We start from the raw sequence: 72,089 nt of genomic DNA on the forward strand, positions 1-72,089 counted from the left end.
CATTTTATAAAATAGGAGACTACAAGCACATCCTTGCCTGTGGAGGAGGTTAGCTGATATGTTTAGTACAAAAGATCACCCAGGTAACCATTACAGACAACGAAATAGCAGATTCTGACCCAACCAACCCTGAAGTAAAAAATACCGTTAACTGCTAAGAAGAGACTTGTCTCATTTCTCAGATTACCTCTCAATCAGTTGCTTCAGAGCTGACTGCAGATTTCCTGTCCTGTTTACAGTGAGACATGTCATGTCGTATCTAAAAGTAAACTGTATCGTAGCCTTCAATTTTGCAACTGTCCCACAGGGAAACAGAGCCCGGGTTACAAACTTTTGCCTCAAGCAAAGAAGATAATTATGAGAAAGGCTGTAAGAACTGCCTTTCTAATAATTGGGCAAAGTGGGAAAAAGCTGCAGGCAAATTGCCCTGCTATTTCCATTAGATGAAATAATAGAAAATGTCAGCCACTTTTGTGGTAAAGGGTTTATGCTTAGTTTCATTAGATCTCTTCTGAAGCTAGTAGGGCAGAAAATAGTTGTTCTCCAACACAGTGGTATCTGATGGGATGTATCTTACTGGTGGATCTGCCAAGTGAAAAGGAAAAATAAATTACCTTCCTACATTCAGTTTTCATAATTTAGAGTATTTCAGGCCCCAAAAATCCATTATGGTTATCCAGCTTGATTTGTGCAACACAGTATAAGGATACTTTTTTGTAATTCCTCTGTCAGGTCCGTATCTTGTGGCTGAAATATGATGTAATTTTTTGATTACACATTGTGCTTTTGAATTAACACATTTGAAGTAACTGTGAACGTTCCTGACCAAAGCATCCCTGCAGTCAGCCATCATATCTCTGAATATCTCTATGGACACATCCATCATCATCTACTCACCATCAAATCTTGCTGTGTCTTTGTCTGCTAGTTTAAAAACATTTATCCTATCATAAAATTGTTTTCCTTTTTAGGTATGTATCAAACGCAGTAAATCACCTCTTAATCTTCACCCTCTGAGAAGCTAAGTAGGTATGTCTTCATTTCCCACTGTAGGGTAGACCTGCCAGATCTTACAGTATCTTTTTGATCTTCTCTGTTCCCCTTCTAACTTCCTCGTGCTGTCCTGAATTGCAGCTATCAGACTGGGCACAGCCTTCTATGAATTACATTTTTTAGTAGAAAAATAAGGGAATTTCCACTCTTGTTCTCAATATTCGCATCCATACATGCACCCTGCTCTCCTCACAAATAGGGAAGGATCTGATGCCTGCTTGAGCATATTCTCAGGTAGAAAACTGGTGTATTCTGGAGCATAGACCTTTGCCCACACATGGGTTCAGGGCTGTAGTTGCTCCATCTGTAGCATCACCTCTCTAGATGAACGGTAGCACTGAATGTGCAGTTTATCCCTAGTGCTCATATGCAAATTACTGAATTTACATCCAATCTACATTTCGTACATTTCTACTTTGCTTGTCAGTGTACTAATGCTCACTTGAAAATTTGATATTGAAGCACAAGCTCAGGACTCAAGAGCAAGAAAAAGACCCAGTTCAGCATACTTCTCTGCAGGAAGACTCTCATTCTTTCCCATTGCATGTATAGGATCGTTTTACCTAGTTTCACCATTAAAATCAATGAAATGTTTGACATAGGTGGAATTACCTTCACACATAATTGTTTATACTATTAAAGTCCACAGTGCTTATCCTAACAAAGAATAGATAAAGTCTAGAAAAAAATTCTGGTAGATTTCCTAGAGGGGAAGTCCCTTTTTTCAATCAGAAGAATCGCTGTTTGCAAAAGTCTGCCTATGCAAAGCCAATCATGTGACTGAAACCCAAGTCAACAAACTATATGAGAATATAAAGAGTGGTAATCCTCCCCTTCCAGAATAGGGTCATGTTTGAGAGAGAAGTTGGACTGCAGGAGGCAGACAAAAGGCTGAAAAGTGGAATCACTACTTAGACATTTGCACAATCACTACATGGAGAAAATGCCACCTGTGAGAGAGTGCAAAGTCTACTGAAACAACATAGAAAAAACACTGAGTAATTCCATTCACCTCTGTAGGCTTCAGATCAGACCCTAATTGCGCCTTTGATTTAATTCAACTTGAAAAAGTCAGAGTGATACTATTCTTTCCCTGACTCACCAATGCATTCTGATAGAAATTTCAAGATAGTGCTTTGACTGTTTTGCAGATCCCAAGTGTTTTTCAGCAGTTGAAAAATGATTACTTGTGCAGCATAGCCCTTGAAACCCTATGTCCAATTCTGCCATGAGAGAGTGATTACAGTATATTTCACTCAGTGGCCTGGTGGGACATCAAAGGCCATCAATGCAGCAGAATGCAGCACGGCTGGGTATGCACTGGGAAGGACACAATAAGGTGATACTGTATGAAAATAGCTGCCATTTCACAAGCATATGCCTTCAATGTAGGAAAAGGTGCTTTTATGCAGCGTGTCATAAAAGTCATGCAGATCATTACTCACAAGATCAAGACACCATCCTATCTCCGTCATCTTTTGAATAACAGATGACTCTTCTCAAAAAAAGAAGCATATCTAACTGAAGTGCACAGGGTCTTTGGTCTGTTTATATCCAGTACACCATGGGAGACTGTTCAGCACAGCTCTGAGAAGCTCTCCCTGACACCGAGGCTATTTGGATCAGGGTCTCAATACAGGGTCTCCTAATTTCAGCTGTTCTCAAATAGACCTGTCTGTACCCCGCCACTACATATTTCACTGTAGGAAATTCCTGTGATAATGGTATAACATACCACAGCTGCTGCTCAATGTCTCTTTCAAGCTTTTACCAGTTGCTGAAAAAAAAATTATTCTTTGCTGAAACAAATAGTGTCATCCAGCCCTAGAATGAAAATTGCTGCCTATACCACTCAAACTTCACAGGCTGGGAATTTCCTTCTAGCATCAAATTTTTGAAAGACCTCCTGTTCTGAAATCACATTTCGTTTGAACATTCATACATGTCAATGCTTTGAGATAATGACTTGTGAAATCATTATTGTAGCACCCTGGGTAAGTAAAAATGTTGGCACCTACCTAGAAGGCAGAGTGTATTACACACAAATGTCATCTCCTTCAGACTTCCCAAACTTGTATTTCTGTGTTTGTAGGAGAAGAACTTACAAAGGTCTTAGATATAAACAGTACCCTTATGGTCTGAGTACCCCATAGAGAGTGTACAAGAACCCTTTTCCTCAAAGTGTATGCACAAAGGACAGAGCAAACAGGGAGTCAGGTCTGTAAAATGTCAAGCACAAAGTCAGCAGTAGAGCCAGGATTACATTCCTGCAGTACAACTCTCAGAGGTCTACTGCACTTCCCTTGCCTTTTAACAGTAAATATTTGTGATGCCTCCATTGAGACCTTGAGATCAATGACCTCTAGCTTCCTTTCTACCTCAGCTGTTCAGGACGAAAGCACTTTCCAAAGTGAGAAAGTTAGGCTGGCATAGCATCTTCCAATCTACTAGCTACTAGCTCGGAGACATACCTGATTCCATGTGTTAGGGTGGCAAGGCACATGGCAGGAAAAGAAGAAGTGATTTATTACCTCCAAAGCTTCTCAAACTCCACAGGGTACTGATCAAAATTTCAAGGACAACAACAAAAAATACTGTATTAGCTTTGCTGCTGCAGAAATAGACCAGCAGAGAGTAACTTCTTTTTTCTTTCTTCCTGCAGCCATCCCTGTCAGTGTTCAAACAGACCTTGCCTCTGACAAGACACCTGGAGCATCTCTTTGAGCCAATACTGCAGGTACACAGCCAGGGGGTCTGGCAGCTCCACACTTCTTCCTACGTTGTGTACCTCACACTGTGCTCACCTGCCCCACCAGCACCTGTACTGCTGCCAAACAGTGTGCAGGACACTTCCCATGGTTCCTGCAGATGCTATGCAGCACACAGCAGATAATTTTCATATAAGGCAAGAACAAATCACTTCTCACAGGTCTTCTGCTATGTGAGTTTTCAGTCTTTCAAAGTCTCTCATAGACATTTTTAAGTCACTTAAGGCACTAACCAGTCTTTTTTTCACATGTCCTGGGATATGCCTTCCTGTCCTTTGCACTAGGAGATAAGTCAAGTGATGAAAAGATGAAATATAACATAATCATCATCTGTAACATATGTAATATATATTGCATAACAAAATCATCATCTGTACCACAAAAACTGTTACAGGAACCCAGGTAAAAATTGTAGCACAGTGTGTTTTCCAGAGCACTCTTCCTGAACATTAAGAAAACTACCATCAGATGGGACAAATGATGGAGGTTACGTTTACCAGACCTTGGAGACCAGCAGATAAGTAAGCTTCCCACGGATGAACTCCGAGGCCAGGTGCAGGGAGTTAGTGATAAGGCTGTCTTTTATGCCTGTACAAATGCAGAGAGCCATGCACTGAAAGCCACCATTAACCTTTGGAGGCTTAATGAGTTACGTACCTAACAACAGAACTTTTGAAGTAGTTACATACCATGAGGAGTATAGCAGAAAGGTGGGTCCTGCTTGTGTGATTTACTGCCACTGCAATGTGGAGGAAAAATGTGTCAGTTCTGTGGCTGCAGTCATCATCAGGAGCCCCATTAAAATTAGTTGCTACTTTTCTGAGGCAATAAAGATGTGTTGTTTTGGAGGAAAAGGTCCTAGTATTGATCAGGTTTGGGCATCCAGCAAGCCTTGCTGACCTGGGGCAGACTAGCCTAGGACCCAAACGGTGTTTCCAGCCCCTCAGCATGCAGAGAAGCACTTCCCTAGGAGCTTCAGTTAGGAGTATTTTTTTTCTTTCTTTCATTTTATAAAACTTGATCATCTCTAAAAGGTCAGGAAGTTAAAAAGCTTACTGTTAACACTGAAATTTATACTAAAATTATTTTAGAAATTAAGTAGAACGCATTGAGCAGATCTCCTGTAATATCTTTTTCCCTCTATCCTTTACATGAGTGGCACTTTTCAAAGCCCTCAGCTGCTTGCACCCACTCAGCTAAATCTAGGGTTGAACCTTATTAACACAACAGGCTAAAGGACAACTGATTGAGAACTGGAACAAGGAGATCTCGTATCAACTTGCAACTTTCTGCATTAAGTCAATATACTGAAGTCTAATAGCAGCCTCTTTCAGAATTTAACCTCACCTTGCTGATACGTCTGTGTTGGCGATCACATAGGATTTGGAAGTCCACTGGAATTGGTATTTTTTTTCCTTTTAAGATCCTTTACTCTGTCAACCTACAGCAAACTAAACATTTTATTGTGTATTCTTGAACTACCATTTTGAAGGTTTTCTATTTTTGTGACAATACATCTTGACCTTTAACGTCTTCATATGGGAGAGAATGGTGAGTGAAGAACCAGTAGTTTCTTAATTGCTTTAAAGAGGGGTCAGGCAGGGCAATAAGCTGAGAGTCAAGGTAACAATGCAGTGGAAGGTCCTGTTGTGTGAGCTTTGTGTGTCAGTGAACTTGATTCATACTCAGTGTGAATAGAGGAACTCTCAGCTATTTCAGGAATGTCAGCAATTTTGTCATAAAGCAACTTTGATCTTGCTCCAGTTTCCCAGGCTCATTCATTAGCTGAGAATGTGGAGGGTAAGATAGGCTCTCTCTTCCCTGAGAACGACTGCCTGCTACTTAAATAAATCACCTACTTTTTCTCCCCATCCTTCTCATAATAAAACAATCCTTCACAGGTCTTCTTGCCACACGACGAAACTTTTGACTCCAAGGAAATCTCTCCCTGATGCATGGGCTAAGAGGAATGCCTTTGAATTCTGAAACTGATGGTCACATTCTATAAACATACCACCCCAAAGCCCATCAGCCCCCATCTTCCCCCAAAGTAACATGAGACAAGCTGGTGACCTTTTGATACTTCTGACAATGTGGAAATTGAAGAAGTTTCTAGCCTTCAGAAAAAAATGGGCCCTTCTTGCCTTTGTCCTGTCAGCTCTGGGTTTTTTAAAGTGTGGCACACTCTGTTCCTTCTCCTCAGACAGTCTATCATATAAAAGAAGTGTCAGGGCAGTGTTTGAGTCTCCCACAGAGACACAAGCACCAGCTGGACTAAACTTTGATATGCTGCTTGCTCTCTCCCTTCCCTGCAGGAGCAGGCAAATGTGCACAGAGGAACAGATCTTTGGGTACAGCGTGGAATGAGGAGATTTTTTTCTCTATTCTGATTTGAGATAAAAATGAATATTCTATGTTGTCTTTGATTTTCACCAACATTATAGGAATGCTTCATGGCCAGATTGGATAGGGCCCTAGACAGCCTGGTCTAGTATTAAATGGGGAGGTTGGTGACCCTGCATGTGGCAGGGAGGTTGGAGATTCATGATCCTTGAGGTCCCTTCCATCCCTGGCCATTCTGTGATTCACTATGGATTTTTATTTATTTATTTATTTATTTAATAATTAAAGCCCATTTTCACCCTCCCTTTCTCTTCTGCCCCTGCTGTGAAGCAGGAAGTCACCTTTTAAAAAAATGTTAACTGAAGTACAGAGAAGCTAATTGATTCATCCAAAGGTCAGAGGGTGTCAGCAGCGGAAGGAGAAACTGAAACAGAATGTCCCAAGACTCCTTCAAAGGAGAATCGCCTTTAGAAATCACAATTTGCAACAGGTTTCCTCTGTGTCACCACCTATGCTTTTCAATTCCTCTCAGTTCATTTCATCTCAGACCTCCATATTTCAATCTCCCAAAATTCTTGGCTTTGCAAGCAATGTGTTCGTGTTCTCAAACAAACAACACTCAGAACTCACCAGCACAGTTGTTAAGTCTTCTAATCTTACACGTACTTACCTTAGAAAAAGAAATAACAAGCACACTTGTTCAAACAATCTTTGTGCCAGCTTTCCCCATATTTTAATCTTACAAAAATGTTTCATTTACACAAAGGGATTCAGAAACATGTTTATGAACATTCTTCATAACATTTTTTAAGATTACAGTTAAAGCATTATAATTGCCAAGTGATGAGATTTTTGGATGTTGCAGAAGGAAGTGTATCCCTATGGCTCCACTTCCCATAGGCCCCTCTCTGCATCTCCTTCCCTTTCAGCAAAGGCTCGGAGTTGAAAACTTGTGAGCTTTGAGCCAGAGCTGAAAGCCTCTGGATCTGCTGGGAGGTTTTGTGACTGGATGTAGAATACACATCAGGGTCATCACAATCTCTATCGACGGGGATGGCTGTGCAATTATCCAGCTATATGCAGGATGGGTCAGTACTAATGGGAGAGAAAAGCTACCTTTTCCACTTATCTCTTTGGGTAAAATCATCCCTGTAAATGCCTGAGGCATTACTTTTTGTTCTCATTTTCACAGCCCTGCAGTGAAACCCATGATATCTTTTACTCGCTTTAAAATTCAAAAAAATGTAGTATCAGAGAGCAGAAATGATATTTGGTATTCCTAAAAGCAGCCTCCCTCAGTGCTGCTTTGTGTGTTTAAGCAGGGGGGCTGCAGGGAGGAACACCGCTCACTTCTTATCTTCAGACTGCTTTCAAAACTACTTAGCATGTGGATTCCTTGGACAATGAACGTATTTTCCCCTCTGAGGCAAGAATATCTGCTACACTCTTGCTTTGCTGCACAATAAATCAAACCATTCAAGTACGCTATAATAAAAATACTTGCTTTGAAGTACAACCTTACATGTCTAATTTCCTAATAGTAACTATGATGCCTTATCACGTGTTTTTTTGGAGGGTTTTTTTTGTGTTTTTTTTTTCTTTCCCCTTCAGCCTCTTTTCTCTGTCCGGTTGTTTTGTTAACATGTGCGGCTGTCTAACGATTGGATTTTGGATTCCAGATGTTCTGGCAAGAGAAAGCACTAAAGGGCCATATACATCCCAGAAACCTCATACCACCCAAGTAGCTGTTATGTCAACTGGCTAGTGTAAGCCTACCCAGACAATTTTCCCCTCTTCCTCCCCCTAGATGGCTGCTAACCCTTTAGTCATCAATACAAAATGACAAAAATTTTTTCTGCGGCTAATATTACAGAGACACACAAAGTGGGGGATATAAAGCCCCATACAAATGAGATCCGTGTGGTTTTGATGGAATGAAAGAGCATTTTAATTAAATAATGAGCTCAAGCTCTTTCCTGGTCAACAGAGTGATCAGCCTAATGATTTAAAGTATATTTACACAGGTAGACATACATGAATGCATGTGCACATACAATGCATGCATATATACAAAAGACACCTCTTTTGCAGGCAGCTTGTGATGCTATCAATTTTGACCTAAGCTTTTGCCTGCAGGAAAACAAAAGCAGTAAGAAGAAGCAGTCAGTAATGTTATATATGTGTTGGCATGTGTTGGCGGGAGAGGTGTCTTCTTTGAAGAGGACAGGGGTATGATTTACCACTTACTATGCAATACCATTACTGCTTGGTATGGATTTTGCTAAGGCATTCCTTCACTGCCATGAGTTGGAAGAGCATAAATTGAGAGATCCTAAATTGCACCCCAATAGAGATTAAGCCCTGGAGCCAGCCATTAAAACTGGAAGAAAGAAAAGTACATGAGAAGTCAAAGAAGAAAAGCATTGCAAATTATTTTAAATAATTTTCTCTGTTTCTTCTCTTATGGGAAATCCTGATGTGCAAATTGCTGCCATATTTTCCTGCTTTTTCTTCTGCTCTGAATACCTTATAATATGCTGCAAGAATTTTCCTTCCCTTTAAGTATCAAAGACTTTGGGTCCAATCTCAGATCCAATGCTTTTGAAAAGCTTTGTCTCTCCACAGCCAGACTTTCTGTTTTGTCTTTACAATATAATCCATCAGTTTTACTCCAGATGGTAGCCACAAGGGAGAAATCAAATAAGTTCATTCCTAGAAAGAGTTGACCATAATGTATTATCATCTCTGCCATTTCCTGCAGGGATCAGCAAAGGCAGATTTCTTTCTCTCACCTGGCTAGGTTCCACCAGACTCTTTAAGACTCTTGGGGCACATCAAAAGCCAGGTCTTGGGGTCTGGGTGGAAGAGAAAGAATGAGTTCACTGATATTAATTACTGGTTGTGTAGAGCTTTATGGTGGAAGGCATGATCAAAATAAGGGTTTAAACAGAAGAACAGTGAAGTAATGGATAATGGAAGTACAGACTGGATAGATATCTTAATGTGAAGGCTAATCTGCAGTCTGACTCAGAAGAGGCAGATTCACACAAATGGATAAGTGCATGTCAAGGGTAAAGGAAATCATTTTATCCATTATATTTTTAATGGAGTGGAAGAGAGCAAGACTGAGATAATCTGCAGCAGTACATTATGGAAATACATTACACGAGGTGAGAGTCAGAAGAAACAATGGGCAAACACCTAACCAAAGGAAAAAAAATATTGTAAGAAGGGGTTGGTTTCAATGTCAAGCAAGCTAGACCAGACTCCACCTGTGCAGTACTCAAATACAGGCAACACAAACACTGCTTTCAGCTTTATATGCCTTAAAAAAAGAACTCTCAGGAGCAGGATGGTAGGGAGAAAGGAAAGAAAAAGGCAAAATAACACCAAAACTGCAAAAAATAGTGAAATGGGTGAGGCACAGAGAGTCTTATTCCATGCATAGGCATGCTTCCTACCTTCTGTTTATCTGAATCTGAGAAATTCCTTAGCCCAAATGCCATGCTCCCATACACTTCATATCTCTCAACTATAGCATGGAGGGATTCAATCTTTCCAAGTGTGATTCCCCAAAATCATTTACTAGAGCAAATAATTAGGCAATGGTGATTAAAAGAGATAGTACACTGGAAGCTGAGTTACTGTATTTAAATGGCCAAGCAAAAGGATTAGACAGTGAGTTTTCACAGGTCCACTCTGTAACAAAATGACTACCACAGATTGCCTGCATAATAAAAGATTCCAAAGAAATAATCTGTGAGCAGCAGGATCAGTGAAATTCATCCAAATGCAAATAGTGGCCACCTCTTAAAGAGTCAAACTATTCATTTTGCTAGATGATTCTTCTGGCTTAGCATGACTAACACTCGTCAAACTCACCATTCACATTTAGAATCCAACTGCTCTTGGTAAATTACTTAGTATCTGAAATTCAGTTGCACCTATATAGTTTAAAGTTTAATCCTCTTGAATATCAGTGTAAATCTTTTTGATTAATTAAATGATATGACCATTAACATGAATTGTGAGCATAGTGGCAATGTCAGTGCCACAACTGTGAGTAGTCCTCCTGATGATAACCACACCCAAGGATGGATAGATAACCATAACCATCTCCATCTGAAGAGTTCTGCATACAAAGGTCTCTTTTTAAGACCATTAATTTGAATCTTTTTGACCATTTACTGAATACTTACCACAGTGAGGAGTATTGAAATAAATGTCTTCAGGCTCATGCAGTGCAAGCCCCAGGATTAGCCCTCTACAGCTGTTTAACTGTAATGTTTTAGGGTTCTGCTTTAGCTCCCCAGTGGCAAATTCGTCAATCTATTTATTCAGGACAGTTTAAAACCATCTTCAATTTCATTCCCTCTTTCTGGGAGATTTTAGGCCTTCTGTAGTGGAAACTGCAGCATTTCTTTAGCCAGGAAGACTGGCATGAGCAGAATGAGTATCTGATGTTCATTAAAAGCCAGTCATGTGAATACAGACCTACAAAGAAGGCTATTAATAATGCCTAAGAAATCAACAGGGCTTCAGGGCCAACTTGTACGACTTTCTCATTAAATCATAAAACACTGAACCTTCTGTATGAAAGCCAGTTCCAGAGAGATAAGTGACTGTAGAAGATAAGTTTTAATCCCATTACTAATGTTCCAGTATGTATGAATGTAGTACAATTTGTTTCATACTTATAGGGACTGATAAACTGTAATCAAAAACCAAAAAGGAAGATAGAAAGTTTATTTTAAGGAAAAGAAAATAGTATTTTTTCCCAAGGAAACTGAGGCGCTAATGACAAGGTAAATCTCACTTTTTCATGTCAATAATTACAGAAGTGACACAGCTAGCAATCTCTAGCTATACACACTTAGCTGCTAAGGTGCTGAATATTAGATATTCACTGAGATATTCTCTTTATTTTATTTCTTATATAGAAATCTCAAAATCTTATGTAGATTTTGTTTATAATTACCCTACTCCCAAAGATTAAAATATTAAACATTCCAAGGCAAAAGACTACTTCTCTCTCTCTCCGAGTGCTGCTCTGAAAGTAATGTCTCCTATTTTATTATGTTGGCTCAAAAGGTCAAAAGTGGATGTTGGTGGTATGGCAGTAAAGGTTGAACCTTCCCACCATCATACCATTACATGTTGTTGTCATGTCACGGATGGCAGTAGAAGGGCAGTGTGAAAAATGGTGTCTGATGTGGAAGTGTGTATGAAGCAAACCTGTGTCACTGGATTTCTCCACGTAGAAAAAATGGTAACCCTTGATATCCATCAACACTGAACATTTCTGGAGACCAAACAGTGGATGTCAGCACAGTGAGGCAGTGCAAGGTATATCTCTGCAGTGGTGACAGCGAGGTGAAAGATAAGCCATGTTCAGGACAGCCATGCAAAGCTGTCATACCGAAAAATTTAGACTTTCTCAATCAACTCATTCACATAAATCAGCTAATGATGGTGACTATGCTGAAAAACAGTGTTTCATAGCTGAGAATTTGCTCTACCAAATAGTGTTGTTGTGCTGTTTGCATCTGTTGTAGTTTTCATGGGAATAAACCAGAGGCACTATTTTTAGAGTGACCAAAATAGAAGTAAGCATATATGTTTCAATATATTTATACAATCATATCTACTTAGATACACGCAAACTTGAATTTACTTAATTCATTCAAGAAGTCTGCTTATACTATTTGGTTTTAAAATGTTATTAAAATGATCTTTCCAAAATTAGGAAGTAGGAAGTGTTAATAGATAATTTTGCAGTTTTTAGTTAGTTATGTTTTCAACTTGGTAATAGGAATCATAAATGACTTAGTATTTAAATCTGAAAAGCATTCCATTTTTGTAACTAAACTAAAAAAAACAGTCTAAGCTTCACCAACAAATTATTTATGCAGCTAAAAAGGAAACAAGAACAAAGGCAACCAGAGAGGGTCCTGTTGGCAAGACATGAGTGCAGAGGATCATACCCAAGCTTGTTTTCTCTCTTATCTTGAAGAAAAAGGCATCCAAGAGGGAAAGATACCCCCAAAATTTCCTCACAGAGGAAGCATTGTGGATCTAAACATTGCAAATCATCAGTCAAATGGCTGTGACAAGAATGACAGGAAGTCTCTAAGTGACTGGCTGCTGGAAGCTGGCAGAATGCATTAGGGAAGATTTGTTATTTAGGTACATTTTGTATACACTGAATATCTGTAACTGATCACTGTCAATAGAGATAGGATGCTGACCAAGACACATTTGTATTCAAGCCCAGTTTGCCTGCTTTCACATCCTTGCTCTAAGAGATAAAGGAACCATTGTTAGACAAAAAATAGAATGTTATAAAAATACTCATACTTTATTTCTATGTGTGAATTTCACCTGGCATTCCTCTTGTGAATTATTTGTCTACATATCTACATAAAACTCCTCTGCAGTGAAGAAATGTTTGTGATAACTGATAATCTCTCTTCACTGTAACAGTCAGTTTAGGACAAGATAGCTGACTTCGGCTTTGTACTGGTTTTAGTTGGGATAGGTTTCGTTTTCTTCGTAATAGTTTGTATAATGCTGTGTTTTGCATTTGTGGTAAACACAGCTCTGACAGCACACAGATGCCTTAGCTGCTGCCAAGCAGAGTTCACAGAGCTGAGGACTTTCCTGTTTCTCACAACTGCCTTACCATCTAAGAGGACTGGGGACACTCAAGTAGCTGTCAAGAGACACAACCAGAACAACCTGTTGCTGTCACAGAGAGCTCCCTGTGAGGAGCTGCAGCCACCATGAGGCCTCCTCTCAGCTCCTCTGCTCTGAGCTGAGCACACCCAGCGCCCTCAGCTGCTCCTCACACAACACCTTGCCCTCCAGACCTTTGCCCATCTTTTTTCACTGCTGGTGTGCAGCGAGTGACTGGCCGTGCAGGGATTAGGGCTTACCTAGGTTAAACCACAAAGAGCATTTGTTCACTTCCACCTGCCACTTTCACAACAATAATAGACAGACCTTAATCTCTTTCTTTGACTAGTCCCTCTGCCCTCCCTCACTTTATTACTGCCCTCACTAGCCAGGTGAGGCTAGTAATGGAATGAAGCTCTGGTCCCTCCTTGCTCAGGAGACCGGCTTTCCCTGGCAGTCTCTGAGACCACAGGCTGAAACATGGTCTCTACTAGACAGCGGGCTCGTTCTAAGAAGACCGTGGCAACCCAGATGGAAAGCTTACTGAGAAATATTGCCGTTCAGGCCTCTGGCTGTAGGGAGTGCCTGAGCCTACTTCTACCCGAGGAGAGTGGCAGGGACTTCACCTGTGCGAGGTGTGAGCAGGTGGACGAGCTGCTCAGCCTGGTGGTGGAGCTCAAGGATGAGGTGCAGAGACTTAGGACCATCAAGGAGTGTGAGCAGGAGATCGACAGGTGGAGGACTCACTGGCTTACCAGAGGGGAAGGGCTTTGGGAAAAAAACCCCAGACAGGTAATGGACAGGTAGTGGAGTGCACCCTCAGTAAGTTTGCAGATGACACCAAGCTGAGAGGTGGTGTCGATCTGCCTGAGGGTAGGGCAGCCCTTCAGAGGGATTTAGATAAGCTGGATCACTGGGCTGAGGTGAATGGGAGGAGGTTCAACAAGGCTAAGTGCCGGGTCCTGCACTTTGGGGACAACAACCCTATGCAGTGCTACAGGCTTGGGGATGAGTGGCTGGATGACTGTGAAGAGGAAAGGGACCTGGGGGTGTTGGTTGATGCTCGGCTGAACATGAGCCCACAGTGTGCCCAGGTGGCCAAGAGGACCAATGGCATCCTGGCCTGCATTAGAAATGGTGTGGCCAGCAGGAGCAGGGAGGTGATCCCTCTCTACTTAGCACTGGTGAGACCACAGCTAGAGTACTGTGTTCAGTTTTGGGACCCTCACTACAAGAAAGACATCGAGGCCCTGGAACGTGTCCAGAGAAGGGCAACGAAACTGGTGAGGGGTCTGGAGCACAAGTCTTAGGAGGAACGGCTGAGGGAGCTGGGATTGTTCAGTCTGGAGAAGAGGAGGCTCAGGGGAGACCTCACTGCACTGTACAACTTCCTGAAGGGAGGTTGTGGTGAAGACGGGTTTCGCCTCTTCTCCCAGGCAACGAGCAGGACCCGGGGAAATGGCCACAAGTTGTACCAGAGGAGGTTTAGATTAGACATAAGGAAGAATTTTTTCTCTCCGAGAGTGGTCAGGCACTGGAATGGCTGCCCAGGGAGGTGGTGGAGTTGCCGTCCCTGGCAGTGTTCAGGAGGCATCTGGATGAGGAGCTGCGTGATATGGGTTAGTGCTTGTGATGGCAGTGGTGATGAGGAGACGGTTGGACTTGATGAACTTATAGGTCATTTCCAACCTTGTGATTGTATGATTCTATGATTCTAAAGTTGTGCACTGATGCTGTGAAAATTGGTCCTACTAATAAAAACTTAGGTGCAGAAACATAAAAGATAGAAATTATCACAATCAAGGTCTAAATTACTTGATGACCAAACACACACGTATACATACATATGTGTAATATATCTACCTTCTCCTTCCCACATCCTGAAATCTACAGCAGGTAGACCACAGTGGGCCCAGATCTGAAACATGCAAAACCAAGAATCATTAGGGAGCCAGATATTTAAATGCTTGTTTAGGTGTAGTAATGAAGGAAACAAGACAATCTACCTATGTGCAAATAAATTGGTTTTTGTTGGGACATATTGAAGATATTTCTGTTTTATGATAGTACGCTTCTACTTACAGTTTCCTTTAATTCTGTCTGTATTTCAAGTTGAAATTTCCTAATGCTTTCATTGCTGCAGGTGCAAAATTTACTGTGCTTTATCTGAAGTGATATGGATATCTGCTTTGACCTGATTTTTAGTCTATTTTGCTTCAGAGGAATATTAAAAAACTATGACTGCAATTAGGTGGTTTTAAACAAAGAGGTTATAACTCAATTTCCAACTTGTTGCCTTTGAATAAAAATATTTTAAGTGTCACTCTCCACTTTCTACTCTGAGCCTTCTAAAAACAACACCATTAACTTGCTTCTCTAATTAGCTGGCTATATCCATTGCCAAAACAGATTGCTAAGGGCTACGTCCTCTTACATAGCTTCCTTATTAGCAGAATTTATTGCGGCAAAATATAAATGGCCAAGAGATTACAAGTTATACCAGAGCTGTCAGAATATTTCTACACTGGCTGCTGTAGTGTCCACATTTCTAGTAAGTGCTAATCCAGTCATGAGACCACTGTGTTTACACCTATCAGATAAAGGATGGTTTTATCTATTAGGGCAACTAAAAGTTATACTGATTAATTTCTTTGAAAAGCTCATGGGACGTAATTGCATATAGCTTTTGGACAAAAGCCCAAATAACTAGAAAGCATCAGCAAAACGCTCTTCATTTCTATATGGATCAGTAATACAAATATGAAATTCAAGCAGTAATTGCATCTTCTTGTTGGTAAAATAGTTAGCAAAACAAGAAGTTAAAAAAAAAGAGGGGGAATGTTTTTCCTCCTTCTCCTCTCCTGCCCATGTTCTAGTCTATTAGTACAGCTGTCAAAGAGATTGTAGAATTCCTCATGTCTCTGATAGGAACTAACATTTGAAATAAATGTATGTATTTCCTACATGTTTGCTTGCATTTCTCTTGCTTCTGGCATCATCTGATGTGTTTTGCATTCTCAGTGCGCATGAAACTACCTTATTTCTTTCCCAAGTCCTTATTTTTACAATGATTTCTGGCTTGCACAATTAATGTATGATAATTATCTGCTTTTTATAATAAGAAAAAGTGAAGCTGGAAATCTCTCTTAGATTTGGGAAGATGTGTTCTGAACACAGAGAACCAGCTTAAAGAGCCAATAGTTTTAGAAAAAAAGTCAGTCAGGTATTAATCACCCCAACAATGAGCAAAGTGCATTTCTGAAAAAGAAGCATACAGAAGGTGATGGAAATATCTCAGCTGAAGAAACTTGCTGTAGAAATAAAGTTTATGACAAGAGCTAACAAATGTCAGAAAGGCCACTGAAGATTAAACTTAAATCCAGTAGCGTGAATTTAGAAAGCATAATGTAAGGATTTAGCTGTGTGACTCCTGCTACAACCAGAGGAAATTTTTAAGCTAAAAAGCTTGCAAAGCATCTTGAAGATTTTTTTTGCAGAAAGGGTCTTAGTTAACATCTCTGAAGTTTCTTTTTTCCCCATCAAGCCTTACTAAAAATTCTGTTTTGTGTGGTTTTCTTTTACAGTTCAAATAACAACTAGTCTCCTATTGAGCTGCTAGCATGTAAATTGTACTTTGCTTTTTCTTCTATAGCTATCAAACCATAGTGGAGAGACAAGCACAACAAATCATGCAATGAGTTCATCTCTTCTGCCATTCAATGATGTTAAATGTTGTAGAACCAGTGCAGCCAGGATTCAAGAACAAATAATCGTAATTGAGCAATGAGTTATATCATATACATGGCCAATCCCTTCCTCTTCCATTTGCTATGCTAAAGCATAGCATGAAGTTTTCACACTGCTTGTTTAATGCACACAGAGCTGTTTTCCTGGGAACTGTGAATTGGTGAATAATTCAGGCCAGCAGCAGCAAAAGCTTAAAGGTGAGGTCAGCATCCTGTTGGGTATCAATGACAGCTGACGTAATCTTTCACTCTTTGTCCCAGTGCAAACCTTCCCAGTTCAGCTCAAATTGATGCATCTTTACTGAAGTGCCTGAAACTCCATCTCTATGCAACTTGCTGTTTTCTCACAGTTCTTACTTAACCTGTAATAAGAATCAAATACAATCCTTAAAGGCGAAAATGTTGTTATATATTCTGAACGCATGTCATTTGGAAAACTCTGCATAACAACACATTGTAACTCGATGAATGGCTTCCTTTCCATCCAGTGACAAATGGAACATGAGGAAAATGCAATGCCTTCTCCATCAGAACGTTGCTTGTACAGAAGCCTTATTGTATTCAAGTGCCTTTACAACTGTGGGCCCTGACACAAAGTCACAAAGGATATACAAGCTGTTCCTTACAGCTTCATGCATCAGCTGTACATACAAAGAATGTTTTTGGCTGGGCAGCACTCACAGTGATCTATAATAGTGCTGTTCTCAGCTTTGGTGTGAGTGACATGCCTGTTAATGATCCTACAGGCTGAACCAGGGGTGGTCTGTCTATCAGAAAACTCAGAGTACTTCAAATGGCTCTGAACTTCAGGGACAAGCTATCCTCCTTAAAATTGTGGGGAAGTTCTTCTGGAACGATTAGCAGACAATAGATAACAGCTCACATCACTGTAGGAGGGTGGACAAGCAGCTAAGACCTAACAATCATTTTCCACAATCTGTGGTGAAGTTCAACTCTACTGCAACTCTGTCCTAACAAAAGGCAGCACAGCAGCTCACAAGCAGCCCATGGCCACCCCAGCACAACTCTCCTTTCACCAGGCTAAATCCTGCTCCCTTACCTAGTTCCAAAGTGGATGTTTCTGCTTCCATTTGATGAAGTACTTGACTGAAAGAAATGATATACACAACCCAGTGCTCTTCTATAAAACATAAGCAACTTCTCCCCAATATCATTTGAGACATATGCATCCAGGCAATACCATAATTAAAAGGAAATTAAAAAATGCTACTGTGGGATGCATCAAGAAACTTTAACTTCCCAGAAAGTAGATTAGCAAAGCTGGCATTATTTCAATTGGCACTGAGCTGGTTCTGTCTAAAATTGATGTGGGCGTTGGATAGGAAAAAAAATTTGGTTGTTTTGTTCCAAATCCTGCAGAGGTCTCAACTCTCCTGCTTCTCATTTTCACCAATTTTGCCACATTATGTTAGTTTCATTAACTGCAAATATATTCGATTGGCTTCACCTTTGGTACGAGCTGTAGCAATACTGTATGAAGCATTGTTGCAGCATGGCAGCTACGTTGATCCTAAGCCTGAACAGATAGCTGTGTGGGAGAAAAGCGATCTCAGGAGGAGGGATGTCTCTGGAAAGAGTCATCATGAGTGATGCCTGAGACTGCCTTGCACTGAGATGCTGGAGCTTCCACCACAAAACGAGGCACCCTTGACTATATATGCTTTGCAGAAACTAGTAGGAGCAATGAACTACCCAACTTTGGTCAAGGTGGAGACCAAGGCACCAACAAAAATCCAGGAGCAAAGTGGGAGCTCTCACCTGATAGTGATGGTGTTTCTCTGAACAGAAAGAACCAAAAGTGTAAGAGAAGATATGGCTACAGGAAAGAGGAACTTACTGGGTATGGCATCACTCATTCTGAGGAAAAGTATTCTGGAAAACGAATCACCTTACGCCCAGCCAGAAAGCTTTAATTTCATTTGAAATGTTACATGGATGGATTTCCATACCCAGGTATCCCCTATCTTCATCCTTACATGAGAATGGCTAGAAAAAAAGCTCTTTCTGATGGTGGTGTTGGAGACCATTAACCCTGAAGCTGACTTTGAATCATTTAAATCATTTAAATCATCATATGGCTCTTTGTGATAAGAGATTTGTCAGTCTTATTGAAACCACGTGCTTTTGTTCTGGAAATTGAATGAATTTTAGATGTTGTAATCTTACTGAAATAGAAACTGATAAAATGCTCAGTGCCTGCATACTGCAGATAGACATCTGCTTGTAGACAAAACAGGAGTGATGATATGCAAATCGACAGCATCAAAATATGACAACTTATAATCTAAATGGAACCAAAGTTTAAGTCCTTAATAATTTAGGTGGAAATGTTGGTTTCGGAGAAAAGTACATATGTTCCTTTATGACACCTTTCCTACCAGCAAATGAAACTTAAATAAAACTTCGAATGACTAAAAGTGTCATGTTTGCAGAGTTGTTTTTCACTTTAACACCTATATGCAAGTACCTAAAGGTCAGTATAGCACTTTATATGCAAAACAGAAAGACTGTTGTTTTGTTTTTTTTTTTAATGTACAGTATAAATATGCTCCAGGGTTTAAATAATGAGGCAAACTTTGAACTGTCTTTGTTCTCCTGGAGGAATCCAAAAGGGGAAAAAATTGGCCTTTGAGGTTGTAGGAAGTGTTGCTTTACATTCTCCTGCAAAAAACATAATTCAATTATAAAAATGCTCAGGGCTTCAGAACAATTCAAGGACTAGAAATGAGACAGAAGCTGTATTCCACTGAAATCCTAAGACATGGCAAACTTTCCTAGTAAATCTAACTTACACAGCTGTGGCTTTATAACAATTAGACACACCTAGAAGATCAAACCCAGATGCCAAGAAAATGTTCCCAGGACTGAAATGATAAACAGGCTGACATCATAGTCATTGATTTGTTTTTAAAATGCAAAAGCCTGTGCAAAAAGATCATGCTCTGATAAAAATCCCATCATTCGAGACACATAACTGTTTTCTATCAATTGCTTCTTGGAGTGGCTGGAAAAACATGATCTACAAAAGATAAAACTATTCCTACAAGCGCAGTAAAAAGGACTACAGTGAATGAATTATAGAAAAAAATATATCTGAATTTTCAAAAAGATGTCATTAGTTACAGCAGTAAGAGAATATTGTTCCATCCCAGTCAAAGACAGGTTGTAAGTATACATGGATCTGAAAGAACATACTGGATATGAATGACCTCAAATATTTCTCTTTTAGGAGTTTTCTCAAAGACAGAAACTGATCTGACCCAGATTTCATATTTCATTTCTTACTAAATAAAATAGAGTATATGAACATCCACATGGGATGAAATTCAGATCTCCAGAAACCAGAAAAGAATCTTATCAGAATGAGCAGTCTGTGAGAACAGGAAGAATAATATGCTATGATGAAATTTATATTAAATATATATACATGGTGGGATTTCTTTGGGGGGAGAAGATTAGGAAAGACTTGTTAGACAAGAAATTCCCATTCATTGCCTTCCCCCCAATAAAAACTAGGTTCACTTCAAGGCACTAGTGCCCAGAATAGAACAAACTTATAAATCGTGGAGCATTTTTTTGGAGAGGGTACTGACATTGGTTAACTGTTTCTGTAGAATTAGTCTACTTTTCAGTTCTAAGCTGATCCAATATACTCGTTTCAAAGACTAGAATTCTTCGTCACAGGCTTTTCTATGATTTCTAGATTTTAAGTACATCAAATCAATCTAAACAAAAACAAAGCACTTCTTTAAGTGTGCTCTGCTTTTCAACAATTTAATTACAAATGATAAAAATATCTGTACACTCCAATAAATAAATAAAGGATAATGGTTACAGTATATTATAATAATACATGCTGAAATGTCAATTAAGAAGCACTATATTTATATTAAGTATAAATATTTTATGTGAGCAAACAGGAAGAGAGCGTCTCAAGGTCATTGGATGAGTCTTCCAATTACATTAATACAAAAGTGGCAATAGAGAGGATGTGACATTTAAGCTAAACAAGTACTTTGAATGAGCCCAGTTAAATAAACTGTTTTGCAAAGGATACTTCAGTGGGGTAATGTTGGGGTAATAAAGAAGGGCAATAACTTTTTTTTTACAATATACAGAGCTCCATTATCTACTTTGCAGTTCTACTCTGTCTTTTTCCCAGAGGGTAAAGGGAAGAGCAGATTCAGTCACTGTTCATCCTGATGAAGAGGCTCATAAAATTTAAAGAGATTATTTGTCATTAATTCATAGTAAAGAATTACAACTGACAGACAACATAAGGGAAATGAGCTCAGAAGTCTTTTCTTGTACAATGCTAGATGCTACCATTGTTACCAAATGACTGTCTTGCAGCAAAAAACAAAGTTGTACTATGGGAATATGTGTAAGGAAGAAAGATTTTCACTGAGATAACAAAATAAAGTGAATTGTATTGATCCTACGTTTACAGTGTACTACATTTTTTCTATTAAAAATAAAAAACTTATTCCAAAAAATATTTAACAATATATATATTTCTCAGTGATTTTACTGTGTATCTTTGAAGTAAAAAGGGATCTCGATTTCCTCCTCTAGGACTCACAAACATGAGACCTGACTTACAGAGGTGTATGATGTTGTGGTTCTGCCACATTTTGCAGACATCAGGAGCTTCCCTTTCTCACCTCAAACTCACAAACAGCCAGTCTGGACCTGTTCTCATACCTACCAAATTACTTACATAAATAACCAAACAGATGTAATTCAGAAGTATGTCAATTTGCCTGCAATCTAGATGCAGCATGACTCTAATTTTGTAAGCCAGCCTACTGAAACCCATTCTGTATGCTCACAGCCAACTGCTGGTCGTTTGGGATTTGTTGCTGAACAGAGAGCCATTAGTGAGCTGTGGAACTCATCATCACAGCAAGCCAACATTACAGATGAGCTCAAAAAGTGACTATACATTTAGGCAAAAAATCAACCATGAGCTAGTACATACATAACATTACCTAGACTCTCCAATTCAGGAAGCCCCTCCATGACAGACCACACAGCATGAGAAGAGCAGTGTTCCTCAGTAGCTGCTCCTTGCCTCACATTTTTTTACTAAGCACCTACTATTTTCCATTTCCAGGGTTTGAGCAGTTTGCCCAACAGATCTCTGGCCTTAGCTGGTACACTTTTGCCGGTAAATAAGGACACAGAGGCCATATTCAGTAAAATCAGGATTAAAAGCCTGCACTTCCAGTTTCAAAACTGACAGACAGAGCAGATGCCAGATAAATAGTGATTGTGCTTTGAGGATGGGGAATAGCAGGATCTGCTTTTCTCACTGCCTTATTTTGCCTTCCTTTATTGTTCTCTTATCTAAGTACTTAAATAGGAAATATATTTCCTGAGTAAAATTTCTATCCTTTTAATATTTATTTCATTTACTGAAAACTGATTTTGACAAAGCATTCATGCCATCTCTCAAAGCACTGTAAATCAGAATTAGCACAACTGATGTCAATGACCTAGACCTACAAACTGAGCATAATAACTCATTTCACATATTACCATTACAGTCTGAAAGTGCTGAGCCAAATGTGTGTTCATGTGGCAATAGTCAGTAACTGAAGAGAGTATGATTCACAGAAGCACGTAAGATAAAATAAATCAGAAAAGATGTGAACTTACTTCTAAGAATAAAACCAAAGTTTTAAAATTCTCTGAATTAAAAAAGAACAGTGCAAGTAAAAGCTACTGGGAAAAAATATATTTATTTTTCAGAGAAAGTGCTTTCTATGCTTTTATGCACACCACCTACACACTGCTGATGAGAAGTGAACAGTTCTATTTTCTACAGGTCCTCAGCTTTCAGATTTGGTTTATTTCACTCTAAGTGAAAAGAAGGTACTGCATAGCAATTGTGCTGACTGATTGTGTCATTTGTGTGATTATGTCATTTGTGTGATTATGTCATTTGACTGAAAGCATTACTTCTGATTTTACCTCCTGTAACGCGGGAAGTGAATAGAGGGTGCAACTCGACTTCTCAGAACATCAAAACAGTTCTGAGAAACAGGGTTTGTTCCAGTAGAACAGCATAATTCTAAGAAGTATGTAGCTCAACTATTACTTCTTATAGAAATGAAGAACCTACATCTGACAACAGATTGCTCTGCTTTGACAACGATTTGTTTCAAACACCTCTAATGAACATTTCAGAGAAGTAGGCCCCTTTTTCTGGCCCTACCCCTCGGCCTATTTTTGCCCTGTAAAATTAAATTTGCACATTTCGGATGTGATTAAGAAATACCTATCTGCTATAAATAAACAAGCAGATGATATGACACAAACAAAAGTCAGGCCTGCCAAGTCCTAACAAGTCAAGGAGATGACACTGTTTATACACGCTTGAAACCACAGAGCAATGAATGCTTCCAACCCAAAGCAAGCATTGCCATGCCTGCACAAACAAAACTAGGTATGTCCATATTTCTGATACGTTTCATCTACACTTTTCAATACCAGGCCACCATGGAAATTTACTTGATATGTGGTTTGGATGTCTGATCAAATGTTTGAAAATTAACTTCTTGATGAAACTGAGATGGGTGTGGGTTCAAGATCTCTTATTAGTTGGAGTGATCCTTTGTAGTTCTCTGCAGACTACACCTTTGCATTTCTTAGCACACTTTCTGGCTGTGTAACATCAGGGCCTATAGAGTGAAGCAGATAGTTACTGGGAATGGAAACTCTGTGTGCACTTTGCAAGACCCTATTTCAAAACAACATTCGACAAAATAATTTCAGTGGCTTCAGTGAGTTCATATCATGACAGTTAAGTTGAACTTTGTCCTGTTTTCATTTTCCACAAAATCAAAGGTATTTCTAAAAGTACATTTGACTACTCTTTGCTCTGGAGGAATGATTCTCAGGGAGAAATAGCAACATACCTTTGACTTTAAAATTTCTGTAATTTTCTAATATTTTTGTACTGAAATAATTTTACAGGTTCGTCAGTGCTTTTATTGATATCCCTGTGTCAATTAAAGAAACACACTCTTTCTTTGTTAAGGAAATGATAAGTACTGTGATACTGTGATACTGTGACAAGTCAGTGAGGTATATTAGGTATTTTTTCCACTTAATTCTCTGCAGGATGTCTTTTGAAAGGAAGAGAACTGTGATTCACTGAATAGTATTTTACCTGAGCATCCTTATTGCTGGCTGTTTTATGGAATTAGTTTTATAGAAAGAAGGGATTTAGTTTCTGATAGAAAGTAAAAACTCTTTGAGTTAGTGAGCAGAGAAGGAATTCCCAAAATAAAAACATGCAACAGCATGAACACCTAGAATTCCCAAATATAAGTTAAGGGTCAGAGCACTCTGTTTTCTAACACTGCTGTTACCATTCTTTGTGAATTTTATGGAAAGCTGAAAGGGCCAAGCTTAGTAATATTCACATCCAGCGAGAACTTCAGGAAGCACGTGCTGTACAGCCTCCATGGGCTTGATGGCTGAGACATCTAGTCAGATTTAAAGAGATGAAATAATCAGAAATCCTTTAAAGAAAAAAAAAAAATATTTTGTTCTAAGCTGCCTTGTTCTTGTATGTTACCATTCTGACTGGTCAAGATAACATCATTATCTTCCATTTTTAAACTCTGGGAATCTTATTTTCTCAAATCCAGTTACAGTATATGAAATTGTCTGCAGAGTGAGAATCATACCAGTAAGGAGAAGGTCAATCTGAAGTGCTAAACCTCGGAAAGAATGAACACCAGTACCTGTATTCCACAGAGAAATCAGTTTAGTGACATGGCTAACAATGGGCAACCCCAAATCATCAAAGACAGTAACAAAACTGACAAACAGACATAGCTTTTTCTCAAGGTCAGCTGACAAGGTGAAATCTGGAGGTTTGCTAGGAAAACAGGATGGGTCACTGTTGTTTAGTACAGGATGTTAATTGAAGATTTGAAATTACATCTTCATGCAATTTGAAGGTGAACATGTGTTTACCTATGCACGATGGCCATGGGATTCTTGAGTAGCCTCTTTCAACACTCCTAATTAATACTTCTAAAATGTTCTGATGAGAAAAAGGCAAAACACGCCTACAGGAATAAATTTAGATGCAAGATTTTCTTTGTCACTGGATTTGTATTTAGCACATTTGAAATAGAAACAATATTAGAATAGAGTGTAAACATGCTGCTGTGATGACTAACCATAAGGGTTTTTTTGAAAACTGGTTCCAGGGGACATGATACCTGTTATTTGCTGAAAGTATTTGTTTCATCTTTAAAAGACAGCACCAGAAACTTTCACTTTTCCATTTATCTTCCTTTGATTATGACTTTCCAGACATAGAGCTCTTTCCCTACCCACTTTATGTTACTTAATGTTACCATAAGGCCCAAACAAAATTAAAGAAGCATATATGAATGTGAACCAAAACCAGCGATGAACAGTAGAACAACTGAGGTCATCAAACAGGACTCTAAATCCTGCATGTTTTCCTGACCTGATAGGATTATTATCTCAAGAGAACAGAAAGACAGCCAGCCTCAGTGCTCATTGAATAATAATTATTCTATTGGAGATGCTCACCAAGGTGATAGCAACAGTCTGTAACCACAATCAGCACTTGCTCTTATTTGCTGACTTTTAATTGTGTGAAAATCAAGTTCTAGTTTCAGCTAAACCCACCCTCCTCGAGACATCCCTTTGTATTTCTGCTAGTTTGAAACCCCAGCCCAAGCTCAACCTGAATTTTGTTTGTCCAACTAAGGGGTATCTAGAGGTTTTAACAAAATGAGGTTTTCTTCTTAATAAAATAGTACCAGATAATCAGTTGAGGAAGTGGCACTATTTCAATACTAAAAGTATTAGGTCAATACAGGCCAAAGGTCTCTAAATTAATTCCTTTCTAAATGTATAGAAACATGCAGAACATGTATTGTTGGCCTCAGAAAAACATTTACCTAATGGAGTGAAGCAGCTGAAGGGTGTATATTTCTCTTATTCACTTCAGCACTGAGAAATACTGATATATTTAAGAGTGGAAGAAAAACTATACACCTTTTATTATGAAAGTAAGTACATTGGGTTTTGGGGGGACTGGACAATCTCAGTGTTTTCTAATCCTTATAGGCTCACACTCCTGAAAAGCTTTGATGCTCATGTACAGGAAGTATTTTGCAAATAATCAAAACTGATCGTTAATGCCACACAAAGCATCCATCAGGATCAGTGCACACAACCTAGAAACAGTACACAGGCCAAGATAGTCACAGGTAAACACATTAACTGGTTCTGACTTTATGATGTTAAGCTTAAGAAAGAATGAAGAAATTGTAGGTGGTATTTACTCGTATCTTGCAATCAACTGCATGGTTGATATTGACCCACCTAATTATAAGATGAATATTCCTGCAACTGATGAACCAGTATCACCCACTAAGACAGACACTGAAGAACTGGATTTTTGCCACTGAATTTCACAGAAGCAGAGCTGGATCTTCCAAAAGCACTGCTCAGTTGCTGAGGTTTTTTGATCTCTCATTTTATGACAGCACATTCAGCAGCGTTCAAAGATGAGGTTTTCGCAAGATGAGACAGCTCCAAACTGTGAAAAGAACAGAAGTTACCTCCCCATGCTGTTGTGGAGATGGCTGGATGTGGAAATGCAAAGGCACGTTGAACCACAAGGAAGTGCTGAGCTGCAAGAAATATTTCGGTTAAAAGTAATCACAAGTAGCACCATAGAGTAAATTTCCAAATCAATATATAGACTCATCAAAAGTCACCTTAATTGCCCATTTTGGCTCTTTTATTAGATTACTTCAAGTCCGGGAGCATGGCCTTGATTTATAATCCAATCCACTTGTCATTAATAGTGAATCTGAAAATATATTTGCAAAATGAAAAAGTCAATTGGACACAGAAGGCAAGCTGCCAAAAGGCAGCAAGTTATTAATTTTAAGCAGATTTTAGTCTGATCTGATGTTGAGCAAGCTGACTCACTAGTTTCCAAAGATGCAAAGGAGACAGAGAATCATCATATTTGAATCAGAGAGTGATTAAAGTATTTTTGTACCCTAATTCTGTTTCACACTATTTGTCAAAGCTTCACCCATCTGGGACAACTCAACTCATTTGTCACAGGATTTAAAAGTGGCTCTTAATATTGACTTGCGGAAGATTGTGTGTAATCATAATTTCTTTTTCTAGCCAATAAAGTTGTATGGAGGTACATTTCCTTAAAGCACTCATACAGTTTCAGGGCATATCTGCTCTGGGTAACAAAAAGATAAGGCAGAGTTTCTTGAACCAGTGCAAACTGGAAAGACCTTATGGGCTCCTCTGTGGAAGCTGTATGTTGGATTCAGAAATAATACAAGGTTAGACTAGACTGAATATTCTAGGCCTGAAATATTTAACAAGTTTTTTGAAAACATCAGTAACTGAGCTCCTACAGATTGACTTTGGTGTACATCACAGTGATTCCTACACTGTGGGCATTTTCAGCTGTGTTGGCTCCATAAATTAGTGCAGCAGCTTTATTACCAATCATTTTAGCACAAATGATAGCCTCACTTTGAACTCCACGAAAGAATTGCAACTTTCATCTTAGAATCAGGCCCTTCTCATCAAAATTGATTGTGACAACCTGAGTTCAAGCACTTGGCTAATTGTTGTCCAGAACCCTGCTGAGTTTCAATTTTCTTTTTTTTGTCTTAAATTTCTTTTTTTTTTTTTTTTTGGAAGAGTGTTAAATTCAGTCAGAATAGCAAAAATGTCTTCCCTAGCAAAAATGTGATAGAACCCAAAAAGTAGTTCCAGTGCTACCTACGCTTTTGTTAGCAGAAAAAAAAAAATACCTTTCAAGTCATATATTTATACATGTAAATTAGAATCCAATCACAGTCTTTTTACACAATTTTAAACAGCTTATGTTTGTGTTATTTCTTTAAGACATACACAGGTTTTTGCCACCTGTGAGTAGAGAAAATGCATTCATAATTTCCTCTACCTTAAGTAGAACAATTAAATAGTAGGTATTAATAACTATATCTTCTTGAAAATGCGTTTGTTTTTTAATTGAATATATTTGATGATTCAAAAAAAAAATAGTTTTCTTGTTCTAAAGAAGCAAATAGTTTAGAGATACAGCCAGAACCAACAAGAGGCACAGAAGGTAAAGACTTCCAGCATAAGGAACCTAAGGAAGAGAGGATCAGTAGTATTGAGAAAGACAGTAATGAAAAATAAAATAGGTTCTGCTCCTGATAAATCTTCTCAAGCATAGACTAAAGAGACAGTGAAAACACAATAAACAAAAATTAACTGTTACCTTACAGTATATGTTTTTCTGTTTCTCTTTTCTTAGCACTCATTTTCTTTCAATCTCTCCTATTCTCCATTATCTCTTCCACTCATTTTTCTTTTCCTTGTGCATTCCTATATGGTGTTCTCTTCCTTTCTCTTGCCATCTAATTTTATTTATCCTCTCCAGAGTTACGACTCTGCCTTTGCACTGTGCTACCTTCTTCCTTTACTCTGTCTTCCTTCAATCATCTTCAGATGACCACAACCCAGGCTTTTCACTCCTACCTGTACTTAACAGTCCAGAACTAGCCTTGATGCTGAATCCAGGTGCTTGGGGCCCCATTTGATAACTCTTATTTTACATTAAGGCTACAGATTGCTGAGCATTGTGCAGTGCAGATAAGCCTTCTTCTTTACTCTATCCTCACTTGTGCCTTCACTCCTTTCTTAAATGTTTTCCCCTCTGTTAATCAGAGAAGTACAGCCCATGGAGATATGTTTTTGTTTTGCTTTGTTTTTCTTTTCCTCACATCTCAGCACTGACAAGATATGCAGACTATGGGAAAGCCAAGCTCTGCCCACCACTATCCTATAGGACACCCTGAGGTAATAGCCTTCCATACACTGCTGTTAGGCTGCAGGATGAACACTTCATGGGGCAGCAGAGTTGCTCTCTGATACTCTACTGTTCCCCAAGCTCTGCAGTGCTGAGGTGCACACAGGCAGAGTGGTTGATGCCTACTCTCATTGAACTGAAACTTGCTGCTGCTTCTGGGATAACTGGAGTTCAGTATGGATGATCTTTAATGCTCTCTGCACTGTTTCCTTTATGGGATCATGGAGGTGGAGCATGAAATGCAGAATGCACAAAGCAAGGATCATTTCTATAGCCACAGTGACAACCAGACTTGCTTAATGATTAGAGGAGCCAAAAGGAGCTTAATCTTTACGAAAAAGAAGAATCTCTAACATGCTTTTTATCTCATTCTTTCCTGTTTAGCTCTTTTAATGATTTTCTTGCAGCTGCTGCTGAGTGATGTTGTTTGTGGAAGAGGAATGCAAACAGTGCTGGACTGTGGACACAAGGAGGCTAAATCAGTTTGCCTTTCTTTGATCACTCTCTGGATACAGACAAATTCCCATGCATGATCAAGCTTTTGCTAGCCAAGGGATGGTATCTGTGACAGAAACAAGCAACTTCTTGTCTCTCTTCTTAGCTATGAGGTAAAAGCTAAGAAATAGTCTTGTGTTAATGAGGAAGAAAACAAGGGATTAAAAATGAACTGTACCTTGGGGCCTGCAGAGCTTCAGTCTAAGGATTGTAGCAGAAATTCAACACCTAAGAAAAAACTGGGTACAGAGTGAACTGTATCATTTAGAAGCATCAGTTATTTTTTGTACTGCTTGAAGTGACCTTCCACACCTAATTGTCACTTGCAGAATATAGCACTACACATTGTGTCAACTGTGTGTTCTTAAGGAAAAGACTACTGGGAGGGTGGGAGACATAGGGAAGTGTAATCTACCTTGCCTCTCCTTGATGGAGTCCTGATAGCTATTTGTTATGAACCACTGATGGTAGGGACCTATAATAATTGGCATTTGATTTTGCAGTAAGAAAATCTCATGAAGATACTTCATTGAAAACAAAGATTTTGGTAAAGCCAGTAGAATGGTGTGCTTGTAGTCCTTCTCTGCCTGTCCTTTAGCTGCAGGTCACAGCACAGCTGCCTGCTGTTTAATTCACTGCCTCCTACACAGACCTTTTGTGCCTTCTTTGTGGATGCAGAGCCAAGCAGCAGACTCATTAGCCTTCCCTACAACATCAGCCCAGAGATGTAAGATGCATCTGTGGAGGGCATACAACACAGGATGTGTGCATGCATCCCCAAATATTCCCAGAAGCTGAGAGCAAAATGTTGCTTCCCTGAACAGTAGATTTCTACCTATATAAACTATTTCATCATCTATTTTGAAATGGAGAAGTAGACACTAATCACAGGATCTGGGGATACGTGTGTTACAACAGTATCAATAAGAAATTACATATTTGGTGTATTTGCAAGACGTAACAGGGCAGGTGCCAGCATTCTCCACCTTCAGTAGGTCCCTTTGTAGGCCTGTAGATAAGACAAAACTGTGAGGATGGTCAAGAAGCTGTGGTGCAGTGCTATGCCCCTTTCACATTGGAGGAATGGGCCAAAAGGATTCTTGTGAAGTTCAGCCAAGAAATGTGAAGACCTCCATATGTGTTGGTACAGGCTAGGGGCTCTGGTGCTACAGCTTTGCAGAAAAGTACCTGCAGCTTCTAATGGGCAGCAAGTTGTATATGAGTCAGTAGTATGCACTTCTAGCAATGAAAGCTGTGTACTGGGCTTCTTTAACAAGAGCATCACCAGCAGGTCAAGGGAAACTATTGTTTCCCTCTGTTTGCCACTCATGTGGAGGAGAAAAGACAAGTAAGGCTCCAGTAACAGCCTACAACTTTCTAAGGAGGGCAATAAAGGAGAGGATTATAGAAAAGACATGTCTAAAGTCTTCTAAGAGGTGTGCAAGCAAAGGGCAAAGGATGATCATTACAAGCAAGTGAAATTCCAGCTGTTATAAGGAAAAAGTTCCTCACCATAACAGTAGTTAAACACTGGGATATACTGTCCAGAGTCATCATGGAATCTCCACCTTTGGATATGTTCAAAATTTGACTGGAGAACACCTTGAGTAATCTGATAGAACTCTGCAGATAGCTCTGCCCTCAAAGGAGGCTGGATCAGCAACTTCCAGAGATCACTTCTACGTGAGAGTTTTCAATGATTTTTTACGATACATATGAAATGACAGCATCCAGAATGCAGTTACAGAGCACCAGAGATGGTGAATGTCTGAACTGTGGTGGACTTAAGTACTGGAAGAAGAGGGATCCTCTTACTTTACTGCAAAAAAACAAATCTTCAAATGGTCCCTGAAGTGTGAACAATCATCTTTAAAATCTTCTTTGCAAATGGATGCCATATTATACTTCTACATGCAGCTGGAAATAACTTCACAAGAGGATTACTTCTAGAAATGACTACTCCAACCTATGAGCCTGCAGTGTGCCTGTGTGGCCAAGAAGGCCAAGGGTATTCCTGGGGTGCATTAAAAAGAATGTGGCCAGAATGTTGAAGGAGGTTATCTTCCCTCTCTACCCTTCCCTGGTAAGGCCACCTCTGGAATCCTGTGTCCAGGTCTGGACTCCCCAGTTCAAGAAAGGGAACTACTGAGTCCAGCTGAGGGCTACAAAGATGAATGGGGCCTGAAACATCTCACTTATCCTTATAAGTCTAAGAGATCTGGGAGTGTTCAGCCTGTAGAACAGAAAACTGAGAGGATAAATAAATAAATATATATAATATATATAAGTATCTAAAGGGGAGGGGGCGAGGTGTCAAATGCATGGGGCCAGACTCTTTTTGGTAATAATGCCCAGTGACAGGAAAAGGGGCAACAGGCACAAACTAGAACACAGGAAGTTCCATGTGAACACAAGAAAAGTCGTCTCTAAGGTTGACAGAGCACTGGAACAGGCTGCCCAGAGAGGCTGTGAAGTCTCCTTCTCTGGAGATATTCAAAACCCTGGATGTTTTCCTGTGTGACCTGCTGTAGAGAACATACTTTAGCAGGGGGCTGGAAAGGATGATCTCCAGAGGTCCCTTATAACCGCCACGGTTCTGTGATGCTGTGATGTGAAATAGAGTGCTGCATTTTATAGTGCTCTTCTATCACTATCTCATTTATCATGACATTTAGTAACTTTCTTAAAAGTTCCTGAAGCCATGAGATTTGGGGAGAATTTCAGCTTTTGTTTTCAAGAAAAAGCTGTGGGAAAAGTAGGGCAAAATTGTCAGGAAAGACGTCTAATTTCCTAGGAGATGAGCAAAAAGACCTCAGACTATTTAAAAACCAAAAGTAACGCAGGATTTTCAAAACAGTCTGATGACTTTATGAAACCTGGCTTGTTATTATGAGATGCCTGTGGTGAGTCATTGGCTTGTTATTGTTAGATGCCTGTGGTCAGTCATGTTGTACAGAGAATACATCTGAACAAAACTCTTTTCAGTATTTTGGAAATGAGCTACTAGAATCCTTCTTATCTCCACAGCATAAGGAATCAACCTCCCAGACCTGTAAGGGCGCAGTCCAGAGTAGAGTCAGTAAACACAGGTACACTTCCAATGCTTAGGAGCCCAGCGTTTGTGTCAAAGCAACTAAGACATCTCAGAAAGGTCACTTGAGATTTACCAAACCAAGAATACAGCAAGAATCACTGATTTCTGCTTGAGAGAGCAAGAGCCCTTATGGCACTTATCACTTGTGCAGCTTGGACAGGAGCTGCTGACCTAGAAGGATTTTGTTCCTAGCACTGAGTGCTTCAGTAGGCAGACAAGAGAGAAGAGAGAATGAATTAAATTGCTGTGGACAAACAATTGAGCTGATGAAACACTTTCTGGAGATAGCAGGATATTTTCTACTGCCCTCTTTTTTCCCCATGATATCCAAAAGAAAAAAAAAGAAAAGGAAAAGGAAAAACTTTCCTGAGCAGCCTTGAGATTAGCAAGTATTTAAATCATTTAATTACTGTGATGAATTACACGCCTTCCATTGATCTCTTTGTTCTGATTTGCCTTGAACTACTAATAGGCTGTTCATTTTGCCTTTTAAAAGTACCAAGTTTGAAGTAGGTTCCTGTTTACTTATGTTAATAACTAATCACAGGAATCAAAATGAGCTGTACATGACTAATTGACCAGTTTGTTTTACTGTCCTCCGCGGCAAAGCTGATAAACTTTTCTGACAGCATGCAAATCACACTGCTATCTCACAAGAGAGGACTTCGCTGTAGAAATGCAAAAAGAGCAAGCAAGCTCTGGTTATTAGCTAGGAAAGATAGCAACCGCTTGGGGACAAGGAGCTCCCTTTAGCTGGAAATAACAGACCCGGGAGGGGGACGGGATTTAATGAGCTGTGAGAACAAGAGACCTGCAGTGTAATTAACTCCCAGAAGATCTCATTGAGGGTTCAGCAGAACATCCGCTCAGCGGTGCTTCTACCTTCTCTGGAATTAAAGTTTAATTTGGTGTCAAAGGGCAGAGGAAAGACCTGCATTATCAAGCACAGAAATCAATGAACTGTGTGAAGGAAAAGGTCACTCCCCCCATCTTTGCAGCACAGAAGGTTTGAAGAAAAAGGTGAAAATATAAAACAACTCAACACTTTCTCATCAGTGCTGGGAGAAGAAGTGGTGGAGGTTTTACCCCACAGGCTTGTCTCTACCTCTCTTTCAATAGAGAATCACAATTTTCATGGAAAAGGGTGGTGAATACTAATTGGTTCAAGACAGATTTTTTTTTCTGTACGTAGTCACCATTGATGTTTCTGAAGAGTTCTTGCAGAAATTGTTACCTGGTTTATCTCAGATATGCATCAGGTAAAATTAACATTTCCATTCATAGTGGCCTCAGTCTTTTCAAGACACCATAATTAACTGCATTTTCCTTTTGTAGTAGGGCCACATATCCACTCTGCTACACACATGAGAATACCAACAGTAGTCAGTGCCAAAGGACTTACATTGCCCTGCTGTATGGCAAATGGAACATTTTCAATGCAGAATCTTTCCTAAGTGATGACTAGTGGCCTAAAACAACACACAAAATGAGTAGCTCTCCGGTGGCCACAAGACCAGTGGAAAATGTGAAAGTATATATACCTTTCAATGACATGCAGCTTTCCCCAGAACAGCAGGGCCCTCTCCCTGGGAAAGCACCATATTAAGAATGGCAGAACTTCACCATGTCAAACCTGTCCCTCTCCAACTCTGTCCCTTGCCTCCATTTGATAATATCACTCTTCAAGTGAATCAAATCTTTGCTCTCCCTCTGCCATTGCCCTCCAGCTACCCATCAGTCCCACCCTGTGCTGTATCCACTGCAGAAATCTGTCATTCTGTCCCAGTAACTGCTTTTTTCTGAACAGAGTGGGGACACTCTTACCATTGTAATCAAAGCATCTGGAAATTAATAAGGATTTTTATTTCTTTTCAGAGTAAGTGGGACAAACCCCTGCGAAACAAATGAGTAGTTATTCTCTCCCAGCTTGAGTAGTTATTCTCTCCCTCCCATAGGCAGGTTGCTCTTGGGAAACAACACCATCTCTGACCACACAGTTATGACTTAAGTAACATCTGCATGGAGTTACTTCACTGGTTACCTCACAGGGGTGCAAGTGGTCAGCATTCCCCCATACACACAAACAGTGCCCTTGATATCAATTAAACACTGAGCTCTGGCTGTTCATTTTGCTGACACAAAGCTGCTCTTGCTGGCAGAAAAGAATGTTTGCTTCATTCTGCAAATGAGGCTGGTGCTATCGTTGCACATACAACGAATAGAATACAGAAAACATAGCTTGCCATTTAACCCCAAGAACATCTCGTAGTCTTTTTGGAGCAGAAAGTTTTCCTGAAGTGTTTCTACTTCCCAATTCCAAGCATTTTGTCATGCTCAGAGAAAAGTAACAATCCTAAAAGAGAAAGCTTTCCTTTGTGCACAGGGATTTTCCTGAGCTGAAATTGTTAGCTTCAGCAGACCAGCTTGCAGGCTGCCCACGGCTGTACTCAGCTTTGGCTATACTTTCAACTATTTTCAATTGAGCTTCATCTTCACCAGCCTACATTCATTGCCTTTCCTTTCACACTTGCATTATCACCATGCAAGCATCCACCATGCCAATCATTTTGGAGTCACAACCGAGTGGCTCAGTACTTATCTTACTTGGTTAGCACTGGGCTTGAACAGACCTACTTCTGTCTGCCAGATCATATCACTCTTCTGTGCAATAATAAGTTTATCTATCCATGGAACTTTTATGTCAGATACCTAAATTACAGATGTTTCTGCCCATCCTTCACAGAACACAATGGCAGCATAGGGTAGTAGCACGTAGCATGTAGCAGTGGATGCTGGCTCTCTACAATTTTCCCCATGAGTCAGTAGGTTGTGCACCTCATGTACTTCTATAATAGAAAGGTGAACCACCTCACTCTGCTCAGTCACTGAGTTCAGGCGAGAATGGCTCCTGCTAATGTGTAGATACATTTGCCAGTTGGTAAAGTCAAGCTTTTCTATAAGACTGCAGCAGAGCAAACCACATCACTTCAGCTGCAGCTAATTGTGGTTCATCAAACAGTCCCTTGGAGAAACAGTGGAAACATTATCTGAATTGCTTTTAGAATTAAGCCATTGATTTCTATTCATCTGTGTAGAAAAGTCAAAATTAATTCCACAGAAATAAACTATTTGTGATGCAACTCTTACATATGAAAAAAATTAGGAGCTTTTGATACATGATTTTGATGGATTTTACATTATTTGGGACTAGATGTGGACTTCATAATTACTCTACTATAGATAGTCTAATGTTGTTGTTTTTCATATGTTATTTGAAAGTTTCCATGATTATTCAGATTAATTCTTTCAATACAAAAATACAAAAGCCATTCTCAAACCTTTATACAATGACCATTTCACACAGGAAACCGTCATCTTACAGAAAAGCTTTGCTACTATTCCAGCTCCCTTGCAAAATTCTTTGTACAAATTTCACTGCACAGAGGGGATTTCAGCCTTGTTTAATTTTTTATCTTTTTTTTTTTTTTTTTTTTTTTTTTTTTTGTGAGTAAGCCACAGACTAGTAGCAGAAGCACTCTTCAACCTCCAAGCACTATCTATCAGAAATATATTTTCACTTTCTTAAAACAGCTGTAGAGAAATTTTAACTTTCCAGTTCAATATGCAATGTCTGCCAATAGGTTTTCATAAACTTACAGAAGAAATTAAGTTGAATACATAAAGAATTTGGCCAAAAGCAACAAATCATACAGCTAAGTTTCATGTCTACTTCAAAAAATAAAGGAAGTTTTAAAGATGCTTCTATTTGACAAGTCTGAACAACTGCTCCTCTGTTGAATATGACTAACTTGTGAATTAGAGTTAAAACTGTAATAGAAAGAGACATTTTTTTAACATTCATCCAAAATGCCTACATTACCACAAGTTTTCTTGATGGCTTTTATAATCTTCTCTATTTGCTTTCTGCACTGTTTAGACTAGCAAGGCCTAATTCACAACATTTCCAGAAAGGCTCTTGAGTTAACATGGCTTAGAAGTGTTTGCAGACCTGCCTCCACAGCAGAATTACAGAGACAGACAGTCCATTTGTAAAAGCTTTACCACATGGCTTCAGTGACCAACATCCTGCAGGAACAATGAGAAACCAGCAGTGCACAGACCTGTCTCGTCAAATTGCCCAGAGAGGTAAAATGAACCTGCAGCAATCACTCCTTGTGTATTTTGGAGTATTGTTTTTTTTCAAATTCTTTGTACAGTTATTTTGCACACAGAAAAAAATGGGCAAAATACCAATGAAGGGGAAAAGAACATGGGGGCAGTCAGTTGTTGGGAGGTATATGGCAGATCTGAGTTGCTTTTATCATTTGTTTGGGCCCCTGCTATATGCTGGAAAATTTTAATTCCTTATCTATCCATATAGCTTCTAGAAATTCAAGTTACAGCTTTCTTAACTGTAGACTTTTTCTGCAGTGAAACTAGATCTTGTAGGGTACTGCGAAGTGCCAAATGCCCCACTCCCAAGTGGATCTCAAGGAGAACATTGATTTGAATGATAATGCAAAATTCTGCATGCAAACAGAAATCTTTGCTTGAAGCTAATGGCAGAAGCATAGCTAGAAAATTTGCTGTGCCCAGAGAAGAAAGGGAATAGAACCCACATTGCTCCAGCCAGCCCAACCAGAAGTATACCTCAGTGGCCCTTTGAGTCCTTTGCCCTGATAACCTTTTTGAGTCCTTTATTTGCTCTTATGTTTTTTTTAATGTTTCTTACAGGCATGTATTTGGTGAACCAGTAGGGAAAGAAGGTGCATACATGCTCTGTTTGTGCAATTTATTCCTTCTTAAAAGACAGGCATAAAGATCCCACAAGTCTACTGATAGGCAGAGGCTGCCTACTGAGCCTGACTATTACCCTGTGCAAGTAGGTAGAATTAACACATGATGCAACATCAATACTACTTGTGCTGGTGGTGTTAACAGGTAAAAAAAGGTGACCTCTGTCAGGAGGGACACGGAAGGCTGCCTAGAACTGAGGGGTACTAGTTTTGGGCATGATGGATGCATTTCCTTGATTGGCATGAAACGCCTGCACAGAACTCTGCAGACTCAGACTGAATGCAGCTGATGATTGAGAAATACAGAATCCCAAATACTTTGAGACACATCTTCAGGGCCTACAAGAAGGGTGCACAGTAATTAAGTCCTTTTGTTTATTCATAGGCTTTGTTACTGCATCTGCTGAATCCCATTTGAGAAACTGGTACCACAAAGCAAGATGAACTAGTACAGCAAGATCACTGGAAGCAATGCTGAGGTCAGATATCTCTAGTTTCTTGCAATTTTCAGAGATCAGATGTGGTGTGCAGCAGTGAGGTGAGATGTCTGTGCTTTTCTTGCATCTAATTGTATTGCAATCTGTGTGTTACAAATGATCAAGTGGCCAAGAGCCTTAGGAAAATCTTAGGTAAAAAATAATTCCAGGGAAGGCATTGTGGTGTATAATCTTTACAGTGCAGCAGTCAGACTTACTGTGAAAGCACTGGCCATAATGAACAATGAAGCTCCAAATTTACCCATTTGTTACACATTGCAGGTATTACCATACCAAAAATGTTTTCACAGCTTCAAGGAAGTGCTGGTTTCTAAACAAAAATGTCTTTGTCGCCAATTATCACAACCATCCTGAGAAGTTCTCAGAATCTGGAGTAATTGGTGCAACTAATAAGGCCTGGCCATAGCCGAACCATTGATGCATAAAAGGACAAGACTTAGTTTTGTCATCTGAGGACTACATTATTTACTGTGGTTGGAAGTAGGTCAAGTGCCCTCAGGAAATAGCTGTTTGGTTCTCACTGAGAAGTAACCTGATACTCACACATCTTCAGCCTTATTAAAACCTTGGTGCAAGGCAAAGCTGAGGATATCAGCTAAGTTTCTTGTTTCATTGAATAGACAAGGAGTGAGGTTTGAAAGCAAATAGTTTATTATTTTCAAGCAAACACTTGTGCAAATCAAACCTTGAATGTATCACATGCAGAGATGTTTGGTTTCCCAGCAGCCTCTACAAGACCTATGCTCTGAGGAAATAGCAGATCTGCTAGAAAATTGATTTTGCAAGGTGCTATGAACCACAAGGCCATGTAAAAGCTTAAGTGTATGCTTAATTTAAATGGCATGAGTATTCCTTTTTTTTTTTTTTTTCTTTTTTCTCCAGTAGAAGCATTTGTTTACGTATTTGGCTCAGAATAGGAAGAGATAAAGGGCATAAGAAGAAATATCCCTGCATGCTAATAGGAATAAGGAGTACAATAGAGGTATCTGCAAGAGATTTTCAGGAGTGGTTGTGTGTTGGACCGTAGTGTTTTGCTTCTCCAACCAGAACTGACATTGTCTGCTAAGCACATACTCTTTCCTGAGCCCTGTTATTAATTACATTAATTTTTAGCTCTTCAATGCTTGTTTTTCCTTGGGGAGAGGATTATGTAACTCTGATGTGTATTTCATGAGAGGATTGAAAACTGGGCTACATGGGCTGCATGCAATAATTTTTTGACTTGACTAGGGAGGTGATGTGGTCTCTGTTATGCAGTTTTCAAATGATGACACACCTTGATGTCTGATTTGACACAGAACTCACATGATGCTTATGGGGGAAAAAAGTCCTGCAAGAAAAGACACATGAAGCATATCCTTTGAAAGTTTCATTCAATTTTTAATTATTTGAGAACATAAACATTGTACTAAAACTTAGCTAAGGTAGGAAAGGCAGGTAGGCAAAGTAAGAAGTATAGCAATTCCCACTTTGCCATAGTACTTTCTATGCCTTCTACGCTTGTCTTGATCTGAATCCTTTCTCCAATCCATTTAGGAAAATTTGGAGTCCTGCCTGTTGCCCATTCAGACTCTGGCACACTATCTGAAGGCTACCATGAGGATGCCAAATGGCTTTTGTGGTTGACATCTTCCACCTCACCCATTCAAATGAACACTCCTGACCAGAGGAGGAAGGTCTCCATAGATGTCAACTAGAGTCAGCCAGTGGGGATCCCCAGAGCAGGAAGCTGTAACGTAGTTCATCCTTCTCACAAAAAGATCTTGACATTTTTTGCAAAATCCTAGTAACTTAACTCACTCAAAGCCTAGCTCATTGAATATGGTGATTTCCATCAGATAGCCCCACTACAGAAGCTTCTCATGCTGAACCACAGAAACATGCCAACACTTGAGAAGGGTTACTGCAAGGGTACAGGTAGAGAGTTCTTGACTCAAACTCTGTCCTCTAGATACACCTCTTTTCAGTATGGTTTTTTTGTTTTTTGGTTTTTGATTTTTTTTGTCAAGCAACATCTGAGGGGAAAAAAAAAGAAAAAAAAAGAAAACCTAACATGGTTTCAAAATAGACAGTCAAAGCCTTGGATGTCTCCTGAAGTGCCAAGCCAAGACACATTCCTTAGCAGCTTTTGATAGAAACAATTAACATTTTAACTTTACCTTTTCTTTCAGACAGTTATGAAAAGCTTGTCAAAAATTACTATAGTAGCATTCACTGGTGCTGACTCAGTCCTGCTCATTCTGAACTTTCATCAGCACAGGCTTTTGCTGGAAAGGGCAGCCTGAAAAGCTCAGGGAGACTTTCTTTCCAGTCTGATATTCCTAATGGCAGGAGGAAATTCAACAGTGACATGAAAGCAGGCCAGGTCAAATAGCACATCGAATAGCCTGATTTCCAACAATAAATTCTTTCTCCATGTTAATATTTTCATGTTGTTGTTAGTTTTGCCTGCAGCTGGTTTACTTCATTTACTCCCAAGGAATCTTATGAATCAGAGAGGTTTTCCTCTTGAGCCAAGGTCAAGAAATGCCAAAGGAAGAGTGGGATAATCACGTTGCCTAGCTCATTCCTCACCCTTTCATAACCCTTGAAAAGTTGGAGGGAAATTACATCCATTTCAATGGTTAGAGACAGAACCTCCTCATACTTACCGTGGTTTAAATCAGGAATATATTGAGGAACTTAGGTCAGCTAAGCTGATGTATAAGGGAAATCAGGACTTCTGCGTAGCCTTTCTGTTCTTCAGATTATTTATGCCCTGAAGAAATGAAGAAAATGCATGACCCATTTCTAAGTCCCAGTTTAAAATTAAGCTCACTAAGTCAATCACAGCTGGAAGATAAGTATCACATTCTCCATAGGGCAGTATTACTCGGTAATAAATCAAACCACAAAGAACAGTGACATTTTCTTTTTTTCTTTATTTCCTTTAGAAACTAAAAACTTTTCTATAACAGTTGTAGTCTCTGTCTCTTAATAAACTTATGTGTTACTGAGTTCCACTGATATCCAGATAAACAGTCTCTAGCAAGCTACATAGGTACCTACATCCAGATAGATTTGTTGTCACTGGTAGAACTAATACCTACTTTATCTACTGAAGTAGGCATATTTGTTTTATTGCATAAAAAGGCTAATTCTCAAAGCTAGAGTTTGTTCTGTCTGGCCTTGTTACAGACACCAGTGCAGGTCTCATCTCCATGGGACAGGTCCCCACTCAAATGTATTGTCAGGACAGCATCCCTTTGTGCTTGTGAAGCTGATGTCACATCCACTGTATTGTGATTTCCTGCTGGAGATTCACAACTCTTTTCATAATTTTGGAGGGACTCAACATCTGTAGCACCCTGCAGTGACAATCTTCTTGATTACTCTATATGGGAATTATTCTTCTGCAGGTGTCTAATTTCTGTAGTCTCCATCATGTTTTGGCATAGTATTACAATGGGAAGGAAATTGATACAAATCTGAGCTTTGAGGGCTAATGACCCACCAAACAGACAAAATGACAATAGCAGGACTTTCCTCTAAGAACACTTTGCCATCAGATCACAAAATTCAGATTTGGGGATAGTCATGGTGAGTATGATAACTTGGTTCAAATACCCAGTGGTGCAGAGAATATGAGAAAAGGAATCTTGTTCTAATAATGGGATCCTAGTAATCCGAGCATCTCATCTCATTAGCTCAATCAAAGTGTACGAGTGGCTGTTAGTACAGACATATGTTCTTCATACATACAGTAAACGTTGATGTTATACCCGAAAATAAAGATTTTAACTAGCAGTTCTAAAACATGTGAACTAACATACATATTTGCAGCAGTAATATTCACAAGAAGAGTGAAGGAATCGGTTTAATCAGCACTCAGATAAGCCACTCTGATTAACAGGATCCGGGAGCCTGACTCTGCAATATAATGAGCTGCCCTGGCAAGCAAACAGGAAGCCACTAGAGAAGTTTGGATTAAGGTATGGGATGTCACTTAGGCAGTCAGCAGCAAATTGTGCTAGTGCTGGAGCTGCTCAGTGGGCTTTCCTAGAGGAGGCAGCAATATTGCTCCGATTGCCAAGGTGACAAGACCATGAAAAATAACAGTAATGGCTGTACCTTTTCTGCTTTTCTGCTGTATGTGTACTTTGAGTCTGGCAACAGCTGTGGATGCAGAAAGACCGTGACCTATTCTGGCAACTGGTAATGTGCAGTGGAGTAAAAAGAGTTATATCACACAAATACCTGTGAGTACACATACAAATGCTTGCTTGAATTCATAGAATCATTAAGGCTGGAAAAGACCTCTAAGATCGTCAAATCCATCCATCAGTGCATCATCATCATGCCCACAAAATCATGACTGCAGGGGCTGCATCTACACACAATTGAAGGAATTTGGAAAAAAAAGAGAAAAAATGCTGCTAACTTGTAGCAGGTGAAATCATTAGTATGCAAGTAGATTTTAGTGCAGCAAAAACATTTACTGAAAGATTAAATAATATTGAACACAGAGAGTAGATTTGTGTAAAGCTCCCATTTAATGTGCTAAACGGACTCATGTAAGTACTGCCTTTTAGTTGAAATTAAATGAAAAGCTATCTATCAAAAAAATAGAAATATTATACTTTGTTAAAAAATGGCTGCAGGGGTAAATTCTATAGAAAGTGACTTTGATAGGGAAACTTACTGAATGATGGCCTGGGTAGTTATTTTATAGCATCATAAGACTGGTACAAATAAAGAGACTGCCTGCTAGTTCCACACAGATTTAAATAAGAGGGTGAGATTTTGTATTGGCAGACAAATAAAAAGAAGTTAGAGATCAGTCCAGGTAAAATTTAAATGTTTTAACTTACAGTTCAATTAATAAAAAGTAAAACAACAAAACAGATCCTGTTCAAGACAGTTAGAAAAAAAGCAATGAAAAGGAAGGGCTAGCCTTATTCCCCATCTACTAAACCACTGAGGTGGAACAAGTCTCTTTAATCAATGACACAGAGGGTACAGAATTCAGTTCTTATTTCAATCTGTCTAAAGAATGCTTTATCTGATATTCAGTGGGGAAGGTGACATGATAGACACACATCGCTCTCAATTTATCCTAACGGTGTTCCATTTTTCTGTAAAATACTTAAATACTCAGAAACCAAAGGGAAGGAAAATAACTCTATAAATTCATGATAAATTGGATGCCTCCTGAGAGGTAGGATGTAGACTTGCATCTTAATTTCGAGGAACATTTTCTCAGAGTGAAAAAACACGTGCAGAGAAGTCTGAGAGTAAAACAGACGATGATTGAAGGAGTCAACAACTCCAGGGGTGAGGACATCCTCTTAAATGTGGGGAACACCAAGATCTTAATTCCAGGTTTCCATACCACAGATAAATACTCTAACTGCTATCTTTTCAATAGGAAGAGTGATCAACATCTCCCCTGCTTCATGAGAGCAGCCAGGAAAAAAATGTTCAGCTTGAGAAATTTGACTTGAATCCATAAATAGAGATTCTCATGAAGCCAACAGATTTGCACTGGCACAAAACTGATTAGTCACACTGGAAAATGAGGCCTTCCACTTACTAAAGAGATTTTACAGCTGAGGTCAACATGCTCTTGGAGCCATGCTGTTTCTCCATTCTCTCCTGATTCATTCTCCTGGGCTCTACAGCAGGGAAATTTGCCCTTCTGCTTTTCTGTCTGATGTTCATAAACTCTCTAGTTCAACATTTAATACTGGGTCATGTCTGAGGATTGGAATATTAGTCTGGAAGCACAATTATACAGACTGTCATAATATACTGTGGAGGAAAATCCAGCACAGGATGTAGATTGGTGATCTTCATTTTGGGACAGGCTTCAGTGTGTATGTAATTCTCTAAATTACCAGTGACAACATAAAGGTAAGTGTCATGAATAACATACTAATGGCTATCAAATAAGCAGTTTAAAAACATCCTTTTTCTTCACACTGAAGAAAACATACAAACTGGGGGAAAGCTACAAAGATTATGTTTCACAGCATGCATCTTGATCAGTCCAACAATTAATAACTGGCTCTACTTACACCATATGGACTCCTCTTCATATCCAGATGTCAGCTGTACTCCTTGGAAAACTGGACTCTCACTCATTTCACTTCATTTTTAGTATTATTCATCCTCAGTGGATGTGCAGACAGGCTAATATAACATCATTCTGAACTGTATTACTTTGAGGTTAGCAAATTACAGAGGATACTCCAGGCTTCATTCAGGCTTCATGAGTGAAGAATGGTAATCTTATCTTGTCTCCAAGCTACAGTTGATTCACTGATCCATTTGTGATTTTGTTAAATCACAAATCTGGTGCTCCGATCTGGAATATCTTTCTAATTCTTTGCACAGTAACTTCCATTCAGTTCTGCATATGCTTTTAAGTACTGGTTCCTAAGTGACATGACAATGGCATCAGGCAGTGAGATTATCTCACACCACTTGCTGTCCCTGGCAATAGGCACCATCTCATGAAACAAGCAGGACAAATACACAGCAATGCTATGCATGTTATGCCATACATAAACCAAGCATATCACTAGCATGTGCCGGCTACTCTTCTGTGACCATTCTTCCTTTAAATTGTCTGGTCACTAATTTAACTTATTTATGCACTTGGCCTCCATAATCTCTGTAGCAAACAACTCCATAACGCAATTATGCATGGTGTGACATAGTACTTCTTTTGTTTGATTTAAACCTCTTGCCCAAAAGCTGTTTGTCACATTGGCAGTACTGTCACTTTACTTATCTGTCACTTTACTGTCCTGTCACTCATGGACTTCAGACCTTCACACAATTCTTTATCATAATGCCGAGGTTCAGCTTTCCCAAATGCTGTTATATATCTGCTAATTTTGTCACTTCGCTGTTCACTCTTCTTTTAGATTGCACTTGTTAAAAAGCACAGATCTCATCATGAAACCCTTCAAAATTCCTTTATGACTTCCATTTCCATTGGTAAAAATGCCCTTTTATCCTTCCTGTATTTTAATCAACTGTTTATTCCTGAAAGGGCTTTTTCTTCTTTCCTTTTCTTCCCTTCCCTTCCCTTCCCTTCCCTTCCCTTCCCTTCCCTTCCCTTCCCTTCCCTTCCCTTCCCTTCCCTTCCCTTCCCTTCCCTTCCCTTCCCTTCCCTTCCCTTCCCTTCCCTTCCCTTCCCTTCCCTTCCCTTCCCTTCCCTTCCCTTCCCTTCCCTTCCCTTCCCTTCCCTTCCCTTCCCTTCCCTTCCCTTCCCTTCCCTTCCCTTCCCTTCCCCTCCCTTCCCCTTCCCTTCCCTTCCCTTCCCTTCCCTTCCCTTCCCTTCCCTTCCCTTCCCTTCCCTTCCCTTCCCTTCCCTTCCCTTCCCTTCCCTTCCCTTCCCTTCCCTTCCCTTCCCTTCCCTTCCCTTCCCTTCCCTTCCCTTCCCTTCCCTTCCCTTCCCTTCCCTTCCCTTCCCTTCCCTTCCCTTCCCTTCCCTTCCCTTCCCTTCCCCTCCCTTCCCTTCCCTTCCCTTCCCTTCCCTTCCCTTCCCCTCCCTTCCCCTCCCTTCCCTTCCCTTCCCCTTCCCTTCCCTTCCTTCCCTTCCCTTCCCTTCCCTTCCCTTCCCTTCCCTTCCCTTCCCTTCCCTTCCCTTCCCTTCCCTTCCCTTCCCTTCCCTTCCCTTCCCTTCCCTTCCCTTCCCTTCCCTTCCCTTCCCTTCCCTTCCCTTCCCTTCCCTTCCCTTCCCTTCCCTTCCCTTCCCTTCCCTTCCCTTCCCTTCCCTTCCCTTCCCTTCCCTTCCCTTCCCTTCCCTTCCCTTCCCTTCCTTCCCTTCCCTTCCCTTCCCTTCCCTTCCCTTCCCTTCCCTTCCCTTCCCTTCCCTTCCCTTCCCTTCCCTTCCCTTCCCTTCCCCCTTCCCTTCTCCCTTCCCTTCCCTTCCCTTCCCTTCCCTTCCCTTCCCCTCCCTTCCCCTCCCTTCCCCTCCCTTCCCTTCCCTTCCCTTCCCTTCCCTTCCCTTCCCTTCCCTTCCCTTCCCTTCCCTTCCCTTCCCTTCCCTTCCCTTCCCTTCCCTTCCCTTCCCTTCCCTTCCCTTCCCTTCCCTTCCCTTCCCTTCCCTTCCCTTCCCCTCCCTTCCCTTCCCTTCCCTTCCCTTCCCTTCCCTTCCCTTCCCTTCCCTTCCCCTCCCTTCCCTTCCCTTCTCTTTTCCTTTTCTTTTCCTTTCTTCTCTTCTCTTATAGTATTCTCCAATATACCTGCTACTTTTTTCAAAATGAAAGTCAAATTCACTGGTTTATGGTTGCCTAGATTCTCCCTGGAAGCCTTATCTAAGAGGTAGTGATGCCATATGCACTTAACCTTTAATCATCTGAAACAAAGCTTGTGTAAGGTTGTGTGCTAAAGGTAGTACAATGGTTCCATATGTAAGCATCTATAGGGCACTAGATCAATACAATTTCATCCTGCTGTTCACCAGTTTTCAGCTTATTTTATTCTTATTTACATCATTTGTCATTTCCAGTGTGATAGTCAGGATAGAGGCTTGGGCTTTCCAATATAAAATCTACAAATTCAGCCTCTAGTGTTGACCTAGACAGCAGTAGTAAAGATACACACTCTTGAGGTAACTCCAGACAATCCTGTTAATGACTCTGTCCATGAGTTTCCTATGTATTACAGGGAATAATAATTGTTCCTTGTTCACAGCCCGTGACTTTTGGTCTCCCTAGGTTGTTCAGAGTGGAGGTGTCTGCAAAAATGCTTTTGCACACCACAAGCCTCTATCCTCAGTGAGGGTGTCTAAGCCCTTTGGTAACACCAGTCATAAATAATTCCAGTAATGCAACACAGTTATATTAGTCAGAGGTGACCCTATATTCTTTTTTGGCTGGAGCAGGCCAGGGCTATTGAAACTGTCCCGATCTCTTGTCAAAAGTCTGTTTTGGATGTTATTTCATCCTGGATTTTTGCCTGACGGGATTTTTTCCTGTCTCCATCCCAAGCCAGGGCTCTGGAAAAAAGCCTAAAGTAATTACACTGAAATCTTTTCATCCTGTTCACAGCCCAGTATGCAGTTAGCAAAAAGCTCATGTCTTTTTGGAAAGTTTGGCTTTACCACGGAATTTAGGGACCTGCCACCTTTGGCTCTGAGACTCTCAAGTCCACCTATATCCACTGCACTTCTCATAACCCTATATCCAGCTTTTCTCTTAAGAAAGTTAGTGATTCTGGAGTAGCCCAGATTACTTCCTTGAGCAGGGGAGGCGTATTGTAATCCTGGTGTGCAGTATGATATCTGCCCAGAGCTCACTGCCTAGGTGCCTGGTGACAGCAGGACTCATAACACTGGCAGTCCACGGGTGTGTTTACCTCAAAAGGGGACAATACACATTCACTTACTGTCTGCATAAAGCAGCCTGCCTTTGGTGTGACTGAAGTAAAAGGGAGCTAAAATCGCTGTCAGAAGATATCAAGGAGTAAGTACATTTAGTCATCTGAAACAAGATCTCTTTAAAGGCCACTTAAATCAGCAAGATTCCACCACTGCAATCAGTAGATCTGCTTTGAGAATGACACAGCCCCTGTAAATGTAACAGGGCTGCACTCTAGGATTGTGGACAGAAGCCTCCCAAATGGTAAAATGGAGAAAAATGTGCTTCAGCTTGTGTTTATAAATGGGCAGGGAGTACATGTGAATGTGCAAAGCAGCAGCAAGCTATGCATCAAAAGGGAGGCACCTGAAAGCGTGGGAAATGGATTTCTTATTGACTGCAGGGCTAAATTGTCACTGCTGGGACCAAATGACTTTCAAAAGCCACATCATGTGTTTGCAGCCAGACTGGCCAAACTTGTACACGCATCTGTAGCCTAAGCAGGTTTTAATTTAATTAGCTGCCTATTTCCATAAACACATGGACACTGCAGTAATTCAGAACAAGAGGGTCATTAAGGCTGGAGAGGTGCATGCTCGTTGCTTTAGCACATATACCAGAAGTAGCTGCAGGGACATTGCAGGGCTGTGACCTGTCAGCTGGCTGCAGGGACACAGAAGGTGTGCATGGGGCAGGCACAGCGCACTGCAATATCCATTTTTATTGCAACATCACCAGAAGTACAATGTTCACACTTGCTGGGGCAAAGAGCTGGTGGCAAGTGAGAACTTGGGCCTAATACATGTATCATTCCAACAGGTCCCTGCACCCTTTAGATTGCACAGGTACATTTGCACAGGCTGCATCAGGCTCTCAGAGATCGTTTGCATTAACTTTAAGGGAGAAAAGGAAGAGGGGAAAATCCAGAGAGCAAATGAAAGAATAGATGACAAAAACTGTGTGCTGTTCCTTTATCTGATGAGTCAGTAGGGCTTTTGCCATCACTCTGATGCTTTTGATGTGAGAAGGAACACATCAGAAAGAATAACATGGTTGTTTTTGTTGAGGAAATCCAGAAGCCAGGAATACTTATTGAGGAACCACTGTTTACTGGGAATAGTAGGAAAGCAAGAAGCCAGGAATACTTATTGAGGAACCACTGTTTACTGAGGATAGTTGGAAAGCAATTTAAGATTTTTCAAGTGACATAAACAGTCAGGTCCAGAACCAGGTCTGTCTTGGGGCAAGACACTAGCACCAGCAGCAAAGATTCTGCCTGGCTACATGAGGATGCAGCTCGCTTGTCTCCATTGCCTAAACTAGGAATGACTCCACCAAATTCTGTCATGTTTCCCAGAGTGATCTGTCAGTGTAAGAACAGAATAATACCACATGGGTTTGAAATTTCTAAGCAAATCTATTGTTGTGGTTTTTGTGTGTTGTGTGTCTATTTGTTGTTTTTTGTGTGTGTAGTTATCAAAAGCTAGGATGGGGTGGTCTCCCTTCCCACAGTGTAAATCAAGAGTAAAGTACAACTATGCCTATATTCTTACATCTGAGATTCATTCTGGAGGCAAAAATTTGTGTCTCCACTTGGCTTAGCACTACAGTAATCTTTGTCTTTTTGAAAACTGTCAGCTCTGTTTGCTCACTGAGCCAACGCTCACTGGGACACTTCCCTGCCAAGCAACACTGAATTTTTATGGCCCAGACATAAGTGCAAGTTGCTAAAGCAGAGGCACTTGGATAGTGCTGTAACTATGGCTTACAGTCTTGTAACAGTCTTGTGAGCTGAAACATGCCATTTTTAAAGCACTTTAATGCTTGGGAGGAAAAAAGGTCTCAATTCCTTGTTTAACTTTTCTCATTTTATGTATTTCCCTTTTGCAGTGTATGCCCCCAGTAGCTCAATTCTTACTCCGTCCTTTTCACATTCTCTCCCAGTTCTCTGTACCTCTCTGCCCACTGTCATCTCAGTGTCTTCCCCCTGCAGAATCCCAGTATGCACTGTGCAGGCCCTGTCAGCATGCAGAGCCCTACCAGGGGACACTTTCAGAGATGGAGAGGTCCCTACAAGCACTTTGTTTCACAGCACAGTGAAGCAGCTTGAGGAGTGATGGCAGAGCTCAGCTCCATGACCCTGCTGATGGGCACAGAGCAGTCCTGCCATGCAATCCCTGAGCTCATGCTGAGAGCATGCTATTCCCTTCCTGAGAGCAATGTGCTGATCACATGACTCAAGAATGCTTCTGGGCTTTTATGAAATATCTGGAATTTTTCAAAAATCTTCTTGGGATCTCCCTTCCCTCCTTCTTGCCCACACAGAGGATCTTGTGTGATTGTGTTTGCTGTCACCCACCAGCTTCCAGAGTCCTGGAAGTGTGCTGCAGGAATGCCTGACGAGGCAGCTGGCAGCATTGCAGTGATTCCTTAGCTTCCCAGGCCTCTGCTCTCACATCTCACAGGGGATGCAGACCCACTCCAGTGCCATCCTACCCTATCCTGCACTCAGCAAACACAATGCACATAGGAAGGTGGGTGGAAGTCCACCTCTCGTCTTTCTCCACTAGAAGCTCTGAGTAACAGAAGCCAAGGAACTCACAGCCAGTGCTCCCATCCCATGCATCATGCCGTGGTTCTTTTCAGAGCTCTATTTCCAACAGAATTTAGCTACACCCTGCCTACTTCTTGCATATTGCTAATGTCTTTCTCATCATCTTTATAGTGCTGTGGCTGCTTGCGTTACAAGTGATAACAAATTGCAATTTTGCATGTCACATCAGCAACTTTCAGCTTTTGCAAAGACTTCTTTTGCTCCATTAAATGAGCTATAGTCCATGTCTAGCCTTCAGGAAAGTCAGTTTTATTCTGCAACAAGAAAAGCATAATTTTAAAACCTCATCTTTTAAAGGAACAGTCTATCCTATACCCTCAATTATTCAATTAAATCAGCATAAATAGATGGAACAAAAATACGCATTTTTCACAATCAAGTGTACTTTTTGTGATTTTTTTTTCAACTGAAAAACACTTGGACTGATAGAAAGCTTTCTTTTCTTTTAATATCAGATTGTTGACCAGCCCTGAGTAATATTTCCATCTCAGTCTAGGATGGACTATTTTGATTTAGTTTAAAATCAGTTCCTTATTATCTTCAATTAAATCAATAGTCAGTTAAAAAAAAAAAAAAAAAAAAGTAGAATGTCAAAAAGCATATCAGTTCAAACAAACTGTTTCTACTTTTCCAAATCCTCAAATATACCAATATTTGCATGAGATGACATTGCTCCACATTTGCATTTGCAGATACTTACAATTGGAATTAAGCATTAGAAGTTCTAAGCTCCCTGCAGGAAGGTTTCCTGCCCTGAGAGGTGAACTGGTTTGTGGGACCACAAGTTCCTTTTCCAAAGGATGTTTCTGCAGGAAAAAGCACAAGCTGAGATTCCAAGATGATTAAACTAGATAAAATCACTACACAAATGTTTTAAAAAACTTTGATTACATTCAGGCTGTTTCTTCCCATCATCTACAAGAAAGCGTTTTGTTGACCTTTACTGAATTTGGGGATGAAGATTTGTCTAAGAATATCAGTCTATTTTTTCTAAGAATGTCTATTTTTCTAAGAATACCAGATTTGTGCTGTTATACTCTCTTTGTAATCTCTATGTCATCTGCTAGGTGAATGCACTGCAAACCCTGTGACCAGCTCTAACAAAGTTTGACACAACAGCTGAGTTCTCACAAATAGTGAGTCTCTAAGCTTCATGAAAATCGTGATTTGCTTTCCACAGGGTGTAGCTGTCCCATGACTGCTGTGTGTTTTCACTCTCATTACATTTGCTCACTCATTTGCAACAGCTCTCTTGAGTAGAAGAGGGTCAGGAAAAGGGAAGAAAAGGGAAAAGGGGAGCACAAGCAAAGCAAAGGCAATGGATTAGAAAGCAAAGGTTGCATATAGAAATAAAAAATGCGCATTAAATACTGTGCAGGCCATGGCTTCCATCCATGTTGCTTTCATAATTCCTCCCTGTCCCCACAGTCCTGACAACACACACAGTGCAATTACTGACACAGGATGTACACAGATAGATGCAGAAATGCGTTAACAAGGGGAGTAATGAAGGAAAAACAGATGAAAAAAACCTCACTTGTTGGCATGAAGAAATAATGCTCCCAAGAAATATAGAGGCTTTATATAGCATACACCTGGCTGCACACATGTATCTCAGTTATAGTTCAATACGTCCGGATCTAAACACTTCTGTTTTACATCTCTCAGAACCAGACATGAAATCCAACATTCTAGATGCGTAATGAAGCCATATTTTCTGTCCTGTATGATAATTTGGCTTCCCTGAATAACATAGGTGATATTCATTGCTAAAATAAAGGGTTATCCAGCTTCTCTGCTTCTGGAAAAGACGTCCAACTTGTACACACATTTTTAAAAACTGAAGCACATCCCATTTGTGCCAGTCAAAACCAAGGCTAATCACTGGAGCACTGCCACATGTTTGCATAACAAGAAGTAGATTTTACAGTGGTCACTTCTCTTCCTTTGCATCATTAAATACACTCAAGAAAGCTGTGCTTGAAAAAAAAAAAGATGATCTTAGGTTACTGGAGTAAAATACATAAATAAAGTTGGCCAGACTTGTGTTGTTCTTTTTCTCTGTATTTCAATCCTGTCCTAAGGCTGATGGACTAATAATAGCTTTGAGTAAGCAGCCATGGCTCAGATGTGAAAAATACTTGTGCCAAGGTTCCTGACTCAAGTTGCAAAGCAGCAGATCAAGAAACAACCTCTCATGCCATCAAAACTCTGGTGGCTCAGACTGTGTTTAAGTACACACCGTCAGGGCTCTGGCAGATCTGCACTCTCATCCAGTCTTCCCAAAGAAATTGTCTGTATCCCTACGGTAGGCGTCTATCCCTAGAGGCCCAAAGTGAAGTAAGTGTACACAAAAATAAACCACACAGCTTACGCACCCATCTTAGATCAAATCATTTCTATAATGTAGTCTTCTGTTGAGATTCAAGCCATTCTTTGTAAGCACCTCTTGTTATGAAACTGCCATCACCTGCAGTTTAGGCATTTATTCTTAGTATTATTTGAGACACTCTCCTGCCATCACTGCAGCTCTCTGAGAATCCAGCTGAAGTTCTCAATGTTCAGTAAAATGTCAAGTGCACTCAGTTTCTATTTACCTCAACAAGTGCTCAGCACCTGGCAGGAGCCAGCCCCAAGCCTCACTTCAGGCCAGTCATGGCAATTTTGCATCTAAAATTTGCAAACGAAGGTCTAGCGGTGCCCAAAATTGATGTTACTCCTCTGCTGGTATGAAGTTCAAGTAAAGCTTGAGAAAAATTGTGCAGTAGAATGGATTTCTGTCCGTTCATAGTTAAAAGAGCTGAGAAGCACAACTTGAAATCACTACTTATGTAACAAGAGCTTGAGAACTGCACTAATATTTAATTGAGGGAAAAGTAACTAAAGGAGAATTGCTTGGAGATCTGCCAGAAGGATTTTAACAGCTGGAAGTTGAAAAGTGATTAATTTTGACAGCAGTAAACGCTCCATGTTCGTAAGTAATTATGTTTAGATTTCCGAGCTGTCTGAATCCTTTTCTGTGCACTATTAACTTTTTATTATCCAGATAGAAATTTGAATCATCTTTATCTGGAAAAAAAAAAAACCTGTTTTCCTTGGATGTTCCCAGTTATCCCTGCAAAGAGGAAAGCGAAGGCAGCCAGGAACAAACCATTCAGCATAACTGGTCTTGTAGTGCAAAGTGACTGCCTTAATCCTATTCCTTGAGGAAGGACAAGGGACATCTGTCAGGGCAGGGCGACAAAAGAGACAGAAATGTGGGATGAGAAAGCTGTAGCAGGTAGTAACTCAAAGAGGCTCTGTTCTGCCTTTTGGATGGCTTATTGCCTCTCTTGACGTAACATTTGCAGAACATAGTCACTTCTGAACAGATGCAAGCATGACTACATCAAGAGAGAGGGCAAGAGCAGCAAGGGTAAGTTAAAGCCATTGCACATAATCAAACAGTAGCATTGGAGGGGTCAAAGTGGAATGCAGAGGCTGGATTTCATGGTGCTGTGCAGCATCTGGAAGATACAATAGAACCAAGCTGTGAGAAATGAGAGATTTAAGTAGTCCTGTGAGACAGGGTATCCTCAATCATAAAACAGGCTACAGTCACTACTACACAGAAGATGCAGAATTCCGCAGGATACAGAATATTTCATCTTTCTGGACCCTCTCTGCCCTGAGCACAGCCCAGTACAAACCTCAACCCAGACAGGAAGGATTGACCAGTCCCACTGCTTTTGCTTATCAAGACGAAGGCATTCAGCTTTCTAGTCAACTCTTTCCCTGAAACAGTGCTTGAAAGAACTGGCCCAGATGGCTGAGGATAAGAGTGCTCAAAAGAAACTAATAAAACAACTGCCTTTAGGAGAGAGTATGGCTGGGAATTCTTTCCTGCAATTTTATGGCCGTAAGAAAACTCATCAGAGTTAACATTTGCCGTGACAGCCAGCTCTGAGGGCCTGCCAGTTCTGACAAGAATGCTCTGAGGAGCTTGTCACTAAACACTAGTTTCTTGTGCACACACACCTACTGCCTTCAGAAGGCAAAGATGGCTGGTGTGGTTTGCAGGAGGCTTCGTAGAGCACATGAAGGAAAGTAAGAAACCCCAAATACCAGTGAAGAGTGCCACCCAGCAGGCTGGGTGAGGGGTCAGTAGGCCATGCTGCTATGGATAAACCCATAGATAAACCCATACACGACCTATTTCAGAGTGCAGAGCAGGAATGCCTCAACAAAACTTCCTTTTTCTGCTTCGCAGATAACCTAGCCTGTGCTGTGCTTAGTAGGGGCTGACTTGTTGCAAACTGGATAGTAACTGGCTGTGCTTCTTTAACCAGTGATCTGAGAGTTGTGCCTTCACGCCTTTTCCCCTCTACCCAGCCTTAAAGAGATGAGTTGGAGTGAGGCACAGACGGAGAGAGCAGGTAAAGGATGGGGCTTCTGGTGGCACAATGTATTTTCCAGGTGGGTCTGATGAAACCAGATAGAGCTAACACTGCCCTGACCATCAGGTTTTTCTTTCACAGGAAAACATACAGGGCCTCTGGCAGCTATGAAAGATGTTTCACAGCAGGTGGAAGTGAAAACAAGAGCATTAGATCCCTGAGTGGACAGCCCAGTTCTCCAATGACTGTTGCACTGAGCCAGAAGGCTTGTTGGGTGAGCCTCCAGTCTGCTCTAGTGTCAAAATTAAATTGCGCTCAAATGAGGCATCCAAGAAGTTGCCAAGGAGGAATGGACATTTCCTCCTCTGTAATCTCACAGGGTTTTATTTCAGGAAAGACTGAGCAGGGGCTTGGCATTTATCCCCAGGAAGCATCATACTTATCCAGTACCTTCCTGCTCACCACATCCTTGATGTTAAGCAGCTTCAGCTGCAAAATAAAGCAGTATGACTGCTATCGCTTTTGTCATTTCCACTCAGCCATGCATTTAGCTCCTTGCTTTATATGCATGGAATATCTCATTTAATATTTCACTCAGCTACTTCAATCTTAGAAAAAGAGCTTCGGGAAGATAGTTAAAATAAGCATCATATGATATTAAGTGTTTTTGATGTTTAACGTCATGGCATGTATAGAAGCACTGTGCAAATTGGATTAGGTTCAGAAACAGTTGCCTTTAGACTGGAATAGCACATGGTTATTAAGCCTCCTTTTAGTCTTGTAAAAGAGAAAATTCCTTCAAAGTCTGCTTACCTCCATTCCGCTTTTGCTTATTCCATCATAAGCCTCTTCACATCAGATGAAACAGCAGAGGAAGATATGAAAATGCTGGTAAGAAAAATGAACAACTGTTAAACTAGTTGGTACTCTGTAATATCCTAGCAAACTCTCTGGATTAGGATACTTTTTAAAAATCCTGATTTCCCAGTGCACTTAGTGATTCTCAGGCATGAAACAGATATTACAGTTGAAAAGGCAAGTTTTTGGGTCTCTCACGTGGACAAAAAGAACTGGGCAATGATTTGGGCACATTCCTGACAAGTGCTACCATCCCACAGCAATTTAGTATGCCTCCAGGTTCAAACCTAAATGATTCTTCAACGTGGGACAGTAAGGAAAGAGAATCACAGTGCTGACATTTTTGTCTGCATTGATAAGATGTACAAAACATGCACCCAACCTCTGGCAGTATTTCCTCTCTTCCTCTTCATGACACCAAGTTTTGTTACTACAACCCTTTAATAGTCAGCTGTCAGCAAACTACTTCCAACACACTGCTAAGTGCTCCTGTACATTTGTTCTACAGAGAGTTCAGAGAGGCAAGATTTGTTAGCAAGCTGCATGGAAATGGACTATTTTCCTCACTGACTGTTAGTCAGCTAAAATGCCATCATACTGCTAGCTAGTTAGGTTAGCAGAAATGCTAATTGTAATCAGTGGCCTTAATTTCTTTGGAGATGTTTTGATTTTCTCCATGTAGGAGGTTAATAAAATTCATCGTAGCTACAAACTCACTACAGATCCAGTCCCTGGAAGATAAGCCAGTCAATGTACTGGCTGCAAAGCTGGCAGATTCAAATTGAGCAGGATCATTTGGTGGGATTTTTGCCAGTAAGGAAGCCAAATGCCAGGTCATGCAGGGTCAAAGGCAAGCTATTTGTTTTGTATTGCAGTGCAAGTGTGATTTTAAATTAGGTCCCTTTTGGCCTTCGAATCTCCGAAAGTGAGGATGGGGTTGAAAAAAAAGGGTTTCCTAAATCCTACTGTGTTCCAAAAAGGTTAGGGATAAAACAAGCAGCAATTATGCACTGTTATTAAAATAGCACCTAGAGATGAATGCCAAGAACCTTGCTGAACATCCAGAGATGATTCCTGCTCCAAAGAATTTTCAGTATGAACAGACAAGACAAAGGCAGTACTGTTATTCTCATTTTGCAAACACTGAGACTAAGTGACCATGGCACAGAATTTCAGTCATTTGCCAGGGTCATATGAGGGATCTATGTTAGAGTCAGGACCTCAGTCTATACATATGGCTGAATCATAGCCCTGTGATTCATAAGAGCAGCCTTCATACTCACCCTAAGTTTCCAGAATAGTACTGGTCCACTTCTGATCATCAGAACTAAAAAACAAAGACATTTCGTCTTGAAATTCCAATTCATCCATCCATACACCCCCCACCCCCACCAATCCCAAAGAAGCATGTGAAAGCAGCATTAATGTGTTTCTGTAAACCAAGCCATGTTCTCTACAGGCTCATGTCTTGAAGGGCTTATCATATGCACTGATTTGCCACCCTACCCATTGTTACTTGGATGCACTATCCAAGCAACTGCCCATTTCACTGCTTGCTTGCCATGTGACAGTGCCCTTTTTTTTCCTATGTGCAAACAGTGGGAAGGAACCCTACTTAGCTACAGCTAAATATCAGATCAGCCTAATTTTTTTTTTTTTGAACTGATATACTGCATCAGCTTTCTAAATATATTTTCGATGAATGTCTTCCTTAAATAGTAAAATAAATAAATAAGTACAAATTTAAAAGCCACTGTAATCTTCATTTTTTTTCCAAGGTCCAAAGTAATGAGGGGGATATTTCAAAAGCAGAAATGACAAGAATCTAACCCTCACTTAGTTTCAAGTACAATTAGACTCTGCTTGCCCTTTATTCTTTCATGGAACTTTAAATCTTCTGGGTCTTGTATCCAAAAAGCTGTTCTTGGGCTATTTGGCATTAACAAGAATACTTCACTTTCAAAATTCTGACGGTGACATTTTATATGGATGATACAATAAGACATTAGTGTTATTCTGGAAGCAATTGCTTATCTCTTCTGCATGACACTGGCTTCCCCTCTAAGCATTTTACAGGAAATGAATAGGGAAGATAGAGATTTTGTTCTCTCCCCCACCTTCACTGCTAATTTAAGAAATAAAGCAAGCCTTATCTGTTTTATCTGTAGCAGTCTGAACAACTCAAAAGGATTTCTGATGAGGTTCATACGTTTTACTGACATGCCATTTGTTACTAAGGAGAGAGCAAAACATTTTATACTATCATATTCTGCAAACATTATTTCAAGTGAATTTTTGATCTCCCCTGACTACTTCACCGCCACTCCTTAATTAAGAGATCAGACATACCACTCCGGTTATTTCTCTTATATTCATTAAAATTTATAGTTCTTGTCTGATTATTCAAGATAGCAGAAATAATAAAATATTTCTGTTTTGGTTTTTTTTTTTTTTCTGGCTCTCACTTCTGCCTGTACATAAAGCTATACTACCTTTGTCAGGGATAATATCCCACTTGTTTACAGAAATGTTGCCTGAAAAACATTTATGTCTACCAGAGGTTGCACACATTGAATGCAAAGCTGATTCAAAAAGCCCTAGTGATGTAGGAACTGAATCACTATTGCCCCTAATTCTGAGTCCCAACACTAAATTCTGAAGAAAGATGAAAATTGGAAGGAAGAAATTATTTCTGGAAGTATTCTGTCTCTGTTACAGAAACTAAGTAAGATGTGTGTCTCACATAAAACAAAACAAACCACAAGCAACAACAACAAACAAGCAAACAAACAACAAACCCTACATAATCATGTATTTCTCTTATTTACCCTACACCTATCTTATTATTTACGGTACAGATATTTCATCCTACAAATCAGCATGTGGATCACTGATTTCCAGAGTGACTGAGAGATGGCCAGAAAGAAAGTCCATCTTAGAGTTAGAAATGCTTACCTCCAACTCACCAACTTAGCTGCAGAGATTCAGGCATCTTCAAAGATACTGTCTCACAAACAGAGAAAGAGCACTTGTTTCCTCACTAAGTAATTCTGGCCTTAGAGATAGCATCAAAACCGCTGCACAGATAGCTCTACTTTTAAAAATACAGCTTTTCTTCATTGGTTTGTACAGAAGATCAAAACAAGAGCACTTCGTGCACTTTGGGGAAGAAAATACTCAGCTGTGAATCAGTATATCAGATAAGATAGTCCTTATTGACAAATTAATTATTTCCATCATTCATTGCTGTTTTTTACTTTTTAATCAAAACATCATACAATCAGTGAACTGTTCTGAGGAAGAATAATCAAAAGATAATCACAGCAGACTTGAATAATTTTATCACGGTTCATCCATATATACTTCTCTCATGATTTAAAGGATGAGATTGAACTTCATTATGAACTGATTACCGATTTAATTCAGATGGATGGAAAAGTAATTTGAAGAATTTTTAGCCTGATAATGAGTTCCCTTTGAAGCTTGTGAGCTGGTTGTTGGACAAATTTGTAAACAATTACTGCTTGTTTTCAAGAAGTTAGGACGTTGAAGAAATTCTTGGATTGTATTAATTAAATTAGTTTCTAAGCAGAGAATGAATAATGAGGATCCTCTTTTCTCATGTTAAATGACTACCCTTACTGCAAAGGGCTGAGGGTTTCTATAAGCCCCTTCATTTGGCTTGAGACCATGCCTATTTTTTCATGCTACAACCTCTGGTCTAATAATAGAGATGCTCTCCTTTTTCATCCATTAAATAATTATACTTGGGTACTTAGACTACTGAAGTATTTCAGGATGTCCGTACACTGTTGAGAGCAGTATTGCTGTTCCGGTAATATGTAGCTTACTCAACTCCTTTAAAAGGATTGTTATCATTGCAGATCATATTTCCAGCACTATTCAACTGCTTTCAGAGACATGGAAAAATAACCCAGTAGGTGGTTCATCATGATCACTAGGAGTGGCTATATATCGTATCATCATTGCATCGGATTCATTACCATTACAGAGTACTCAACTAATTTTCCTTATACAACACCCATTTTTCATTGCACTCTTCCAGGAACACAAACCATGGTAAGAATGTGTCTTTGTATACTGACGTACAGTAGGGCCTTTCGGAATCATCTCCATGCAGCTCAGAAGGTATCATTATTGGCATCGTGTTCCAGTCATTTATAGGACCATGCTTTGCATCATGGTAGCAAGACAACAAGTTTTCTTTAGTACTTGCATGCACATCAGTCCACCTCTCACTTGCAGTACTCTAGTCTAGGTTTACAGGTTAAGACAAACAAGACCCTAAACCTCCTTCAATAACCTGAACTTCTCCACATCTGGCACGTCTGCATGTCTGGCATGTCATAATCCACAGCCATTTTTTAGGAAATGTGAACCACAGGGCTATTCTTGGTCACACCGTTGTACCATAACATCATATGCAGAAACCACCAGTCCTGATAACAGTCTTGTGCTCAGTGCACTGCAATGAAGACTGGTTTTACCTTAATGCTTGGTGTCCAAGAAATGAGTCTGAACCACAGCCTTCAAGCATGTCCAAACACTGATAGCTTTTGAGTTTTGACAATTGCTTGTTACAGACAACTGCAATAGTAAAAGCACCAATTCAGTAGCACAGCTACTTTCCCCTTTCAAGATACATAACTGTTTGTCATAACAAGCCTGTAGCAGCCTTCAGGAAGCTGTATCAAATGTGGTAATGCTACTTCTCTGGTCAGGCAGCTGGCAGAATGAATGTTCTCTTCAACTAAAGATGTCTTTATCTCTATGAATGCTACAATAAGAAGGAAGTTTACAGTCCTTATTTGTATGCTGATATCTACAACATTCAGTCTCTCAGATTACTGGGCAGACATGAAAATAGCAGTAAACACAATACACTAATTAATAATGAATTGATTTTCCTCTACAGGTCTGAAGGCATTTTCTCACTGAAGGCATAGATCACCATTGGTACTTTGCAGATGTAAAATGTAGAATGACTTAGAATCATGCCTGCACAGATAACACATTTTGCTACAACTGTTCTTGTCCATTTCAAGGGCAACATCTTGTTAACACATCTTAATCAGTTTTTAACATAATGCATTAGATAAGCTCTGGGCATAAGCAGTCTGGGTAATCCAAGTGAAAGAGTAATGCCTTTCGAAAGGATGAACTGATAGAACAAGAGGCATAAAATTAACTTCACTAGAAAGAGAAGCACCTATACCACAGGCACAGGACCCTCAAATGTTTATTGTTTTTCCTCGATTTTCCTTTAGCCTGCCTGCTGTTCCTACAAGTACTGAGGGTTCAGTCAAACTGTTTTGACGTAGATTTGGGAACATACATAGGAACAAGTTCAGGTCTGAGTTATGAATTTAAGTCCTACCTTAAAAACAGCTACTTTTTTTTTTTTTTTTTTTTTTTTTTTTTTTTTTTTGCCTGATGGCTCACTTAAGCAGCTGTTCAAAGTCCTCACTTTTTTGCCCAATAAAAACCTCTTAACTTCCAGCTAAATCCTATTAAACCATGACAGTTGTGCTTCAGCTAACATGAAATTTTGCATCCACAGAAACTAATGACAGAATTCCTACTGACCTCTGTAGGACAGATATTGCTTGCTAAGACTTGCAGTATATTAATATTAATTTGCATATGCATTAAGCCAGAAAAAAAACATTTGAAATAAGAGTGCACAATACCCTACCTAAAATGCACTTTAGAAATAGTAGTAGAATTTATATTATTGACTTCCCACAGAGATGTACATCAAAGCCACTGTACTGAGCAGCTTTATTGCTCGCTCATGCTGCAAAGAGTTATTATTCAGCACTTCAAATTCCACACTTTTAAGAGCATTATATAAATCAACATGTAAAATAATCAGTCCCTTCTAAAATATTTATTACTTTCTCCTACAAGAGAAAGCTATAAACAAAAAAGAGAACTACATTCAAAAACTGATTAAAAATGGCAAATAAATCACTCTCTGCTGCCATTTTAATTGTCAAACAAGAAGGATAAGCTTTTGCAAAGACAGCACACTTTTTTGGTGCTTCGATCTCAGTGTGTACAATTAACAATTCATCCCAATACAGACCAGACTCTGAGCCTGTCAGACGATGAACACTTTCACCTCTTCTTCTCCAGTGATTGCTGAGGTCACAATCTATACATTCTATAGGATCATCTCTTCATTTCTAAAACTTTGGTAACTTTTTGCCTTCTTTCAATGAGCAGCTTGCTCCACATCTTTTTTATAGACTTCTGTGTATCATGAGGCTGCTTGTCCAAAACACAAGGGAGACTGCTGATTCAAACAGTTGTTTAAATTTTCAGTGGCCTTTATAGTACTGCCGCTTTAATCTTTTTAAAGAAGCCCATACACTTTGTTGCTCTGAAAACATAATGAAAAAATAGCCCCTGCTGTTTGAAATCTCCTATCTATAGCAGTACTTGTAATTTTTCACAGTCTCAGAGACAGAGCTGCGTAGGCAGTGCTGTGAAAATCTCTGTGACTGAGCCAGATGGCTGCTGGGGTAGGTCTGCAGAGCCAGAGCACCAGCTGCTTGAGTGCTCTCAGCCACTCGTGCTGGAGAGCTAGGAGTTCACCCAATCCTGCCTATTGCTGGAGAAAGAACACATGCTTGCCTGCATGCTTGTATGGACATATCTTGTATCTTATCGTGATAATCATATCATGATTATCCACAAGGCGGATGGCACTGGTGCTCAGACAGTCTAGATTATGATGACACGTTCTTTAATGTGTCGTGTGCAATGCTGGAACAGGCTGCCCAGGAAAGTGCACTGTTCAAGTGTTCAAGAAATGTGTAGAAGTAGCACCGAGGGACATGATTAGTGGGCATGGTGGTGACAAGCTGAAGATCTTAAAGATCTTTTCCAACTTTAACGATTCTATAATTGGTGAGAGGCCAGGAGCAGGTCGCTTACTATCCTGACACATACACTTGTTGTACTTTGCTGACTATAACCAGAAGTCAGGACAGCTAGATGAGAGGAAGGCACCTACACTGCAGATAACAGAGGTTGGGCATGCTGAGACTCATTTTTTGTAACAAATGTGAGTTTAATACTTCAGAATATTTCACAGCTGAACCACTATTAACTACATAACTATTCATTACTCACTTGCAAAGTACATCTTTCCATAAAGGAAAAGACCCTACATCTATTAATAGGAGCAGCTCCTATTACTCCAGCTACCATTAACATAGGCACTTCAATCCTTAACTTTTTATTTCTGGTATTAGCAGGCCATAGGAGTTCAGTTTAATTCTCAATACATCTTTTGATGTCATTGATTAAATTTATATCTAGTAATAACTTTCTCCTTTGCTTCCTCTTTTGAGCATTAGGAAATTCACAAATGCCCATGGTTTGTTCATCTTAGGTTCCTTACAAATGTGTTACAGATCTATGCATATGAGAAAGATTTCTTTTCAACAGAAAGTATCTGCCATAAAGAAAGATAATAAAGAAATACCACAACTTACATGGTTTCCCCTGTTCATTTCCATGATTCTGTATATTACAAAGCAGTTGTCTCCTCTGGAAATCCTGGACTTGCACTTCAGGTCTCAGACACTGCCATATATATGCTAAATTTGGTAAGTATAGCATGTATTTTAAAAAGCAGACTGGAAAACTGTGTTCTTCTAATCTCAAATAAAAGGCCTCAAACTAGAGGTCCAGCAAACCTTGTCCAGCCAGGCCACCTCATAGTGACACGGGACCATTCAGCCAGGGTGAAGGAGTGGGCTGGCTGCTCAACAGTGACAAGCACACTGATGTGCAGCAGGGAAGAAGCTGATCTCTCTAATTACAGGCCTCTAATAAGAGGCCTTGGCACAGGTTCAGATGTTGTCATGCCTGTGACTTGATAGGTTTAGAGGAAATACATATCTGAAAGGAAGATCTGTCCAGAATGATTGAGTTATACTGCAGTTAAAAGCAGAACAGATGTATAAGCAGAAGTGATGGTGTCACTGAGAATCAGTTACATATCCTATGGGAAAACCTTCATTTGTTGGATAAGAACAATATGCTACACTGCACACATATCCTCCTATAAATGTAATCTATTTTTCCTGCTCTGAAAGCATGTGTGACAGCTGTTCTGCCCAGAAGCAAAATGACATTTCATATCAAAAGCATCATTGATTCTTTTCCTTAACTAATTTCGGTAAAATATTAAAAGAAAAAGTTAATATGCAATACAAATCTACAAAAATCATCAGTTAGCTTAGGAAAGATTTTGCAGTTTTCTGCTAACTCTTTGCATTTTCACATCGTTTTGCAGTTTTGCCAGAAGAAAAGACTTCATATTTGGCTTGCCCAGAAACAAAGTGCTAAAATCCTAAGAAAAGCCTGCTCAGGAAAAAATTGCAGACAAAAGAGCTGTGGTTGGTTGATTTCAGACATGCATCCAGGACAGAAGTGAACCAGAACAGGATGCATGTGTCTGCATTTGTAAGCCAAAGTCCTATCTGAAGTATCACCATGGCCTACTGGAGTGAGGCACTTCAGTACTTGAATTCCACTTAAAAACAAGTGAACAGCAGTTCTGCAAAAAGCCTGTGAATTGCTTCTTGCACGACAGTGTGTCCCCCCTGTTCATCTCCTGGCTGCTTCCCCAGATGAAGGAAGAGCTTATTGTGCTTATTGTTTTGTTCCTTCCTTCCTGCCTGCCTTCCTGCCTCCCGGCCTTCCTGCCTGCCTTCCTGCCTTTCTCTCACCTCACTCCCTCCCTCCCTTCCTTCCTTTTTTTTTTCACTGGACCAGGAAAAAAGAGTTGTCATACAGATTCTCTGATCCAGAAGAATCGTATTGATACAAAATGGAACACCTCCAACAGGGTAACAGCAAGAATTCCCAACACCAAATACATCATAGCTCAGTAGTTAAGACACTCACACAGACTGTAGGAGAATGAAGACATGAGAAAAATTCATTTCTCTAATAGAAACCTTTCCTGTCAGGAGCATAATGTAACCTCACATGAAATTTTCATCTCAGCAAAATATTTTTTTAATATGAAACTCTTTTATGGTGAAATTCCCAACCATTGTCATTTCTAATTGTATCTCCTGGGAATCCGCTTACCAGGTGCATACAAGAACTGGGAACATTTCCTTTTTGGCCATTTACCCTCACTTGTGCTGGCTGCAAGCTGCTGTTATCTAAGCTATGAAACCCTTTGGAAAAAGAGAGAAAGGTATGAGATGATATCTGCATTATCAAAGAGCCACATTCATAAGTTTCAGCTGTTGGCATCAGCTGGCAAAATGTAATAGTGTTTCCAATAATTTTACATTTATAAGTTACATTTAGTTACTACCATCTTTGCTGAAAAATTGCAGTAGTAATTTTGTCACAATGACACTTCAGATGGTGAGAAATACTCTTTTGTATGATAGGACACATTTTATCTGTTTATTGATCAAAATAGAAATTCTTATCACAGACAAGGAATTAAGTTATCACTGTTCAAATATGCCAAGAAGTGTCCAAAATTTTTACTTATTAAAGTAGTTTGTGTGCTCCAAATGTTTCTAATAACTCTAGATATGCATTTCTAAAATCATCATTATGCTTATTCTTCTCTTCAGAGTTTAAAAGATAAACATTCTCCTTTGTTACCAATGTTTTCTTCAATGAAAATCTGTATCTTCACAGAATCACAGAATCACAGAAACACCAAGGTTGGAAAAGACCTACAAGATCATCCAGTCCAACCATTCACCTATCACCAACATTTTTCCAACAAAACCATGTCACTCAATACAACATGTAAACAATTCTTGAACACTTCTAGGGATAGTGACTCCACCACATCCCTGGGCAGCCCATTTCAGTGAACTTCTTCAGGAGAAGAAATTTTTCCTAACTTCCAACATGAATCTCTCTTGGCACAACTCAAGACCATTGCCCCTAATCCTATCACTAGTTACATGGGAGAAGAGGTCAACCCTCACCAAAACCTCCCTTCAAGTAGCAGTAGAGAGCAATAAGGTCACCTCCTCCAGACTGAACAATCCCAGTTCTTTCAGCTAATCCCTGTAAGACTTGTGCTCCAGATACCTCATCATCAGGTCTGTTGTCCTTCTCTGAACATGCCCCATGGCCTCAATGTCTTTCTTGTTGTGAGGGGCCCAGAAGTGAATTCAGTACCCAAGAGTGGCCTCACCAGTGCTGAGTACAGAGGAATGAGCACTTCCCTGCTCCTGCTGCCAACACTACTTCTGATACAAGCCAGGGTGCCATTGTCCTTCTTGGCCACCTGCGCACACTGCTGGCTCATGTTCAGTTGAGTGTCAGTCAACTTCCCCACGTCTGTTTCTTCTTTAAGGTCTTCCAGCCACTCTGCCCCAGGCCTGTGGAATTGCCTGGGGCTGTTGTGACTAAAGTCCAAGACATGGCACTTGGTCTTGCTGAACTTCATCCCCCTGGCCTCAGCCTCATGATTCAGCCTGTCCAGATTCCTCTGTAGGGCCTTCCCACCCCAAGTAGGTTGACATTTCCTTCCAATGTGTGTCATCTGCAAACTTGCTGAATCCCCTCATCCAGGTCATCAGTAAAGATACTAAAAAAGACAGGATGCAATGCCAACCCCTTGGGAATAGCAGTCATGACTGCTTGCCAGCTGGATCTAGCTCAATTCACCACCACTCTCTGGGCCTGGCCATCCAGCCAGCTCTTTACCCAGCAAAGAGTGCAGCTCTCCAAGCCACAGGCTGCCAGCTTCTCTATACCATGGAAGACAGTGTCAAAGGCTTTGCTGAAGTCTATGTAGACTATGTCAACAGCCTTTCCCTCATCCACCAGGTGGGTCACTCAATCACAGGAGATCATGTTGCTTAAGCAGGATCTGCCTTTCATGCATCACCATCTTGTGCATCTCCGAGAACTGAATCCCCTTCTTATGAATTTACAGGCATTAAATCCAGCAGGAATTAGCAAACTCACATTTTATATGCTCCAAAGTAACTTTGCTGTCCTGATAATCGGATAGATGACCAAGTTTCCCTGCTACCAAATGACAACTTGCAAAGCCCAGCACAGTTGGATTTACATTCCAGCCTTGGTGTCCACATTGCAGGAAGGTAGTTTGCATGTACTGCATAACAAAATAGAAAGGTTCTGAATGATTGAAGTTTTCAAGTTTAACCATTTTCTTGCACAGAAGAAACAATTCCTCATCTTGACTGCAGTTTTAGGGATTACCATAAGGCATGCAAACTACTGTAATTCCTGAAAAAAATCTAGCAAAGGCATCCTCTATTCTTACTGTGGGCCAATCAATATTCTACATGCATTTAATGCAACAGAACATGCTATGTTACCCCACTGTATCTAGTCCAATCTTCTAATACAATAGGAATGATGGATAGATTTGTATCTGTTGCTGAGATACAGTCTTCACAAAAACACCACACATGTGCCCCTTGAAATTATTTGCAAAATCTCATCTCCTTATTCTTTCTTTGAATAGCTTGAAGCAGAGGAACTCATATAAGACATAGGAAAGTCATATTATCCATCTCTAGCATGTGGGTTTGTGGTAGCAACTGGCTTCTTTCTGTAGGCTCTGCTAATATCTGCTAACACCACCTCTTCTTTGATCTGCACTCTTCTCACTAATAACACAAACAGAAACTGCAAGATGATTTGTTTCAGCTATGCTTACATTGTTTACTTTCTCTCTAAAGGTTTCCGGCTTGTTTGGTTTTCGTGCCAATCTACCCTATAGTGTCAGCATAGGAAATTTAAGCTGGCACGGCAGTCAGACTCACACTTCTACAATACAAATACCTGTGCTTTGGACAACAGTTAATTGGTTTCCTGCTTTGTCTGACTTCCTTGTTCAATAACTTTGTGACCATGTTTGACCATGTTTTCCTTCACTGTTTAGAAATTGGTCTTTTCTCAGTGTGTGATGGCAGAAACAGAGGTTTCAGCAGAAGAAATCCATTGTTGTTCTAATGTATATAGTAGATGACCTAACCACATTCAAAGAAGTATGCAATTGAAACACATATTTAATGAAGCATCTGTTCCACTCTGATGGCTGTGGCGTCTGTGTCTGATTCATGCTTTCACTGGTATGGTCTATTTCAACAGTAAAAATAATCTACTGAAGCCTGCTAGATCTGTTTCTGCTGAATTGGCTATTTTCAATTCCACCCTTAGTGGCAGTTAATTTCTGTTATGTTTTGACATTGGCAAATTAAATTTACATGAAAAATGCCTTTGTCATCAAGAATGACATGTGATAATCTTCAAAACTCAATCTCCTGTTTACCACAATTCCCTGTTTACTCCTTGCTGAAAACTTTTTGCTGACTTCTGTGCAATTTTGCAGATGCTACCCGTCCTGCTTTGAAATCAGTCACCGTCATCTATGAATCTCCAGATTTATAGAGGTATTAAATCTAATGGACACAAACAGTTCTTGGCATACATTTGTTACGTAACATGCTCAAATTCTGGATCATTAGATCCATAACTATTTTCACTACTACAGGTTTACACGAAACAGTATGAATTTTAATTGCAAAGAGCTTTGGCACTGCTAATATTTACACTGATATTAGCAGGGATTCTATTATCTTTCATATTACTGACGCATTTTCCACTTGAAATTTTGAACATAGCATGCTGCACCAGCCAGTCTTTCACACCATCTATTTTCTATTTTAATTCAGATTGAAGAATTACTTAACGGATAAATAATCAGTTGTATGGCTACAGCCAGAGGGTTGCAGTCAATGGCTCTATGTCTAAGGCAAGGCTGATTAGGAGTATTGTCCCCCAGAGTTTCATCTTTGGAGAAGTGCTCTTCAAATCTTTGTCAGTGCCATTGACAATGAGAGTGAGTGTACCCTAAATTTGCTGTTAACGCTAAGCTGAGTGGTGCAGGTGACACAACAGAGAGGGAGATGTCATCCAGAGAGGCCTGGACAGACCTGAAAAGTGGGCCCACACAAGCCTAATGAGTTTCAGCAAGGCCAGATGCAAAGTACTGCAGCTGGGTCAGCCAATTCTAGACACATATACAGACTGGAAGTAAAACTCAGTGAAAGGAGCCATGTGAAGAAGGATTTGAGGGTCCATGTGGGTGAAAAGCTGGATGTGAGCCAGCACTACATAACTGAAGACTGAAAGGCCAACTGTATTCTAGGCTGTATCAAGACAAGGAGAGGGATCTCCAGCAGGAAGAGGGATGTGACTGTCCCCCTTGTGAGCCCTATGCAAAATATTGCTCCCTACTCAAGAAAGAGTATGGAGCTGGGTTGCAGTGGGTCCAGAGAACCACAGAGGTAAATCAGAGGGCTGGAGCCTTTTCATATGAAGAAATGTTGAAGCAGTTGAGCTTGTTCAGCCTGGAGAAGAGAAGGCTCTGAGCAGACCTCATTCCAGCTTCTAGTACTTGAAGGGAGCTTATAAACCAGAAGAGGACTGACCTTTTCTATGTTGTGACAGTCATATGACAAGGGGGAATGGCTTTAAAAGAGAAGGAAATTAGGTTAGATCCTAGGAAGAAATGGGCTGCCCAAAGAAGCTGTGGATGTCCCATCCCTACAGACATGTCCTGGGCAGACTGAGCTGGTGGGTGGAAAACTTGCCTAAGGCAGGGGGTTGGAACAACCTGATCTTTAAGATCTCTTCCAACCTGGCCCATTCTGTGACTCTATAAAAAATACTCCATATCATCCAGATGATGATGCAGCCTCTCTCAGTGACCTTGTGATGTTTTCTCCTTTGCTACAGATACTGCAGCTATCCATTATCTTTTTTTGATACAATATAATCCATAGTCTTACACAATGAGCAAGCAAGGCCTTTCTGAGGATTTGAATTAAGATTTTAGGCCCACATAGGAGGGAAGATGCAGGTCAAGGCAGTCAAAAAGATACAGCTTGACACTGTCCTGAAGAGATGCTAACTGTAGTAACTGTGATCATCTTCCCTGATTGTTTCAGAGGTGTTCACCATCTCTTGTCTTCTTCTGTGACTTCGGGAAACAAGACACTTCCACATAAAAAATAAATCTAAACTAAAAGTTTGTATGACAGGAAGTGGACTGTTCAGCCCCAAGCAGAGGAAGTTGACAGGAGGGACACCTCATGGTGGCTGCAGCTCCTCTAATGACAGGGACAGGGCCTGAGGGAACAGCATGGACTCATGTCTGGGGAGGGTCAGGTGGGGATTAGGCAAAAGGTCTGCACCAGAGGGTGGTGAGCATGGAACAGGCTGCTCAAGGCAGTGATCAAGCTTGCTGGAGTTCAACAAGCCTCTGGACAACACTCTCAAACATATGGTATGATGTTTGAACGTCCTATGTGGAGCCAGGGGTTGGACTTGATGATCCTTGTGAGTCCTTTCCAACTTGGGATATTCTATGATTCAATGACTAACAGAAATCTACCAGTTCCAAGTAAATAAGAGCAGTACTGACAAATACAAAAATAAAACTGAAGTGACGACATTTGATTTTCATTCCAGCAAGCTCCCTTACAAAACTAACTCATGCAGAAAAATGTACCATAGTCTGAAAGGTCATTAAATAATATAAATATGCCTATCTGAGTTTGATTTCACTAGCTGCCACCTGCCCCAGGGACTTTCAGGTTTCATAAAAAGCACCTCAGTGCATGACATAGATCTTAAGCTACATATCAGCTGACCTTGCACCTTCGACAACAGCTACAGCATGATCATTCTGTGGTCTTTGCTTGGTTTGAGACAGTCAAACTCTGCTTAGATACCAAAGTAACACACAGCTTCTCCCTTTTGTTTCAGAGAATCTCCTTACATAAGTTAAGTTCTAAGTTGAACCAACATCTAAAACTGGACACAATAAAGACCATCAAAGATAACAAAATGATAGGACACCTGCTTTGAAAAATATAACAAATACAATGATTCATGTGATGAATTTTCTAGTATGTTAAAATCTGATGTTGTAATCCTTAAATAGGGATTGGAGACCTGGGGGTGTAAAGACTTAAATAAAAACTGGTCTGTTTTCAAAGATATTTTGTACTGAGATCTCTCATTAAAACCCAAAGAGGCTAATATCTGTTTTGCTCAACAGAAAGAAGAGTAAGTAAGTGCTTCACAAGTGCTAATCAAGGCATGGATCTGTATCTGGTGCCTCAAGACAAGCTCAGAAATAACGATCAAGATTCAGTTGTACAAAAGTATCTAAAGCTGCTTGAAATGTCTAAGACATAAATGTGGTTCTTAGTGAAGTTGATGCAGGAAACCTAAAGGAGACCCATGGCATTCTGGAACGATACAAATCAGCCACATAAGATATCTTTATATGTGCTGTATGGCACCAGGTATCTAACATGTGATGACGCCTACCACATCAGTACTGCTCTGGCTGTTTGATATGAGCTTTTTCAACAGTTTTGGAACAAAATGGAACAAAGAAGTGAAGAGTCTTTCCTTCATCTTCTCTTATCAGTCAGTGTCCAGGAGACAACCTAGGAATTTATAGAAATATCTCCCTGTCCAAAAGTGTAATATCCCAATACACGTTGTGTGTGTGTTGGTACAGGCATGTGAGCACTAGATTCTCTTTCAAGATCCCTGGAAATGTAAGAAAAACAGTGGATAGACTGGAAGGTGAAAAATGGCCAAAAATGTACAGAGATTGGATTTCCTTCTCCTTCCTATCTATTTTTTTTTTTTTTCCCGTTTATTTTTTTCAATTTAAAAAAAAGTGTATTTTTCTATTTTTAAATTTAAAGTAAAAAAGCGACCACATTCATTTTCAATATGAAATTTTGAAATATGAAAATTCATTTATAAACAAACATAAAAAAATAATCTGTAGCAACTCCTTTGAAATAAGCTTTAAGAAACCCCCAACATGAATAGTGATATTAGACAGGAGTCCTGCAATCAGTCAAAAGTGGGTCTCCACTTATTTGAGTTGACAGTAATCACTGGAGGTTTTGTTTCTTCTTTAACTAAATACTTGAGAACACTATTTCAGAAACTAAAATCTTCAAAGCCTCTACTTCTCCATGGTATAAGTTAGCTTTTGTCATGCTTCTCACTGCATGAAATCTTCCAGCAGTCCCACCTAATTTTAAAGTCTTTCCAATCACTTCACTATTTTTTTTCAGTTTAATAAGATAGAAACAGAGATTAGATTAATGTGACCAGTCACTGCTGTTCTGATGCCTTTAGAAATTTCAAACAAATGCATTTCCGGTACTAAAAAAAGAAACCCTAAACAAGTAGAAATCTCTCTGCCAGAGCATCTGTCCTAGTCAATGACTTATATCTCTTCCATGCAGTCATTTTTTTCTAAACAATGACCCAAGTGTCCTTGTTTTATAGGAAACTCTCTCGTCAGAAACTCCCTCCTGCAAATCCAGACATGTAGAAGTTCAGCTCAGGAAGTCAGTCTGTCATGGCTCCAGGCACTGTTAATCACTTTAAAATGATCATTAAAAAGCAGCAGCAGCAAAAGGATGCAGCTCTGCTGAGGTCAGATAACAAAAATGCCTCTTTTTTTCTCGATGGTAAAACAAAAACACATTTTGCAAGCTGAATTTTATGACCTTAGTCAACACATCACTGTTTAGTACAGGAAAAGAAACATATACTACTGAGCTGACTGTTTCTGAAGCAATTCCTAATCTACTTTCTCTTCCACCTCTCAGAAAATAGAGTCCCATGCTCCTTTTGTCTGTCTTAGGGCAATCACAGAGACATTGCTCAATCCAGTGCAGCCTCAGGTCTGACTCCGGGCAATCCCAGGCTTCCCAGTTCCAAGACCTGCTTAAAGTGCTAAGCACTGCAATAAGACTACATACTCTGCAGTTTCTAAGTGCTGTGCTCCAGAAGCTTCTAAAACCTCTGTCTTGTTAGCATCTTCGAGTTTTACACCTTTTAAATTCAGATTTAAGCATAAGTCTTGGAACGCAACTCAATTTTGATAGACCATACTCTTTGTTTGTCAAGATTGTTTACTGTACATATTCTTTGCCAGTAAAGATTATGCTGGCTCATGACACTGTTGTTATTTGTGCCATCAACTAATGCTGACATGAATGTCATTGACCATATTGTAATGAGAAATGAGAAGTGCAGTGTATTTCTTTTCCTCTCTGAACCTTTCCTGTACACCACCATATGGTTTCTGTACCAAGGGCAGTTTACCATCTGGAGCATTGAGACTAATGCCCTGAGGAAGACACTGACATAAACCAATTTATATTAAGATCCAGACCCTAGATATATGGTATCAGCATGATCATACATCTGGCCCCAGCAAATGAGGATGGGTTACTGAGTCCCACGATTTCCCCCTCCATTACATGGCTAACCCCCTGTCATTGATCTCGAAGCCACCAGTGTTTCTTAGCCGTGCTCCTTTGGCCAGGTAAGGATGATCTCTACTGAGGTATCAGAACCCAATCAGT

Source organism: Tympanuchus pallidicinctus, unplaced genomic scaffold, assembly GCF_026119805.1.
Source record: "Tympanuchus pallidicinctus isolate F22 unplaced genomic scaffold, pur_lepc_1.0 scaffold4, whole genome shotgun sequence".
NCBI lineage: Eukaryota > Metazoa > Chordata > Aves > Galliformes > Phasianidae > Tympanuchus > Tympanuchus pallidicinctus.